Genomic DNA, 72,089 nt, shown 5'->3' with positions numbered 1-72,089 from the left:
CATCAACTTCCAGAGATGGGCAGACTGGGAGTTAGTTGCTTGGGTGGCAACTGTAAAAGGTGGGGCACTAGATGTGTGGTTCAAATTTATTGCTTCTAAGGAAGAAACTGGGAGATGAGAATTCCCAGCTAGTTGTGTTGCATTGTGGCAGGGATGGGCTTTATATGTTTTAGCCTTTCCTACTCATTTCAAAGTGGGAGTTTTCTCATTCACCCAGTGTACAGGAGGCTCTCAAGTAGTTTCTGGAGTTTTCACAGAGGGAGCTGATCCTTTTGTAGCTATATGCATTTGTGGGTGGAGGAAGAGTTTTGAGCCTGTATTCTACCATATTGCTGAAGTCCTGCCCACTCGATTACATTTTAACTTATCTTCTTTCTTCGATATTGGTGGCTCTACAGTTAATTGTCCTACAAAAGCCAGAGTGCTCTTTAAAACCTAAAAATTAGATTATTTCCCTTCCTTGCTCAAAATTTTTCAACAGTGTATTATAAAACCCATAGTTCTTATCTCAGCCTGTCAGATCTTACATGATTACAGGTCCTGACTATCTGGTAGACCTTATTTCTTACAGCTTTATAACTTTCTTTTTCCTTGTGAGCTTCCTTTTTCAGGTCCTTTAAGACATTACTCCTATTTCCCCATCAGAGCTGTTTCCCTTGCTGTTCTTCCATACCATTTAATATGGTTTGGCTCTGTGTCTCCACCCAAATCTCATGTTGAATTATAATTCCCAACTTTTGGGGGAGGGGTCTGGTGGGAGGTGATTGGATCATGGGGGTAGATTTCCCCCTTGCTGTTCTTGTGATAGTGAGTTCTTACGAGATCTGGTTGTTTAAAAGTGTGTAGCACTTTTCCCTTTACTCTTTTTCTCTCTCTCCTGCTGCCATATGAAGATGTGCTTGCTTCCCATTTGCCCTTCCACCGTGATTGTATATTTCCTGAAGCCTCCCAGCCATGCTTCCTCCTGTACAGCCTATGGAACTGTGAGTCAATTAAACCTCTTTTCTTCATATATTACCCCGTCTCAGGTAGTTCTTTATGGCAGTGTGAGAATGGGCTAATACATCATTATAGGACTTACTGCTTACTTCATTCAAGTGATGACACATAGGGATTTTGTTTAGGAATGAAATTGCTTCTCCCCCAAGTCACCGACTGTCACCTTACCTGGCTTTTTCTTCATAGCATTTATTGCTGCATCATGTTCTGTGATACATTTATGATTCTATTTCTCAATTTTCTGTTTTCCTGTTAGACCATAATCTTTATGAGGATGAGAACTATTGTTTTTATTTTATCTTTAATATATGGAACAGCTTGCCATATAATAAGTGCCAGATAAATAGTTGTTGGAAGAATGAATTTACTTATAAAAAAGACTTACGATACATCTCTATATTTTGTCAGTTAAAGATTTAGCTTGTAATTAGTATAAAATAAGTGTTTTTGACTACTGGATAGGGACTAGTTTGAATTAGTGTACACATTTAAAAAATTAAATCACATTGTTTTAAATATATACAGGACTGTTTCAGTGTTTTGAAATCAGGTGTGGTGTAAACAAAAAATATACCTAGTAGCTTAAGCTACATCAATATTGAGTCACAAGTGAATTAATAACAATGGTTTTGTCTTAAGCATTATTTGTTTATTCCCAAGTGATACTCCCTAACTTCTTGAAAATAGCAATTGCCCTAGTATGATAATTATTTATATTTCAAATTTGCTTGAAATACTTATTTCTTACTAAGTTTTCAAAAATGATTAAAATTTCAATTCAGCGTTTATTAAATTTGTAAAATATTCTAACCTAGCACAACTTAAAATTTTAAATGCTTATCCCATTTATAGGTGAAATATGATATCTGAGATTTGTGTTAAAACAGTGAATGGAGGAGTTGTTGAGAGTATGGATAGAATATTGGCCATGAAAAATGTTGAAGCTGGGTAATGAAAATGTTGAAATAATTGTTTGATAAAATGTTGAAGGTGGGTGATGAGTAAAAAGGGGTATATAATAGCATACTCTTTATATTTGTATTTGTTTTACATTTTTCTATAGTAAATAGTTTAGAAACAAAAATGTTTGCTGAAATTTTGTCACCAAAAACCTTCTTAAAAGAGAAATATGATCTTGTTAGTTTTCAAAATAGTTTATGAACTTTGGGAGGTTTTATTTATTAAGTAAAGAAGTAGCAAGCAAATTTATTGCCTATTTCTTATTGGTCAATTCAAGGACCAACTTTAGAAATTCTTTGATTCATGCCCATCATAAGCTTATTCCAACAGATTGCTTATTTCCATTTATTTAAATACATGTATTACTGCAGCTTTTATGCAGTTTATACATTTTATATCTATTTGCTTTTCTTTATTAGATATAGTCCATGGATATGTATAATTTATAATTTAAATCCTTTGAGTCTTATAGTAACCTCATGTACCAACAGTGTTAAAAAAACTGTGCATACTGGTGATATTGGAAATATGCCTTTTAAAGGCCATTATTTTAACATTTAACAAATATGTGATTCTCATTAAGTAATAAAACATTTTGTAGATTTAAAAATTAGATTATTGTGCTTGGCTGGCATATTAAAACCCACACCAAGACAGTTACCTGAGTGTTCATTAATTCTTCCCTCTTCTTTTTTTTTTTTTTTTTAGAGACAGAGTCTCACTCTGTCACCCAGGCTGGAGTGCAGCGGCATGATCTCGGCTCACTGCAAGCTCCACCTCCTGGGTTCACGCCATTCTCCTACCTCAGCCTCCTGAGTAGCTGGGACTACAGGCGCCCACCACCATGCTTGGCTTATTTTTTGTATTTTTCGTAGAGACGAGGTTTCACCGTGTTAGCCAGGATGGTCTCGATTTCCTGACCTCGTGATCTGCCCGCCTCGGCCTCCCAAAGTGCTGGGATTACAGGCTTGAGCCATGGCGCCTGGCCAATTCTTCCCTCTTCTTAAATAGCCTAACTCCAGTCTGTCAAATGGGCATGATGTTTGCATTTACTAAGATTTTTTTTCCTAATTAGATACCAGTGGATTGTCAAAAGTGCAGTTAGTGAACATTAGCATGGTAGTTAGAAAAAAATAGCCCAACTGCTATGTAATTATCTCCAAGTTGTATAGGGCATAAATATAAATTATTATATCCTTAGGGTTCAGGGGTGAGGTTTTGAATATAAATGCTTTAGACTTTTAACAGGCACTGTGCATACATGATCATAAGAACTTCTAAATATTGAATGTCGAAGTTTTGCAGAGAATGGGGATAAATGGCACTGAACGTCACTGTAGGATTCTGTATTAAATTATTGATGTAATTCAGTTGCGCAGATGCAATGTATGCACTCAGCCACAGGGAGGCTTGTCCTAGCCCTGACATCTAACAGCTGGGTGACCTGGAGCAAGTTACTAATTTTAATAGGCCTCAGCTTTCAGTTCATTAAATGGAACAGTGCCATCTGACTGATTGATGATAATTTATTGAACCTGAAAACACATTCATATTTCTTTATTAGTAAAATGATTTCTATATTTGATATTATTGATACACTAATGAGAGTATCAAGGCATGGCAACAAATATGCCCATTTTATTATTAAAAATACACATTCTGTAAGTTAGCAAATGCATACTGAAATTAATTTTTTATATTCTCTGCTTTTTTTTGTATTAAAAGAAACAGTAGTAAGTATAGTATTAATACTGGAGTATTAAGCTCCTACAATACTAATAAAACCAAGATAATTCTTCTATGTGCTATTTTTTGGGACAGTTTTTTGGAATCCTGAGCCATATAAGGACAAATATTCTGACACTGCCATGCTGAAGAGACCACCTGTAGGTCCTTCGATTGACCACCCCCGTTGATCTCAGACTCCTAACTATCCTGTCCAAGGTCCATATCCATCCATGTGAGGGAAGGTGCCTGGGATCCTCGGGACTAGCCTCTGTGCCAACTGAGTACCACAAAGGGACCTCAGCTGTCAGTGCCCTATGGAGCATCAGAACCTAGCCTGGCTCTAGTTCCTCACCCACAAGGTCAGATAAAATACAATGAATAGATGGGTTTAAGCCAAAAAGTGATGGGGTAATTTGTTAGCAAAAGGCAAAATTGGCTGTCTAAAATCGTTTAATATGAAGACACAACTCATAAAAACAGAAAATGATGTGAATACGGAAAATACCTACAAAGATGATCTTTCCATTATCTTTATGAGATCATCTTATTTAATATAACTGAACCTGAACATTAGATCAAAGAGGTAGTATTTGACAGAAAAGCAATTTACTGATTTTCTCCTCGGGAACACATTTTATTGTATTCTCAAACCCTTTGCCCCTTGCCAAAATAGTTGTAAATTCTGATTACTGTTGTTTAAATAATTATTTACTTTCTACCTACTATATAGGGATTTATAATGCATTAGCAGATTCAAATATATGAGATGATTCTGGTGTAGAGACAAAGAGGATATTATAAATCAATGAACATGCACTCATTTATGAGTGAAGCGTAGTATTTGTGAGCAAAGGAAAAGTTCATTGACTTGCGTTTGGCTCTATCAGATTTGTAAACATTAAGGATGTTTAAGGTGAGTAAAAAGTCAAACTTCAGGGCTAGAATTTCTTGTTTTTCTTAAAGCTCATATTCCAGCACTGTTTGACATGTACGCTAATGGCAACCACATTGCCTCATGTAGCTGTCGAAGTCAAAGGGGATTGTGTGCTTCAAAGATGACTACTGCTGTTTAGATCCCTTGTGGGAGGCGTTAAACTAGTAGAAAAGGAATACGTGCTAAAGAGCTAACGATGTTTTTCAGAAACCGCTAACCAAATTTCGTGCATTTGTAGCAGCGTGAAAGAAACATTTCAGTTTATAAAGGCGAGCTTGTGCTTTCAACTTAAAGTATTGCTCTGTCATTCTATGGTATTAATAAAAACATTTGTAGTGTGACTTGATGCTTATAAAAGTGTCTCAATGAACAGATTTAGAGATACTCTTCGTTCTACCTTAAAATTCCTTGTTGGATTTGTTATTTTGTTTTGTTTTGTTTTTTAAGCTCCTGGCTGCTAATCTTTGGGTTATTTTTCAGTTCTTCAGCATACTCATCAAAGAGTGAGTGGTCAGTGAAAATAAAAGAGGGCAAAACAGAAAACAATTAATTTACCTTTTTTGCTAAAACAGTTTTAATGGTTTATAATGCTGAAACTGACAAGATCTCTCAATTACTGTTATATTTCACTTTCCATACAGCAAGAATTGCTTAATTATGTTAGTTTCCCTTTAATTTTATGGATTTGTAAAAGAAAAGCACCTCTAATGAATATACAATTGATTATGTGATCCTTCTTTTTACAATTTGCATTTAACATAGCATCTTGATCGTAATAAACATTTAATCATATTTGCTGAGTAAGATTATTAAAATCATCAATTTAAAAATATTTTAGAATTACCAAAGGAGAATCAACATATGAAATATGTATACAGTTTAAATCTTCATCCAGTGAAGTTATTAACACTGTGATATGGTTTGGCTCTGTTTCTCCACCCAAATCTCATCTTGAAAGGTACTCCCATAATTCCCACGTGTTGTGGAAGGAACCCAGTGGGAGCTAATTCGAATCATGGGGGCAGTTTGCCCCATACTCTTCTCATTATAGTGAATAAGTCTCCTGAGATCTGATGGTTTTATCAGGGATTTCTGCTTCTGCATTGTCCTCATTTTCTCTTGCCACTGCCATGCAAGAAGCACCTTTTGCCTCCAGGCATGATTCTGAGGCCTCCCCAGCCATGTGAAACTAAGTCCAATTAAACCTCTTTTTCTTCTCTTTTTCTTCCCAGTCTTGGGTATGTCTTTATCAGCAGCATGAACACGGACTAATACAGTAAATTGGTACCAGTAGAGTGGGGCATTGCTGAAAAAATACCCAAAAATGTGGAAGCAACTTTGGAACTGGGTAACAGGCAGAGGTTGGAACAGTTTAGAGGGCTCAGAAGAAGACAGGAAAAATGTGGGAAAGTTTGGAACCTCCTAGAGATTTGTTGAATGGCTTTGACAAAAATGCTGATAGTGATATGAACAATAAGGTCCAGACTAAGATGGTCTCAGATGGAGATGAGAAACTTGTTGGGAACTGGAGCAAAGGTAACTCCTATTATGTTTTAGCAAAGAGACTGGTGGCATTTTGTCCCTAGAGATTTGTGGAACTTTGAACTTGAGAGAGATGATTTAGGGAATCTGGCAGAAGAAATTTCTTTTTATTTTTTGAGACGAAGTCTTGCTTGGTCGCCAGGCTGGAGTGCAGTGGCGTGATCTTGGCTCACTGCAACCTCCACCTCCCGGGTTCAAGTGATTCAGCTGCCTCAGCCTCCCAAGTAGCTGGGACTACAGGCACCTGCCACCATGCCCGCTAATTTTTGTATTTTTAGTAGAGACGGGGTTTCACCATGTTGGTCAGGCTGGTCTCGAACTCCTAACCTCAGGTGATCCACCCAACTCAGCCTCCCAAAGTGCTGGGATTACAGGTGTGAGCCACCGCCCGGCCAGGTGGAAGAAATTTCTAAGCAGCAAAGCATTCAAGAGGTGACTTGGGTGTACTGTTAAAGCATTCTGTTTTGTTTTTTTGTTTTTTTGTTTTTTTGTTTTTTTTTGAGACGGAGTCTCGCTCTGTCGCCCAGGCTGGAGTGCAGTGGCGCAATCTCGGCTCACCGCAAGCTCCGCCTCCCAGGTTCACGCCATTCTCCTGCCTCAGCCTCTCCGAGTAGCTGGGACTATAGGCGCCCGCCACCTCGCCCGGCTAATTTATTTTGTATTTTTTAGTAGAGACGGGGTTTCACCATGGTCTCGATCTCCTGACCTCGTGATCCGCCCGCCTCGGCCTCCCAAAGTGCTGGGATTACAAGCGTGAGCCACCGCGCCCGGCCAGCTTTCTGTTTTAAAAGGGAAACAGAACATAAAAGTCTGGCAAATTTGCAGCCTGACGATGCAGTAGAAAAGAAAAACCCATTTTTTTGAGGAGAAATTCAAGCTGGCTGCAGAAATTTGCAAAAGTAACAAGGAGCCAAATATTAATCCCTAAGACAATGGGAAACATGTCTCCAAGGCATGTCATAGGTCTTCATGGCAGCCCCTCCCATCACAGACCCAGAAGCCTGGGAGAAAAAAACATGGTTTCATGGGCCAGGCCCAGGGTCCTCATGCTGTGTTTAGCCTAGGGACTTGGTGCCCTTAGTCCCAGCTGCTCCAGCTGTTGCTAAAAGGGGCCAAGGTACAGGTCAGCCCATAGTTTTAGAGGGTGCGAGCCCCAAACCTTGGCAGCTTCCACATGATGTTGAGCCTGCGGGTGTGCAGAAATCAAGAACTGAGGTTTGGGAACCCCCGCCCAGATTTCAGAAGATGAATGGAAATGTTTGGATGCCCAGGCCAAGTTTGCTGCAGAGGCAGGGCCCTCATGGAGAACCTCTGCTAGGGCAGTGTGGAAGGGAAATGTGCGGACAGAGCCCCCACACAGAGTCCCTAGTGGGGTGCTGCCTAGTGGAGCTGTGACAAGAGGCCATCGTCCTCCAGACCCCAGAATGGTAGATCCACTGACAGCTTTCACCACGTGCCTGGAAAAGCCACAGACACTCAACACCAGCCCATGAAAGCAGCCAGGAGGGGGCGCTATACCCTGCAAAGCCACAGGGTCAGAGCTGCCCAAGACTATGGGAACCTACCTCTTGCATCATTGTCACCTGGATGTGAGACATGGAGTCAAAGGAGATCATTTTGGAGCTTTAAAATTTGACTGCCGTGCTAGATTTTGGACTTGCATGGGATGGGCCCTGTAACCCCTTTGTTTTGCCCAATTTCTCACATTTGGAGTGGCTGTATTTACCCAATACCTGTACCCCCACTGTACCTAGGAAGTAACTAGCATGCTTTCAATTTTACACGCTCATAGGCAGAAGGAACTTGCCTTGTCTCAGATGAGACTCTGGACTGTGGACTTTTGGTTTAATACAGAAATGAATTAAGGCTTTGGAGGACTGTGAGGAAGACTTGATTGGTTTTGAAATATGAGACATGAGATTTGGAGGGGACACGGGTGGAAGGATATGGCTTAGCTCTGTGTCCCCACCCAAATCTCATCTTGAATTGTACTCCCATAATTGTCCCATGTTGTGGGAGGAACACAGTGGGAGATTATTTGAATCGTGGGGGCGGTTTCCTCCTTACTGTTCTCATGGTAGTGAATAAGTCTCATGAGATCTGATGGTTTTATCAGGGGTTTCCACTTCTGCGTCATCCTCATTTTCTCTTGCCAGTGCCATGTAAGAATCACCTTTTGCCTTCCGCCGTGATTCTGAAGCCTCCCCAGCCATGTGGAACTGTAAGTCCAATTAAACCTCTTTTTTTTTTTTTTTCCCAGTCTTGGGTATGTCTTTATCAGCAGCATGAAAATGGACTAATACACACTGTAACAAGAAGAATTTAGGTATATTAGTTTCAAATATATGAGCACAGAAATGGGAATTTCAAGATTTTTGGAGATGCTAATTTAATAGAACTTTTGAAATTTCATAAGCATGCATTGTCCCTTGAAAAGTAGTAACTGCTTGACAAATGTAGATTTTTATTATTACTGACATTTTGAGAAAATATCTGCAGCTGAATATCCTACAATTGTAAAAAATGTCATAAGTTTTTCATACACCCGGTTCTTTTGTCACAAAGTATGATCAGATTTTCTGCTTAGAAAGTGTTTTTGGCTGAATAGGTTATAGTCTACCCTGTATGTAGGCACAGTGAAAAAATGACAGGTAGCTTTCTAACGTCTTTTTGAAAATATGTCTTTATATCAGAATATTGACAATAATGCTATAACTGTTACAATATGGGGACAAAAGTAACTTAATTATAACTTTTCAAAAATGTTTGTCATTTATACAGCTTTTTATCTGAAAAATGATGGACAATCACATGGAAAACAAAATTAGTAGAATGCAATTTAGAGATAGATAAGAAAAAAGTTCTTTCTTCAATAAAATAATTTAATGGCATTCAGGAAAATGCAAATGTGAGAGTCTGTGCAATGTCACGTAGCTCTATTCTGTCAAACTTGAAGATAAATATCTCAAATTATGATAATTGAATGTTTGAATACCCAAGTTTCACATACTCATAAATCTTAACATTTTATACTTGGCCTTTAGGAAGTTAGTATATCCCAGCAAAAATCTTTTATTTTTATGATATATATTTATTATGCTAACATGTACATAAAACTTACCATTTTAACCATTTTTAAATGTGTAGTCTAGTGGCAATAAATACATTCAGACTGTTGTGCGGCCATTATCACTATCCATCTCCAGAGCTTATCTTTCCAAACAGAAACTCTGTATCCATTAAACAATAACTCCCCATTCTGTTCTCCCCCAGCCCCTGGTAACTACCTACCAGTCTACTTTCTATCTCCATGAATTTAACTACTCTAGGTAACACATTTAAGAAGAATCCCAGAATGTTTACCCTTTTGTGATTGGCTTATTTCACTTAGCATAATGTTTTCTAAGTTATTCCATGTTGGAGCACATATCAGAATTTCCTTTCTTTTAAAAACTGAGTAATATTTCGCTGTATGGATATGCTACATTTTTTTTCTCTTTTTAAATTTTATTTTAAGTTCTGGGATACATGTGCAGAATGTGCAGGTTTGTTACATAGGTATACATGTGCCGTGGTGGTTTGCTGCGCCTATTAACCCATCATCTAGGTTTTAGACCCTACATGCATTAGGTATTTGTCTTAATGCTCTCCCTCCCCTTGCCCCCCACCCCTGACAGGCCCCAGTGTGTGATGTTCCCCTCCCTGTGTCCCAGCGGACACCTGATTTGCTTCTATCTTTTGGCTATTGTGAATGCTGCTGTGAACTAGCTGTATAAATATCTGAGTCCTTGCTTTCAATTCTTTTGGATATTTACCCAGAAGTATAATTGTCATATAATATGGCAGTTCCATATTTAATTTCTTGAGGTTCTGCCATGCTATTTTCCACAGTGATTGCACCATTTTACCCCACTAGCAATACACAAGGGTTTAAATTTCTCCATATCTTTGCTAATATTTGTTATTTTACTTTATTTTTTGATAACAGCCATCCTAATGGATGTGATGTTGTATTTGATTGTGGTTTTATTTGTGCTTCTCTAATGATTAGCGATGTTGTCTTTTCACATGCTCATCAGCCATTTGTATATCTTCTTTGGAGAAATGTCTATTCATGTTCTTTGCATATTCTTTTAAAGCAGTTTGTTGTTGTTGTTGTTGTTGAACTGTCAGAGTTCTTTCTTTCTTCTTTTTTAGAGATGGGGTATCACTTTGTCAACCAGGCTGGAGTGCAGTGGTGCTATCATAGCTCACTGCAGTCTCAGACTCCAAGGCTCAAGTGACCTTCCAGTCTCAACCTCCAGAGTAGTTGGAATTACCAGCCTCAAGCCACTCTACGGGGCTACTAGGAGTTCTTTATATATGTTCTGGATATTAATCTTATATTAGATATATAATTTGCAAATATTTTATCCTGTTCCTTGGGTCTTCTTTTTGTCCTTTTGATAATGTCCTTTGGTGCATAAAAAGTTTTTAATTTTGATAAACTTCAATTTATCTCTTTTTTTCTTTTGTTGTCTTTGCTTTTGGTGTTATGCTCAAGAAAGAGTTGCCAAACCCAATGTAATGAAGCTTTTCCTCTATGTTTTCTTTTAAGAATTTTATAGTTTTAGCTCTTACATTCAGGTCTTTGATCAATTTTTGAGTTCATTTTAGTATACGGTATACATTAAGAGTACAGTTTCATTCTTCTGCATGTGGATATACAGTTTTTTCAACACTATTTACAGAAAAGAATGTCCTCTTTCCATTGAATGGTCTTGGCACCCTTGTTAAAAATCCTTTGACCATAGATATGAGGATTTATTTCTGTGCACTGTATGCTATTCCACTGGTCTGTTTGTCCTCCATGCGCCAGTACCGCACTGTTGTGATTATAGTATTTTTGTAGTAAGTTTTGAAATCATGACATATGGGACCTCAAACTTTGCTATTTTTTTCTTTTCTTTCTCTCTCTCTTTTTTTTTATTGAGACAGGGTCTTATTCTGTTGCTCAGGCTGGAGTGCAATGGTGCAATCACAGCTAACTGTAGCCTTGACCTCCTGGGCTCAAGCGATCCTCTTGCCTCAGCCTCCCAAGTAGCTAGGACTACAAGTGTGTGCTATCACGCTCAGCTATTTTTAAATTTTTTGTACAGATGGGGTCTCCTTATGTTGCCTCGGCTGCTCTTAAACTCCTGGGTTCAAGCAATTCTCTCTCCTCAGCCTCCCAAAGTACTGGGATTACAGGCCACGCCTGGCTGATCTTTTTCAATGTTGATTTGACTATTCCATACCCCTTGAGAGTCCATATTAAAGGTAGATTTTTCGATTTCTGTAAAAAAGTCATTTGGATTTTGAGTAAAATTCTCTTTTTAAATGAGTATTTACATATGGGATGATTTGGCAGAAAGAAGTTAAACATTTTGACTTTTATATTCTTTAATGATAGATCATGAGATACTTCCAATCTCAACAAAACATGTTAATATCTACAATTTTCCTCATCCAGAGACCAAAAAGAAAGATTTTAATTCATGCTTTTGTCTCCAACTGTGCATCTAAAATGGTTCTACCCTGGGACTGGGGAGACAGAGTAATGAGTGGTCAGAGAACTTAGAAGTCTTCTGATTGCTCTTTGCACTTGTTTATTTCCATGCATCCTCCAAATTCTGGCTAAACGTGGGGAACAAATGAATGTATGAATAACCAGCAGCCCCACAGGGTCGGGGAAAACACTCAACCAGAGAGACATGAGATTCATTTACTTTTCTTTTAATATTGTTTCATTGTGTCTTCTTTAGCTGTGGAGTTAAATATGGTTTTGTTTCAATACACTAAGTAATGGATTTACAGGAAATCATTGGTAGAGACTTCTAAAAGTTTTCTCAAATATCCACTGTAAAGACTGGGGAGAGAGGGATTGGGGGAGTCATGAACCGGAATCACAGGAGCCTAAGATCTGACCTCGCTGGTATAGATCTCTTCCCTCCATTTCCTCTTTTTCCCTATCTCTAAACGTTTAATCTTGAATTTGTTCTGGATAATTTTTCATAATCATAAATGGTTAGCACTAAAAGGCATCTCGGTAAGTTTTTAATCTTGCCTACCTTAATTATTTTAAATATAAAACAGGCATATGTTTCTCAGTATTATTTCTTCTGTTCTGAGAGAAGAGAAACAGTGTAGTCCCTCATTATTTCAAATCGAATTTACAATGTTCCTTTTGTGCTGGTTCATGCTATTTGTGTTTTCTGTGTGTCAACCCTGTCTTCCTGTTTATGATACAAGGGCCTGAGGGGCGTGAGCTATAGCCCTTCAGGACCTCAGGTCCCTTTGCACTGAGTGCTTAGTGAATCTTACTGTTCAGCTGACTCCTAAAGTAATGAATTTTAATTAATGTAAAATGGAAAAATACCCGCTGCATTAGTGGAATGTGGCTTTTAAATGATTTTAACCTTTGGGGAAAGGACACAAAATAGAGTTTTCTTATCTTCTAGTCCTGATGTAGTTGTGTTAGTCCATTCTCATACTGCTAATAAAGGTATACACAAGACAGGGTAATTTGTAAAAGAAAGAGGTTTAATGGACTCACAGTTCCACATGGCTGGGGAGGCCTCATAATCATGGTGGGGGTGAAGAAGGAGCAATGTCACATCTTACATAGTGGCAGGCAAAGAGAGCATGTGTAGGGGGAACTCCCTTTATAAAATCAGATCTCGTGAGACTTATTCATTGTCATGAGAACAGCATGGGAAAGACCAGCCCCCATGATTCAATGACCACCTACTAGGTCCCTCTCACAGCACATGGGAATCATGGGAGCTACAATTCAAGATGAGATTTGGGTAGGGTCACAGCCGAACCATATCAGTAGTTAACACCGATTACACTCAGAAAGACACTAGAACATTTTAGTCATTACTGAGCTTTTGAATTGAAATTGTGGCACATATGGAATCATATTCTTCTTTTTTTGAGATTGCGTCTCTCTCTGTTGTCCAGGCTGGAATACAGGGGCTTAATCATAGCTCTCTGCAGCTTTGAATTCCTGGGCTCAAGCAATCCTACCACCTCAGCACTCTGAGTAGCTAGAACTGTAGGTGTGTGCCACCGTGCCCAGCTTTTTTTTTTTTTTTGTAGAGATGGGGTCTAGCTATCTTGCCTAGGTTGGTCTCAAAGTCTTGGCCTCAAGCAACCCTCCCACCTTGGTCTCCCAAAATGCTGGGATTACAGGTGTGAGCTTCCATGCCTGGCCTGGAATATTTTTTTTCATGGATGTGCTTGATTTTTGCAATAAAAACCATAACATATTACAATAAAAAATTAAAATCTAAATAAATATAGATATACAACATGTTACATGTTTATGAGTCAGAATCCTTCGTATAATGTTAGGATGTAAATTCTGCTTAAATTAGTCTACAGATATAATGTAATTCCAGTCAAAATCTTAGCAGGCTTTTGTTTTTGAAGGAGAAATTGTTAAGCCGATTCTAAGATATATGAAAATGCAAAAGAGCTAGCAGATACAAAATGATCTTGAAAAAAGAACAAAGTTAGAAGAATTATAGAACTTAATTTCAAGACAGTGAGGCTAGTCAAATAGATCAACAGAACAGAATAGAGTCCAAAAACAGACGCTCACTAGTATGACCAATTACTTTTTGCAAAGTTACCAAAGGAATCCAGTGGAGATAAGAATATTTTCAATAATATTCCTAAAATAACTAGAAAACTGTATGGAAAAGAGATGACTTTTACAATATACACTAAAATTATTTGAGATTAATTTTAGACCAAATTTAAAATGTGAATCTCAAATCTTGTAGGGGAAGACTTAGATTATATAGTTATATCTTTGGGGTGTAAAAAAAGGAAAAGAAAATATATTTAACAATTGGTATATTGGACTTCATCAAAATTAAAAATGTCTTCTCATTAAAAATTATAATTAAAAAATGGACATGCAAGTTACAGACTAGGAGAAAATATTTATAACGTGTGTATCTGATCAAGGAATCACGTTAAGAATTACAAAGAACCTCTATAGATAAAAAATAGGAGCCTAATTAAAACTTATCAAAAAACTTGAATAGTTTACAGAGAAAGTTTTGTGGAAGGCCAGTAAATACATTAAAAGATGATGAATATCATTAGTCATCATTGCAATGCAAATCTGAAAGGGAGATATCTTTAAAATCTCACCAGAAATGGCTAAAATTTTTAAGATTGACAAGACCAAATATTGACAAGAATGCGAAACAATGATCTCTCATAATTTGCAGATAATTGTGTAAAATGGTACTTTTTTGATGTTTGACAGTTTCTTATAAAATTACACACTTCTCTACCCTACAATCTAGCAATTCTACTCCTATGTATACATACAAGGAAAATTAAAACATATTATCTACAAAAAATACTGAATAAAATGTTCAGAGTAGTTGTATTCATAATAGCCAAAAAATGAAAGCAACCCAAATGTCCATCAACATGGACAAAATAGTCTGGCAAATATTCATGAATGAATATTCAGCAATAAAAAGCAGTGAATTACTGATAAACATAAAACATGGATCAATCTCTCTAAAAGTGTTTTGGACAAATTAAGCGAGGCACAGAAGTGTACAAATTACATGATTCCATTTATAAATTACGACAATTGACATCACAGTGGTGGCTGACTCTAACGTGTCAGTTTGACTTGAGGGGAGCACAGAGGAACATTCTCTGATGATAAATTGTTCGACAATGATTAGAGGGTGGATTTTCCACATGCCACAACTCATCAAACTATCCTTCGGATCTGTGCATTTCACTGTATGAAAATTATACCTCAATAAAAAAACCAGTTGCATCCAGAATCAGAGCCGCATATATTAAAAGTTAATTCATGCTAGGTGAATCAAAGTAATGCTGCAGGATATTAAAGACAAAGAGAAAAATCTTCAAAGAAACCAGAGAGAAGAGACAAATGACCTATAAAGGAAAATGATTAGACCGCAGAGGAAATAGCAGTCAACCTAGAATATATTTCCAGAGCGGCGGGGCGCCGTGGCTCACGCCTGTAATCCCAGCACTTTGGGAGGCTGAGGCGGGCGGATCACAAGGTCAGGAGATGGAGAGCAGATCACGAGGTCAGGAGATCGAGACCATCCTGGCTAACACGGTGAAACCCCATCTCTACTAAAAATACAGAAAATTAGCCGGGCGTGGTGGCGGGCGCCTGTAGTCCCAGCTACTCCTGAGGCAGAGGCAGGAGAATGGCGTGAACCCGGGAGGCGGAGCTTGCAGTGAGCAGAGATCACGCCACTGCACTCCAGCCTGGGTGACAGAATGAGACTCCATCTCAAAAAAAAAAAAAAAAAAAAATATATATATATATATATATATGTGTGTGTGTGTGTGTGTGTGTGTGTGTATATATATATATATATATATTTCCAGAGCAACTATGATTCAAAATGAGGGCAAATAAAGACATTTTCTAGAAAAATTTCACAGTGGTTACTAATCAAATACTCTCAGTGAAGAAAATTCTGAAGTCCATATGGAAAGAATGGTGTCTTGTCACAAGAAACCTTTTGCTGGGCTCCTTTGAAGAGTGTGGTGTAGTAAGTGGGTTATACCTGGGATCTCTGTGGTCTCCATAGATGATGAACCTGGGGAGTCTCATCAGGTTGAATACATCTTGGAAAAGCCCAACCAACTGCACATTGAGTTGCATCAACGGTAAAGCGCACTGCCTTCCATCATCGACAAGGCACCCCGGAGCTGCTGCAGGAGTTGGCGTTGAGGGTCCTGAATAGCATGGCACACAGCCCTTGGTGCAGCTTGTTCCGTGGCTGGGTGTAGTAAGGATGTGTAGGGTGAAATGGGAGGGGATTTTTAGTGGTCACATTTTCTGGAGCAGCTCTAAATCTCCTTTTTTACATGTGTTAGATTCTCCGCTATTTGTGGCTTTATTAGTGGTATCTGAGTTAGCCACCAACTCCTCCGATAATGCATGTGGATCTTGAAAATGAGAGCTTCATCATTATTTTTAAATACTTGACATGAAAAAGTTCAATTAGATTCAGAATGCTTTCATAGTTCAAGAAATTTCAATATGACATTTGTCAATGAAAGAAATGGAAGTGCTGCTAAATTCTTTAAATGTAATTTTAACTATTGTATGTTTTTCAAGTTTTAGAAAAATAAATTTTTACTCCCCACTTGTGTGAACAAAGTTTCTTCTCAAAGGTGACTATCAAAAATTGGAAGAGATCATTATTTAAAAGGTCTTGTTGAGGAATTGCGTATACATATTTCAAACATTAAACCTGCTATTAAAGCAAAATATACATCCCAAATGGTCTCAAGATTCTCATTTATATATTTGAAAAATATTTGGGAATTCTATACATAGTGTATAATATCTTCCCTAATACTTACTTTTTCTATAATAACTATATAATATTAAGATAGTCAAACTTTTTTCTGCCAAGCTCCATTTAGATGCCCTTGCATGCCTTTAGTTTACTGCAGTGTACTCCCCAAAATTTCATTTCTTCTCTATATACCATGATGTAAAAATGTGAGGAGACATTTATTAGCGTATATAAGTATGCAGTATATATTGTTTCGTTGTAAGTATTGTTTCCAAGTACATACTGAAACATTTAAAATTTGTCTCTGTAACGGAAAGAAAGTGGAAAAAATAAGAAACCTAAGAAAAGACATTAACAGAAAGTAGAGCTACAATACTAACGAGAGTGTTAGGTGGCATAGCCCCCAAAGATGTCCAGGCCCTAATCCCTGAAACCTGTGAATATGTTACCTACCTGCCCTAGGGACTTTGCAGAGTAATTAAGGTCACAGACCTTAAAACAGGGAGATTATCCTGAATTATCTTGGTGAACACAGTCTAAGCACGTGAGCCCTTGAAAGTTGTAGATTTTCTCTGGCTGGAGTCAGAAAGATGGGGTAGTGGGAGAAGACAGACTGAAGCATGAGAAGAACTAGACCCGCTCCCTCTAGGAGCAGAGACCACCCCACTACTTGGCAGCCAGCAAGAAAATGGGGAACTCAGTCCTACAGCTACAAGAAACTGAATTCTACCAACACCCTTGGATGAGCTTGGAAGTGGATTCCTCCCCGAGAGCCTTCAGAAATGAAAGCAGCCCTGCTAACACCTTGATTTTAATATCTATTTTTCCACTGATCTCACTGATTGAGTGGGCTTCACTGATCTATAAATGTCCATAATTCTGGGTGTGCCTGGCTATTCATTCAGGTCAGTAAATATTTTTAGGCTCTCCAGCATTTATATACACGGAAGAGTTGCACTTCTGGCCCTTGTGGCCCATATTATTCCTATAATACGACAGCTAAGATGCTGTCATATTTGAGTTAGATGGGTCCTAAATCCAGTGACTAAAGTCCTTATGAGAAGGCCGTGTGATGACACAGAGAATTTGTTGTTTTAAGCCACCCAGTTTCTAGTATTTTTTTATGACAGTGCTAGGAAAGTAATACAACCTGGTTCCTGGATTCAGTGGGGAAATGGAGGCAGGACTAATATGACTAAATATTAAGTGACAAGGCACTATGATGACTCATGTATTTCCCCTATTAGGGCGCAAGTTAGTCCCACAATCCACAGCAGGAGCAAGGCTGAAGGCTGAGGTTAAGCAGATCTAGTTATGGGAGCTGCAGGAATTTGGAGGCAAGGAATGCGGCAGGTTCAGTTCTAACACTCTTGCTTGCACTCACATTGATCCACTGAGGGATAAAATGTACAAACAATTGTCATTTATTGGCATGCATCCACATCTCTGCTCTCAACTCCTATCCCCCATTAGGACAAGAGACTCTCCAATATGCCTTAATAAACAGTGTCATCCCTCGAGTAGAATGTGCTTGGTACTGTGCAGAATTAACCTCAAGTAAAATAATTAAATAGGCTTTCTGTTCCACAATTTATGTAGCTTTCCTCCTGGTCTACATTACATTGAAATCCCGTAAACATCCTAAGTGTTTTAAGAATCTGCAGTTTCCTTTAAAGAATTAATGATTGTGAAAATTACAGTTTGTTCTCTTTCAATTCCCCTAGGAACACCAAATGGTACTCTGAATGTCATTAATATAATATGCAAATGATCTGTTTGGCTCCTGCTTCTCTGTTTGGGGTAACCTTGTCAATCAGCCTGTTTGCACTAATGAGCTATCTGATGAAAGCTAGCCCAGCTGCGGAGAAGGTCACTGAAAATCTCGACCTTCCTTTTCTTGCTTAGGCTGACATGACAATATTTGATGGAAAAGGAAAGAGCTTTGATTGACGTTTATGTAAAATCACCTGAGTGTTAATGAAGGACCGTCAGAGATCTTATTGGGCTCTTTCCTCAAACACAAAGAGCATCTATACTTTTCAAATGAGCTCATTGTTCTATTTAAAGATTATTATTAGATATGATTTCAGGGTGTTCTTGAAGTGGGAATGAGAAGGTATACTAGATAATACAATTGTGTATAACTACATTAAATTTTAGAAACATTGCAGCATGATATGAACATTACTACATGTCTGTATTTTTCTTGGTGATTTTCTGTTAATATCCTTGTGTTCTGAGAAACTTTCAATCTGTAGGTAAAAAGGACACGGTGTTTATTGTAACTAATTTACTAAATGGAGAAGTTAGGAAAATTTTCTTCAAATATTACTCAAAAATTTTAACCATACAAATAAGAACAAGATAAAAATCATGGGGCATTTGGATGTTCATTTGAAATTTTTAAGGGACATTTTTTTTCCCATAAGAATTATCATGGATAGAAAACTTCTTAAGAGAAGGACCTTGTTGTGAAACAGAATTAACAGTGATCTTGGGTGTCTGAAATGAATAATGCACTCTAATAGTTGCTGTACATGAATGAAAAATAAAAAGAAGACATATATTTATTTCATCTTATGTGTTGCACAGTTTGATGTGTATGCATTCATCTAACTGATACATTTGATTTCATGTTTTTAGCTGATCTAAAAACTCCCACTTAAGATGTGGGCTTGGGTTAAGAATGCTCTGCAATTGACCCTCCAGTAGGCTAAATTGATACTGGTCATCCCATCTATCTCTCAATAGATTTTGTTTGATTGGTTTCAGGCAGAATCAGGGACATTGGCAACTGGTTGAAATGTAAAACTTATCTAACCTGATAACCCTGCGTATATGGATTTAGTGGAATAAAATATCCTAGTTTTCTCAAGATCAGTTTCTTTACAAGTGAACTAATTATTTCACTCATTCCCTATGATGTGGATTCCTGTTCTCAATTTGCTCACTGTTGTTAATGCTATTACTATTCTTCTATGCTCACAATGTTTCAACCTTACAATCAGCAGCAATCTATAGCAATCTCACACATTCATTCTTAAAAGTGTGTTCCAAATCCAGCATTGTCTTTCCTCTTGTTACTTTGGAGAACCTAATCCAGTCTGTGCCATCTCCTACCTGGATGACTCCAAAGACTTCTTAAATTCCGGTCCTTCCTGTAAGTGCACACATCATTTTTCCACCCATCTCGATGCCATTGTAATCATCCAAAAGGTGTTTTCATCACGATTGCCCTTTCCCCAAGAGCCTTCAGAAACTCCCATTAAATAGGCTTCAATTCTGCTAAGACTTCAAGATCCCCCTGTACATTGTCTTCACGTTCTCACTTCCACTACTGTGGTATCTTAACTTTAGTGTCTGTTCATGATGTCTCTCCAAAACCTCATATCCTACTGTTGCTGGTCTTTGCTCCTGTGATCACCTGGGCTGGGAGATCCTCTTAATTCCTCTCCCGGAGTTCCACCTCCTCTGACAAACCCCTCCTCACGACTGTGGTCCATATTGATCTCTCTTTTCTCTTTCTCTTCATACTTTCTGACTTTTTTTTTTTTTTAGACGGAGTCTCGCTCTGTCGCCCAGGCTGGTGTGCAGTGGCGCCATCTCAGCTCACTGCAAGTTCCGCCTCCCAGGTTCACGCCATTCTCCTGCCTCAGCCTCCAGAGTAGCTGGGACTACAGGCGCCCGCCACCATGCCCAGCTAATTTTTTGTATTTTTAATAGAGACAGAGTTTCACCGTGTTAGCCAGGATGGTCTCGATCTCCTGACCTTGTGATCCGCCCACCTGGGCCTCCCAAAGTGGACTTTTAAAAATAATTGTTGCCCTACTAATTTGACATTACAAACAAATGAATTAACCATAATCCATGACTTATGACACCCTTTCATCATTGATCCATACATGGCTTTCTTTTATTTGTATACTTGGTATTTTATTTTATTTTGTTTTATTTTATTGAGACTGAGTTTCGCTCTTGTTGCCCCGGCTGGAGTGCAATGATGTGATCTTGGCTCACCACAACCTCCGCCTCCCGGGTTCAAGCGATTCTCCTGCCTCAGCCTCCCGAGTAGCTGAGATTACAGCCATGTGCCACCATGCCTGGCTAATTTTGTACTTTTAGTAGAAATGGGGTTTCTCAGTGTTGGTCAGGGTGGTCTCAAACTCCCAACCTCAGGTGATCCACTCGCCTCGGCCTCCCAAAGTGCTGGGATTACAGGCATGAGCTACTGCGCCCGGCCTGGTTATTTTAAAATTGTAAAACAAGATTTCCATCTTATCTCTCAAAATTTTAGATCCTTATACATGATAATATAGTCTTCCATCCCTTCTTCCTACCTTTGCCTAAAGAAACCATCATTCTGAATCCTACATTTATCATTTTTTCTTCTCTTTTTGACATTTTTATTGCAGCTAAATGTTTTCCTAAAAATTTTGTTTATAAATGTTGGTTAGTTTTATCCTGATTAAAAGAGTTTGAGTGTTGTATGTAATTTTTGGACAATTATTTAATGTTACAGTTTACTGCTAATTTTCAACCATATTGTTTCAGGTTTTGGCCTGATCATTTGTGCTACTCTATAATATTCCACAACTTATTCATCTACTTTCTTAGTTGACGAATATTTGGGTTGCTTTTGAGTTTGCTGTTGGGTATGATCCTGCTGTGACCAACCTTGTACCTGTCTCCTGTTTTCCATGTGAAAGACTTTCTCAGGTATGAAGGTAGGAGTGAATAGCTGGGTCACTGAATAGTAGGTTTTGTCAAAGTGTTTTCTAAAGTGACTGCCAATTTGTGTTGCCAGAGCAATACATAAGAAATCCTGGCCAGGTGCGGTGGCTCACGCCTGTAATCCCAGCACTTTGGGAGGCCAAGGCGAGCAGATCACAAGGTCAAGAGATTGAGACCATCCTGGCCGACATGGTGAAACTTGTCTCTACTAAAAATCCAAAAATTAGTTGGGCATGGTGGCACACACCTGTATTCCCAGCTACTCAGGAGGCTGAGGCAGGAGAATCGCTTGAACCAAGGAGGCGGAGGTTGCAGTGAGCCGAGATCGTGCCACTGCACTCCTGCCTGGCTACAGAGCAAGACTCTGTCTCAAAAAAAAAAAAAAAAAAAAATTCTGTGGGATTATATCCCCTCAAATATTTGATATTGTAAGTTTTCTTGAATTTTCCCCAATTGTACACTATTTTCATTGTGATCTTCATTTGTTTTTCTTGGATTTCCAATGATGAACATCCCTTCTTATGCTCAGTGGCCATATGTGTTTCCTTTTCTGTGAAATCTTAGTTCAAGTATTTTGTTTATTATTTGTTTCTTTTGGGTTATTTGAAATCTTCTGATTTATTCATAAGGGTAATTATGATATGAATTAGTTATTCATATGTAATTATTAATTGTTCATTTTGTGAATATAATATCCCAGTTTGCCACCTTTACCTTTAGAAGTGTCTTTGGTTAAACCAAATTGCCAATTTTAATACAAGCAAATTTGTTAATATTTTTCATCAATTATATGTCTTAAATATTTTCCTATGAAATTATAAATATTTTCTAGTTTTTAATATGATTTAAAGTAAGAATTGTATTTGATCTTTAGCTTATGAATCACCCTTTTATCCAGCTCCATTGATTGACTTAGGGCCATTCTTTCATTCAGACATACCACTTGTGTCATGTTCCAAAATCTCATTTCTGTGGAACTCTTTGAGTTTTCCCCCTTTTCATTGATACATTTGTGCATCTCTGCATTACTATTACATGGCCTTATTTATTAGTTTCATAAGAAGTCCTGATAACTTGTAGGACATATACTACTCCCTGAATTTGTTTTTCAAAAGTATACGTTTTATAGTTGGCCCTTGACAGTTTCTACGTTGAGTGTGTGTGTGTGTGTGTGTGTGTGTGTGTGTGTATACGTGTATATATACACGTATATATATGTATGTATATATATGTATATATATACACGTACGTATGTATATATATGTATATATACACGTATATACTATACACACACACACACACACACATACATACACAGTTATATGCTGCTTAATGACAGAGTTATGTTCTGAGCAGTGTGTCCTTAGGTGATTTCATTGTTGGGTGAACATCCTAGAGTGCCCTTAACACAAACCTAGATGGCATAGCCTGCTACAAACCTAGGCTATATGGCTTAGCTTATTGCTTCTAGGCTATACACCTGTACAGCATGTTACTGTACTGAATACTGGTAGGCAATTGTAACACAGTGGTATGTATTTGACATGGTTTGGCTCTGTGTCTCCACACAAATCTCATCTGGAATTGTAATCCCCAGGTGTCAAGGGAGAGACCTGGTGGGATGTGATTGGATCATGGGGGGAGGACTTTCCCCATGCTATTCTCATGACAGCGAATGAGTTCTCATGGGATCTGATGGTTTAAAAGTATGATACCTCCCACTTCCTCTCTTTCTCTCCTATTGCTATGTCAGACACACCTTACTTCCCCTTCGCCTTCCACCATGATGGTAAGTTTCCTGATGGCTTTCCTGCCATGTGGAACTGTGAGTAAATGAAATCTTTTTTATTTATAAATTACCCAGTCTCAGGTAGTTCTTTATAGCAGTGTGAGGATGGACTAATATAGTATTTGTGTATCTAAACAGAAAAGGTACAATTAAAAATATGGTATAAAAGATTAAAAATGGTATACCTGTATAGGGCATTTATGATAAATGCAGGACTGGAAATTGCTCTGGGTGTCAGTGAGTGTGTAGTGAGAGAATCTAAAGGCCTAGAACATTACTGCACACTTCTATAGGCTTTATAAACACTGTACAGTTAGACTACATTAAATTTATTTAAAAAAGAATAGTTGTTCTACAATGTTATAATGGCTACACAGTCACTAGGTGACAGGAATTTTTCAGCTCTATTATTATCTCCTGGGACCCTATTGTAAATGCAGTATAAAACTGACCTAAACATCGTTGTTAGGCACATGACCGTGTATGTGTTTGTCTGTTTGTATATTAGGATAAAATCAATATCTAGAATTTTGATTAGATTTGCTTTGACTATAATAAATAATTTGATGAGAATCAACATTTTATGCTATAATTCTAGTGATTTATATCTCTCTATTAAGGCTTTTAAAAATATCTCCTTCATAAAATTATATTATTTTGCCATGTATGCTACTTGCATATTTTTGTTAGATTCATTCTTACATTCTCTGATACTAGTGTATGTGGAATACTCTATTTAATTGCACTGTATCAGTTGTTTTCTTTTTTTAAAAACTTCTATTTTAAATTCAGGAGTACACGTGCAGGTTTGTTACATAGGTTAATTTGTGTCATGGGGGTTTGTTGTGCAGATTATTTCATCCCTCAGATATTACGCCTATTACCCATTAGCTGTTTCTCCTGATCCTTTCCCTCCTCCCACCTTCCACCCTCTGAAAGGCCCCAGTGTGTGTTGTTCCCCTCCATGTGTCCATGTGTTCTCATCATTTAGCTCCCACTTAGACATGAGAATTTGCAGTATTTGGGTTTCTGTTCCTCTGTTAGTTTGCTAAGGATAATGGCCTCCAGCTCCATCCATGTCCCTGGAAAGGACATGATCTCATTCTTTTTTATGACTGCATAGTATTCCATGTATACCAGTTGTTTTCTGCTGGTACCTGGAAATGCATCTGATGTCTGCGTGTTCATCTTATACCAAACCATATTGCTAAATTCTTAAATTGTTTCTAACAGTGTCTTTTTTCTAATAATTTCTCTTGCCTTTCCTTTGGGTTTTTCATATAAAGGTCATATTGTCAACAAATAATGAGTTTTATTTTGCCCTCCCAATGCTCTAGTCTGTTATTTTCTGGTCCCTTTGTTCTGGGTGTGATCACCAATACAAAGTTGAATAGAAGTGAGGACAGTAGGTATCCTTGATTTGTACCTGATTTTAAAATAAATGCTTTAAACATTTTCTCTTTCAGTCCAAATTTTTTTAATAGGTAATCTTTGTCAGGTTAATGAATTTACTTCATGTACCTGACTTATTAAGTGCTTTTTATCATGAATAGGTGTTGAATTATATCAAATGCTCTTTTGTTACCTACTGCATGTAGTATTGCTGTGGAAAAATTTGAAATCAATCTCATTCTTATTCTTTTATATGTGAGATGTTCTTTTCTGTGGATTTTAGAAGTTTTCTTTTATAATGTCTATAGTTTCAACTTAAAAAAAATCCCTTCTCTTTAGCATTCTCGGTGCCCTTTCAATCTGAGGTCTTTTATTGTCCCCTTTCCCCCAATTGGGGAATTTATTTTCAATATTTCTTCAAGTTTCTTCTCACCTTCATGTATATTTTTGTATCTTTCTTGGATTCCTATCATTTAGATATTATTTTTACTTTTCATGTCTTTTTTATTTTATTTGAACTTTTTATACTTCTTCCTTTTGCAATATTTCCTAAATCTGGTTTTCCAGTTTATTAACTCATTCTTCAGCTGTATCATTTTGCTACTTATATAATCACTTATTACCTTAATAATGGTATGTATATAAAATCACTCTCAGTGTCATACAACAATAAGCATTTATTTTTCAGTCATGTTTCTGGGTCAGCTGGGTGGCACTGTTTCAGGTGCCTCTCATTTTCTTCCTGGGGCTAGTGGCCTACCCGAGGACATATTCTTCTCATGTTGATAGTAAAAGGGCAAGAGCATAAGCTCCACCATACATGTATATTTTGAGCCCTGTGTTGTGTCTGAAGACATCATACTAGCCAAAACAAGTCTTGCGTGGAGCCCCAAGGCATTGATCTTTTGTGTCTCTTACTTCAGTATTACATTTCTCATACATAATATTTCTGCTTGGTTCTCTTTCATCATTTTTATCCCTTCATATTAATAATATCCTTTTGCATCCATCTAATTTGTATATTATGTTAATTTAAAGTTCACAGTTTACCTATTGTAATACTGTTGCCTGTTGCAATGTGCATTTTCAGTATGATGCTTTTCTTTTGTGGTGGCTGTGCTCTTGTCATGTTACTTTGTTTTGTGACCAAGCCCCTGTTTATGTCAGCGCCAAAGAGCTTTGGGGGCAGGGGGTTAATGAACTTCAGGGTGGAGACCTCAAGCAAAACAAACAAAGCCAGTCAATCCTTAGATTGTGCTTCTCTAGCCCTGAAGGTTTAGTGGGAGATGAGGAGGAGAGAGAAGTGACTAACCTCATCTGCTTTCCTTAGCCCTGCACTCACCCTTGACCCTTGTACTGCTCTGACTTTACTCCTGATACATATTAATGACTTAAATGACAGATGTAAGGCAGCACATCCACCCAGGTGATATTAATGAACAGGCAGAGCTGAGAACCACTGCCTTAGAGATTCTGTACAGCTTCTGCTTTGGAATTCTGCTGATCTCCCTTTTCCCTTGCTTGGGCTCTGTGAGGCTTTTGTTGTACTGGAAATGACCTCAGGTTGCGTATCCTGTGCATTCAGGGACTTAGGGCAAGTGACTCTTAAAAATATGATTTCACTAAAAATAATTTTTCCATATCATCAATTTATTATGCGTATATGAAGTGGCATTTCTCCCACTGGAATGATAATGAATAGTGTTGAGATATGATTCAATACAATATACTAAATAAATAAATTTGAAAGCTGTTTAGTGTCAACTGTAGATTTGTGTATTTAGGATTCAATGGACTTCACCTCTACCACTGGTTAAGGTCCTACTGCCATTGGTAATGATTTACTGTGACTCATGAACACTATAAATCAGTTTGCTCTCTAAATATAAGGAATCCAGTGAGTAGTGGAGGGAACCTTTTTATATTCTTTTTCCAGCTCCTTCATTGTAATACCAAATGTCATTGTAAAACAAATGAAATGCCATTCTAAAATATTTATTAGCTTCTTAAAGTGAAATACCAATTGTGCTGCAGAAGGAAGTTTCATAAAATCTTTTAGACACCGCTAGCACGATCCTGCCTTTTTGTGCTTTCTGATTATGTAAACTTCGTCTTTGTGGTAAAACATGAGAACACTAATTGACATATTAAATACATGTATCAAAATTATGGGTAGTGTGTACAATGATAGCAGAAATACTGTGTGTTCAAGTTACAGGAAGTCCAGGCTCTGACTCGGAGCTTGCAGGCTTGTGTGGGGGCAGCTTTCCCAGAACACTCTTCTGGCGACCTGGACATATAGTACTGGTCTGAAGAGAAAGGCTCCAACACTAATCCTTGTTGGTTCTATTAACAGATAAAAAATTGAGTTGTTTAACATGAGGATTTTCTGAATTTGGCAACACTGCATTTGTATACAGAAACTTTATCCATCAATTTACTGTATACTATTAACTGAACATTAAAAAATGTGGTGAGGGGCCGGGTGCAGTGACTCACGCCTGTAATTGGGAGGCCGAGGCGGGCAGATCACGAGGTCAGGAGATCGAGACCATCCTGGCAAACACGGTGAAACCTCGTCTCTACTAAAAATACAAAAGAAATTAGCCAGGCGTGCTGGCGGGCACCTGTAGTCTCAGCTACTTGGCAGGCTGAGGCAGGAGAATGGCGTGAACCCGGGAGGCGGAGCTTGCAGTGAGCCGAGATTGCGCCACCGCACTCCAGCCTGGGGATAGAGTGAGACTCCGTCTCAAAAAAAAAAATGTGGTAAGGAAACACAGACAAACATGCAAACGAAGCCCTTGTCCTCAAGGAGGTCGTATTAACTGCAATGACTGAGAAAGGAGCTCCTTGGTAGTGAAAGATATATAGAGGATGTCCTATATCATAAAGACAGTGTAGCCTAAGTCCAGCGTGTTTCTCTGATCATATAATGCCCAACTGACATAGAGTACAACTATGGTGTTGAGGAGAAAGATACTCCAAGAGTTCATTAAGCAGCCTAGCATAGGGCAGCAGGAAGTTCAGGGAAAGCAGAGATGGATTGGGAAAGGATGTGTATGTGTAATTTCCATGAAGACATTTTTTAAATGGATTTTTCTGCCAGAGTCCAATTAGAAAAATGGACATCATGTTATGCACTTCAAACACAGGAGACTTAAGATGGGGGAAGTCCCAAAAGTGTTGGATGAACCAAAGATTAAAACAGGGCACTCAATGTAACCAAGAAATAAATATCAGTTCAGAGGGCAAAAGGGAAGAAAGTGGTTTTACCAGAATTCGGAAGCACACTTGTTGTATTGCCTGTGCCACGTGAGATACTGAGACTGACTGGCTAGTGTCGGAACCTATAAGGTGGGGGTGTCCTGGGCCAATTCTGGATTCATGGTAAAGGGGCTGTGTGGCTGGTGATAACTGTGGAGAGACTACTGTGCACACTAGGATTGCAGAGAGATGCCAACACTTCAGAGACACTGCTGGAAGGAGGGAGGTGGGGAGAATGAGCATAAACAGAGGCTTCTTCCTTAATCCCTTCAGTCTTTGGGTATTCTACTAGTTCCCAGAAATGACAAAATTCACAGCAAGCCAACAGGCAAGGGATTCTGGGAAACGTAGTTTTCAGACTTCTAGTGCTAGTGTCATAGAGCCAATTATATAAGAGGGCATATGGGTTTGAAAGCCAACAGCTACATATTGAAACAACCTACCTTTTTGGCACTAGGAATCCATACACAGCCTTCTATTCATAAGCAAATTTCCATCTTACACCAATAAAAAATCATCTTCCTAGCAAGATGAAACTATTCTTTTTTTTTTTTTTTTTTTTTTTTTTTGAGATAGAGTCTCACTCTGTCACCCGGGCTGGAGTGCAATGGCATGCTCTTGGCTCACTGCAATTTCTGCCTCCCAGGTTCAAGTGATGCTCCTGCTTCAGCCTTCTGAGTAGTTGGGATTACAGGCACGCACCTGGCTAATTTTTTTTTTTTTTGTATTTTTAGTACAGACGAGGTTTCACCATGTTGGTCAGGCTGGTCTCGAACTCCTGACCTCGTGATCTGCCTGCCTTGGCCTCCCAAAGTGCTGGGATTACAGGTATGAGCCACTGTGCCTGGCCTATTCTTTATACAGATGATCTAACTTCTGTCTGGACCAAAGAAGTGGATTAAATGGAGATGTAAAATTAATGATCAGTACTGCCTCTTTCAAGTCTTTTATGGCATTTTTATGGTATGACTAAATTCATAAGTTTCCTCAAGGGCATAATACTGCTTTTGTTTTACTATTTGGTAGCAATGTGGTGATATCTCAGGGCCATCCACTTGGTCCTTCTTAGCTTAGGTCATGTAACCAAGGTGAGGCTGCTGCTAAGTGTGTACAGCAACTGTACACATTCCGGCAGGGTGGGTCTGTGGACCTATTATGAGAAAGACTTGGGCTAAAACTCCATTATTATCTAAACTGTATAAGTTTCTCCTCTGACAGTAAACCACCATGACTTTCCCTAGAGATTAGTGTCAGTACAGGGCAAGTGTTTAGTAAATTCTAAAATCTGGGCGATTCTGTCTACCCAGTGTATAGCCCCTGAAGAATATGACACAAGTCCTTTTGAGGAAGCTTAGAAGAAGGATTGATAATGGACACCAGTGACAGTGTAGTAGGATTCAAACTCAAAAGGAGTCAGCTTCCCCTCCAATAAAAGGACTCTGCCTCTGTGAGATGGTCTTGTTCTGATACTGGGTAAGAGACTGTAACCCTCTGTCGTCCTCACTTGAGTTAGTTTCTGCTCACCAGACTGGAGACTATCCAATTACACAGGCCAGGTAATGATCCAGTAGGCAGCTCATCTCTCTCTTTCCTGAGTCTATTGGGTACCACCAGTGATCCCTGTGAGTTGTGAAAGAAATCAAATATGTTACCACCAAATGCACTTCTTTGACATCCTTTGAGATGGCTATTCATTGAGCCAGCAAACAGAAGTAGCTCTGCAAAGCTGTCTTTCGTGGGGAGAGTGGCATCTGTAGAGAGGCTGCATTGATGCAGCCAGGTCTCCCCTTGTCCAGATCTAGGAAAGATTAACTGAGTCTGACACTTTTAAAGGTCAGAAAGAAATATTTACCGTCCTTTGTCTCTGAGGACTGCTACCTGTGAGGTTTCATTTATATAACAAGACCATCTTGCTAGCCAGACTTCCTCTTCTCTTTCTCCCATAACTTGTTTTGGCATGATCAAAGCCCCCATTCATTCTGTAATTTCGAGATGGTATATAAGCTTCTGCGCCCTGTTAGGTGAAGGGGAGGTTTTCCCTTGGCCCCTACAGCTGAAACATTCGCATTGCCCTTCTGGCTCTATGGCCTACTACGTGCCCACCTCTCAAATCTGTACTACAACTTACTATTTAGTTTTTAGCATAATCCTCAGCCCTAAATGCATTCTGACTATAAGATGTGAGGTTTTTTGTTTGTTTTAGAGCTACCCTAAACAAACAAACAAATAAAAACCCTTACATCTTCACTACTGTAGACATTCTTTGATTTTCTGACCATACCTTGAACTGAGAATTTAACCTTTGAGTGTATCCTTTTCTTTCCCTGTATCTCCAGTGCATTTAGAAGTAACTGCCCCACACTGTAGCCCTTTGAATCATCAGTACTAAAAGTTACAGTTAAATGAAGTGGCCACTTGCTTTCCCAAAGCCTTGTCTTTAGTAGAATTTTGACCTCAAGCTACCAGAGCTGGTTAAGTCATTATAGTACCGCTTCAAGTCTCAGTTTACTAGATACGTATTTTCTGCTACTAATAAGGAGGTCATTCTATGCAAGCTTTAACAGGTCAGCAGATCAATACTGGAATTCAGTTTTGAGTGATTGTTTCCTGGGATCACTACCGGTACTGAGTGCTATATAAGTCAGGGTCTTTTAAAGGAAATAAAAACCTAGATATTCTACAAGGAGGGTGCTTAATCAAGAGAATAGCTTAAAAAATATTGGAGGAGATGAAAAAACAGAAAGTGGGTAGCAAGAGCTTGGTAACAGCAGGAAGCTGTTATTGCCCACAGATCTCAGGGAGGAAAAGGGAGGAGCTGGTGTTATCAGAGTGAACGCACACATGCTGCATGCTGCAGGGGGTCCCGAATTGGTGCTGAAACTTGTAGGAAGGGGCCCCTGATCACAAGGACACCTTAGCCAGTGCTGGCACCGTGGAGGAGGGGTCTCAGAGGAGTGCCAGCAACACAGCGATTTCCAGAGACCCCGCCAGAGGCACAGGCAGGCAGAGAGAAGGAAAGAGGGAGGGAGGGAGAAAGGACAAAGATATTTCTCATTTGCTAGCCTTCTGTTTTCCTGCTGCTGCCTCCTATCCAACAGGAGGCCACATCACGAGGACACTGGGGAAATACGGCTTTCTGGCTTTAGCCTTACTAAGCAGAGAACTGATATGTAGAAGTGAGCTAAGAGACCAGTAAAAACTGGTACAGAGAGATTTATATTGACAAGCGAACAAACAAAAGGTATGAGCATATCTCTATTTGCCATCATACCTGAAAATGTCCATTATTTGTGTTTTAACCCCCGAATAATTTCTTGGAGCATTTTTGGTGGAATTATAATGACATAAAGAATACAGAAGAACAATAATTCAAAGAGATACACATATCAAATATATGATATCTCTGTATACCTGTATCAAATATATCTATATAATATATAGATACATATGACAGAAATATATATGTACAATTACAACAAACTGTGAGGGATCATTTTCCAAATGGTCACATTTTAAATCATTTGAGCGTGCATTGCCATGGCCACAATGACTGAAGGAACAGGAAATATTCCCAAGTAGCTTTTACTCTCTCTTGACCGTTACATGTTAGCTGTCCAGAAAATGTAGAGGAGTTGTCTACACTCAGACCTTATATAGGATTAAGAACCCATTCAGTCCTCCCCGATCATCCTCTGCTGACTGGTTTTATTAGAAGTTGGATAATGATCAAGATCATAAGGAAGCCTGCAGGAGGAATAGCATGCATTTATGCACACATAAGCATAATGATATCAGACACAGAAGGGACCTAGCAAGCCAGCGTGGACAGTTCTAAAGACCAAAGATATATATTTTTTCTTTTGTAAAAAGAGAAGATCCTTCCAAGAAAGAGGTCCCCCTGAGAAAAATAATTCATAGCTTTAGAAGTGAGAAAGTCATCTATCACTGGAGCAGTGTGGAGCCCTGATGCATGAGGCAGTCATCCCAAATCATTCCAGGGAAATCACGTACTTTGGAGATAACGCACATTGCACATCCATACAGACCTTTGCAGATTGCAGATCATTGCCACTCACATCCTGTGTTTTATGGCTTACGCCAATCTCATGGTGTACACATTAGCACTCCCTTTTACAAGACGAGAGCTGTTAAAGAGACTCCGTTCGTGTCCCAGGTCACAGAGTGAAAGCATCGGGTATTTACACTTGGTCTTCTGACTCAGGCCCATCATGCCAGTGTCCATCTGTTGTGCTGATGGTCTCTGCATCTTTGTGCCTTCCTCTGCTGAGTCACTGCCCAGGTCAGGCTGTCTTCATGTTCTGCCAAGGCTACTGTGCAGCTTCCTCACTGATCTCTTCACTGTCAGCTGTGACACCTCCAGTGCTCCATATGGGGGAAAAATGACTTGATCGTATTACTCACTTGTGTCCTGTTGCCTCCAGAAAAAAGGCCCGCTCCTTGATGTGGCTGATACTGGGGTGCAGGTCTGTCCCTACAGGGATTTCTAAGCTGTCTGCATTCCCTGCCCTCTAACAATATGAATGAGCCCTTCCTCCCTGCAGGTGCCGCATACTCTTCCTTGCCTCCTCGTCTGGGATGCCTCTGCCCTCCACTACCTCTCTACTGTTTGCCTGGGACATTGGGCTTATTGGATCAGGGTCCATTTAAGGGCTAGTTCCTCTTTGTCATTTCCTGAAACTCCTATTGGGAGAGTTTGGGCACCGGTGATCAGTGCCACAGCACTTCTCAGAATGACTTGCTCTGTGTTCCTGGCATTGAATCTTGTTGAAACTCCTTAACTAACTATATGATACCAGGCAATAACAATGACAATGAGGACTGCCATTTACTGGGTGTAAATGTTATGTGCACTGTGTGTCCGAAACTGTTCTCTCTGTTTTACATGTTTCCAGCTATTTAATTCCCTCAAAGCCTCAAGAGGAAGATAATATTATTGCTCTCATTATATGAGTTGTTTCATTTAATCATTAGAACAGTCTCGCCTGTGGCATAGGTACTATTATTCTCCATGTGTAACGGAAGAGGAAATGTGGGCAGAGAGGTGAATTACTTGCCCAAGGTGACATAGCTGCTGAATGGTGGAGCTGGGCTTGGCATACTTCTTTAAAATCATGGCCTGCAGAGGTTCTGGTATATTTATTTTCAGGTCTCTAGCACCTACTCAGTAAATGGTTGCTAATTTGAATGTAAATTAGAAGGGAATAGTTATGACAAAAGTGCATATTGGGAGGCTTTCTCAAATTAAGACTAGAGAAGTAAGAAGACTCTGTGAAGACAAAACATACATTCAGACCCACCCAGGATCCGTTTCAGGACATCCACACATGAAACTTTTAAATTCCTGCATTGGTTATTTGTTGAACTTCTAGCTCCTGGTAATAGAAAGACAGGTTTTACAGAAAAGATCATTTGATCTCTGTCAGGAATGGAGTGGCAGCAGTTTATGCTCTATTCTCTGAAGTGCTGCCTTTAATTTATGACAGAATTAGAATGCTTTCTTGTTAAGGCAACCTCTGTGCTCAGTGTTCTTTGTAGAAGACCATATTTTGAGACTTGAATTCTTGATTTCAAGGTCAGGAAGAGGAGATATGGAATGTCAGGGCATATAGTTCACATGCAAAATTTCATAGAAACTGGAATATCTCTGCCACCTATGAACCCTAGTGATTTTGATTTAGAAACAAATACAGCGAGTGCTAAGAAAAATATAGTCTAATCCCTTGTGAAATTGATATTTTGTGGCTTCTATTTTGACTAATTTTCTGGTTGTACTTTTTTCCTGTAGGGCCGTAGAAAAATAACACATTTGGGAAGCTAGTCATTTGGATATGTTGTTCTGTTAAGAATGACAACCTCATTCTTTTTTTCTAGAAAACCTACGTGGTAGAATGATAAGGATACAGTCCTAGAATTGGGTGAAGGATGAGTTGTCAAGAAGGATTTGATTTTCAAATACACAGAGGTGATGACTGAGACTAAATCAAGGATGGATTTTCTTAAAGTGTCAGAGAAGAGTGTTAGATTGATGATTGGATTGTGGGGAACATGCTCAGAGACTGGGACATGATATAAGGTCAGTGTGTAAATGTGGAGAAAGAAACAATTTTGTTTTTGAGGCAGGAAGACTAAGTTGGTGTGTTACATATCAGCTAAGGGAAGCTCTTTGGCAAGGAGAGGGTGGTAAACAGTTTAATGTGCCAAAAATATTAAGAAGGATGAAGATTAAAAAAACACCATTTGATTTGGTGAAAAGCTGGACATTCCCTTATTTCCCAGGGCTTTGTAGTGGGAAAGTTTCTTTCCGCTTCTCTCCAAGGTAAGCACTAAAGGGCACTTATGATTTAACCTGTCTTTTCCAGAGCACTTTTAAAAATAGAAAACATATGATTCATCTAGAGTACACAATGAATAATGAAGTAAGCAAGCTTGTTATAATCAGTGTAGTATCTTGCACTGTTTTCATCAGGGAATTTGATGGTTTTCTTATCTAAAGAAGAGGCAAAAATGAATCAAGCTAGGAAAGTCACTTTTACACACATGTCAATAATCCCATTAAAAGAGATTGATGAGAAATAAATATGGTGGCACTAGTTCAATTTTGTAGACAGAAAAGTCCCCAAGTACCTTTCCTCATTGGTTATGCTTGCAGGGAGAAGAGGCCCAAGCTCACCAATGGAGAATTTTGCCATTAAAACACACACACAAAGCTCAAAGTACTTTGTACCAAAAGCACAAGTAGCTTACATTAAGATCATTTGAATAAATCAGTGTTTCAGTCTGCATCACATTGAATAGCATGTTTTAGCTTCTTTAAGGGAATAATAAAAGAAGCAGCTCCTTGTGTTCCTCTCCAGAGTATTCACAGCTAATGAGCAGCTGGAGGCCTTATTGGAAGTTAATAAACTCATCTTCAGAGGAGGCAGGCTGTGCTGCACCTTGTTGTGACTGAGCACTCAGGTCTGAGTCATTCATTCTATGGCCACGACTCTGGAAACTGCTTACCCTGTGGCCTTATCCATTTTGTCCAATTTCCAATTCATATCAAGTTTATTTAGCTCTCATTATCTCTCCTTGAACTAAAGCTACAAACAATCCATATCTTTACTTGTTAACATGATTATTATTAATGACAATGAGGAATTTATCAAGATCACATTGTAGATGCTACATGAGGCAATAAGAAGTGGGGAAGAATGTTCTTGAATGGACAGACTTGATAATCCTATAGAATTTTCTTTTTAAATAAATAATTGGAATACATCTGAATAGCAAATAATTGTCCTATTAAAAAGCACAGCTGGCTAGAGACAAAAAAGAAAACAATATAAGGACTCATGGGAAAATTAACAGTGAATATTGAATTTCCTGAACTTGGTTTCTGAACCGTTTGACATGCTGTTTTCCTTTGGTCTCCTTGTTTCCCACCTGGGGTTAGTCTTTTCACTGTGTGTAGTGGTTCTCTTTTAATCTTGCAGTTCATCAGTTCGGTGGAAATTTGAATTTTATAATTATTACAGATTGGGACAGAACTCAAAAGTAGGCCAAAAGAGAGAACCTTTCTAATTTTCTCCTTGGGCTCAAGCAATTCTCCCACCTCAGCCTCACAAGTACCTGAGACTACAGGCGCGTACCACCATGCTTGGTTAATTTTAAAATTTTAAAAATAGAGATGGGGTCTCTCTATGTCGTTCAGGTTAGTGTTGACCTCCTGGCCTCAGGTGATCCTCCAGATTTAGTCCCCTGAGTTGCCAGGATTACAGGTGTGAGCCACTGTGCTCAGCTCCCTAATTTTTAAAAATCGTTTACTTACAGTGTCTCCTTGCTCCAAGAAGAACTATATATTCTCCGGATCCCCTTTGGCTGCTCAAGGACCCAGTAGTAACAACTGTCACCCTGTGCTCTCCCCTTTAGCATTCTGAACTCTGAAAATTTACAAACAAGCTGCCTCCTAAAAACACCTGTCCAGTTCCTGCTTTGCTGAGTGATAGCGAGTCAATACCTTTTAAATTGGTTCAGCATGAATAATATTATCACACATTTTAGAAAACGCATTGTAGAGAATGACACCTTAAGCTAAAATAATGATTTTAGTTAAAGAAAATCCAGGCCTCTTGGCTGTGGGAATAAACTAAGTCTTAGTATTCCAAATCAGAGCACATCACTTTTACTTGCAAGTGGCTACCTCATTATGAAGCCCCTTGTGGACAAATGTGGGAGTTTGTGTAAGATGAGTTGCTTAGCCTTTTATTTTTTTGTGACCCCTAAGTGGAATATAATAGCATTTTGGCTCCTATTACTGGCAAAAAAGTCAGTGTTTGCTCCAGGAAGTTGAACATTTCAATGATAAACATCCCAACAGTTGAATTATAAATTGGTAGCCTGCCTGGTGTGGTTGATAGTGCCAGCTGGCTTATCTTGAGCCCATGACATTTGATTGTCTTTTGCCTTCCTTTGAACAAGTTATCTCTTAGCCATCTGTCTTATAAAGTGAAAATAAATAGCTGCGATTCAATCTTGCATTGTAATGTATTGTTTTTCTCAGCAAGTCATCATGAAACTCATGAATGATATACGGGTAAACACAGCATAAACACAGGGCATGGTGTCTGATAGGACCTTTAAGATGTTAAACTTAGAGGTGATTTATGGAGACTGAATAGTACATTGTATTAACTTTTCATTGTTCAGCACCTTAAATATCCTCTTTGCTAACAAGTGAAGTGGTTTCTGTTCATTTTACCTGAATTTTCCTCCATAGCCCCAGAGCTTGCTTTGAAGGAAAACGAGCCCTGTGCGGATGAAGAGAAATGAATTGAATAACAAGGCAAGAGCAGACTGTGGGATGGGAGATTTCATCGGGTCGCTCATTTACTTGTTCTGCTCCTACAGAAGACAGAATGAAAGGGCATTCCTGTGTCAGATAACCATGCTTGAGCTTCATGTTTCAGGCAGGAAGCAATGGATATATGTCCCTGAAATCAATTCAATGTGATTATTTGCTAAGTTTTCATGAATACTAAAAAGGAAAGGTGGGGTGACATAAAAAATGCAGTGCAATGGTTCCCTCAGGGGCTGGGCACTGGTGAGGTCTGCATTATTGCTTTTTGATCTTCCATTTATCCTTTTCTGAATATGAATAAAATATACTTTGAGATTTAATTTAAAATTAAGGAAAATTAATGATCCCCTTTGAAAATCAGTCTCTGCTATGCTATTAGTCTTTAAGAAAGTTAAGAAACCTTTCAAACTTTAATTTAATTAGGAGTCCACCATTCTCTCTCTCTTTCTCACTCTTAAATTGTATAGATTTTTCCAGGGGGAAACACCCTGATTTTCATTGGCGATTGTTTTCAGCATGCACTTTGTAGGTGTGGCTCAGTGGGCAACTTCAGTAAAGTCTCAGGATACAAAATCAATGTGCAAAAATCACAAGCATTCTTGTACACCAATCACAAACAGAGAGCCAAATCATGAGTGAACTCCCATTCACAATTGCTTCAAAGAGAATAAAATACCTAGGAATCCAACTTACAAGGGATGTGAAGGACCTCTTCAAGGAGAACTACAAACCACTGCTCAACGAAATAAAAGAGGACACAAACAAACGGAAGAACAATATCGTGATAGGAAGAATCAATATCGTGAAAATGGCCATACTGCCCAAGGTAATTTATAGATTCAATGCCATCCCCATCAAGCTACCAATGACTTTCTTCACCAAATTGGAAAAAACTACTTTAAAGTTCATATGGAACCAAAAAAGAGCCCGCATTGCCAAGACAATCCTAAGCCAAAAGAACAAAGCTGGAGGCATCACGCTACCTGACTTCAAACTATACAAGGCTACAGTAACCAAAACGCATAGTACTGGTACCAAAACAGAGATGTAGACCAATGGAACAGAACAGAGCCCTCAGAAATAATACCACACATCTACACCCATATGATCTTTGACAAACCTGACAAAAACAAGAAATGGGGAAAGGATCCCATATTTAATAAATGATGCTGGGAAAACTGGCTAGCCATATGTAGAACGCTGAAACTGGATCCCTTCCTTATACCTTATACAAAAATTAATTCAAGATGGATTAAAGACTTAAATGTTAGACCTAAAACCATAAAAACCCTAGAAGAAAACCTAGGCAATACCATTCAGGACATAGGCATGGGCAAGGACTTCATGTCTAAAACACCAAAAGCATTGGCAACAAAAGCCAAAATTGACAAATGGGATCTAATTAAACTAAAGAGCTTCTGCACAGCAAAAGAAACTACCATCAAAGTGAACAGGCAACCTACAGAATGGGAGAAAATTTTTGCAATCTACTCATCTGACAAAGGGCTAATATCCAGAATCTACAAAGCACTCAAACAAATTTACAAGAAAAAACAGCCCCATCAAAAAGTGGGTGAAGGATATGAACAGACACTTCTCAAAAGAAGACATTTATGTAGCCAACAGACACATGAAAAAATGCTCATCATCACTGGCCATCAGAGAAATGCAAATCAAAACCACAATGAGATACCATCTCACACCAGTTAGAATGGCCATCATTAAAAAGTCAGGAAACAACAGGTGCTGGAGAGGATGTGGAGAAATAGGAATCCTTTCACACTGTTGGTGGGACTGTAAACTAGTTCAACCATTGTGAAAGACGGTGTGGCGATTCCTCAAGGATCTAGAACTAGAAATGCCATTTGACCCAGCCATCCCATTACTGGGTATATATACCCAAAGGATTATAAATCATGCTGCTATAAAGACACATGCACACGTATGTTTATTGTGGCACTATTCACAATAGCAAAGATTTGGAACCAACCCAAATGTCCATCAATGATAGACTGGATTAAGCAAATGTGGCACATATACACCATGGAATACTATGCAGCCACAAAAAAGGGTGAGTTCATGTCCTTTGTAGGGACATGGATGAAGCTGGCAATCATCATTCTGAGCAAACTAACGCAAGGACAAAAAACCAAACACCTCATGTTCTCACTCATAGGTGGGAATTGAACAATGAGAACACTTGGACACAGGAAGGGGAACATCACACACCAGGGCATGTTGTGGGGTGGGGGGAGTGGGGAGGGATAGCATTAGGAGATATACCTAATGTTAAATGATGAGTTAATGGGTGCAGCACAGCAACATGGCACATATATACGTATATGCAACAAACCTGCACGTCGTGCACATGTACCCTAGAACTTAAAGTATAATAAAAAAGTAAAAATAAAAATAAAAAAATAAAAATAAAAAGTGTGCCTCTGTCATTGACAGGAAGGCGACCAAGGATAAATCACTTAACCTCACGTTTTTTTCATTAGTAAAGTAGCAATATTAACGTGTGCCTAACTTAGGTTTAAACACAACACTTAAATTTGGGTCATTGCAAGAATGAAAGGAGTATATGAAGTCGCTGTAGAACACTGTAGAATACTGTGTAAAGCAGTTATTTTTATTCATTAGTCCATAATGTCACTGACAATAGAGATAGTAGTGATGTCTTTCTATCCTGATTTGTCTCTCTTCATTGGTACTGACGGATGGGGCAAAGCTTGCGGTAGATGAGTTCCTCACTGTGTTTCTTACCTGGATTTTGAAGATCCTGAAATACAGAAATAATTGTTTAGAAACAACATTTTCTCTGGGTCTAATAATTTTCTTTTACATGAATGTACTTATATCACTGAGGGGAAGTTATTGCCAGTCCTGAACATTCTAGAAAGAAGGCCAGTAAAACTCAGTGATTAAGAAAGTTTTGAAAACCTTTCCCTATAGCCAAATTGGCTTGTCACTGCCTTCTGAAATATAACGTGTGCATGTCATTTCTGCTTTTGTTCCCAACAGTTATCATTTCTCTTTTTATTTTGTATAGAATGTCTTCCCTCTCTAGTCTTTCCTTTGTTTAGAACCCAATTAAGTGCACTTTTTCTAAAAATAGACTTTTTTTGATTACTTCGGCTGTCCAGTAAAGACCATTCTTAAAAAGTCTTTGGTGGGCCGGGCGTGGTGGCTCAAGTCTGTAATCCCAGCACTTTGGGAGGCTGAGGCGGGTAGATCACGAGGTCAGGAGATCGATACCATCCTGGCTAACATGGTGAAACCCCGTCTCTACTAAAAATACAAAAAATTGGCCGGGCGAGGTGGTGGGTGCCTGTTGTCCCAGCTACGCGGGAGGCTGAGGCAGGAGAATGGCGTGAACCCCGGGAGGCGGAGCCTGCGATGAGCTGAGATCGCGCCACTGAACTCCAGCCTGGGCGACAGAGCGAGACTCCGTCTCAAAAAAAAAAAAAAAAAAAAAGTCTTTGGTGAATGTGTAATTTACCATAATATGTATGTATCATTTGCCTCTTAGGGTCAATTGTGAATTCTTTGAGGGAAGGAATATGCATTGTCTCAACTGTTAGAAAATAATAGTAGAATTTTATGATGACAGGATGATTAGATGAATAAGAAGGCCTACCCTAGTAAGTACTATTTGGGAGCAAACAAAGTTAATTGGCCAGAAAGAGTTTAAAACATTGATTTGCTGGAAAAAAGTTTTCAAAATCAATTTAAAACTTGATGAATTTGAAATTAAGGAGGCAAAGTATTGACTTGGAAACCACTGATGTATGACCAAGAGTGTTTAAAGGAAGAAGACAAAAATTTGTTTCATATTTAGAAAAGGAAAAATTGAGGGTAAAATTAGACCCATGAAGAGAAATCTGGTGGGTCTCTTTTAGTTGTCTTGCCTTCTGTAGTCAATGCAACATAACTGTTGTATTTTTCACATAGAAAAACGAATGTAGAACCTATATCTCTTGCAAACCACATCCTGATCTTTACAAATCAATCTTCTTCCTATACCAAAATGTTCTCCTTTTAGATGGCAGCATTTGAAGTGATGGTGTGAGGACCTAGAAAGAAATGCACAATTGTTGCATTATTTTATTTCATATTTAAATAGGTAGTCATCTTCTTATTTTCTTACCTCTTCTAACCAAAGTCAAAATACACAGAAAGTTGAATATATAGTTTTTGGAAAGAACAGTTGCTATTAAGATTGGCAGCTTCTGTTCTGAATGTTCTTAACAGGACTAGTTCTTGCTTAGCATGTTCTTAGTTTTCCAAGTTTTTCAGACAATACTAAGACAATTTGCTTTTTCATGATAGAGATAAGTGTTAGTAAAAATGAAGTTACTGTTATTGTCCATTCTCTGTTCTTTTAATATTACCTTACTGGTTTAGGTTGACTTGTGATTTTCTTTCCCAGTGGAATTTTCCATTGGATTGCATTTAGAAACAATATGGGTTCTTAGACTCCAGTCAAAAATGTTCACTGCTCATGGCCACTTGTCTTCAGGCCATAAGAAGGACGCAGATTGACTGCATACACCATGAAACGATGTTCAATCACATTGGCTTTTGTAGGCTCACCTTTTAAATTATTCTTCTTGGCCGAATTTGATAAAATGAAAGGATTTTTACTTGTAGAGTCTTTGTGGCTACTTAACTCAGCTTTAGGATGCTGCATTGGCAACAACTCACTTGCATTTATAATTTAAATGTAGTGACATAGAAAGCAGACTTTCAAAGAGCTGAATGTAGTTTTACAATCAAATTCTTTATCCCCATAACCTGTGGTATGTGATCATCCTGGCCCACCTTCACCAAGAATCCCATGAAGTCGGTTTAGCCAGAATTCCCATTACATCTGATGTTTCCTCTCAGTAATTTTCCATCCACTGACTTCATCCTCCTCTTGACTATAAATCCCCACTTGTCCATGCTATATTTGAATTGAAGCTGGTTTTCTTTCTCCTTTGCAATTGTTCCTGAATAGAATCTGTGTTCACAACTTTAACCTTAACCTCTGTCCAGTTCTGGTTTTCTTTGCCAGGCAGGATTTCTATTTCTAGGATCTCTACATAGTGTATAAATTTGAAACAACAATTGTGGGGTTTCTTTTTTTGTACTTCTTTCTTCTCATCTGTGAAAAAAAATTAAGAACTTTATATCTGGATTTTCTCTGAGAATAAGTGTAATATTTACAGGGCTTATAGTATAAGACAGAGGCATAGTAAGGAAGAGGAAAGAGACAATGGTGAACAAGAATTTCTATTCCAGTGGAGATTAGTTTGTCATACTTGGGATGTGTCATTATTTGCTAAGTTATGTAAGTCAAATTATTTCCTATACATTATTTTTTATCTTTTGTAGTAAAATTTAAATATTCTATGGTGAGAGAAGACCGAAAACTCTAAATGCCGTGGCATTAGGGGCCCAGTTTATTTTGGTTAATTTTTGCATCCTTAGCATCCAGCCCAGCAGCAGATAGATACAGAGCAGCTGATAAGCAAATATTTCTTTTTTTCCAAATATTTATTGATTAAGCAAATGAATAAAAATGAAACGAAAGTTCTATTCTACAAGTAATTTTTTAAAAAACCTGGCTAAACTGAACTCTTGAAAAGGAGGCTAATTCAAACACTTGGTCATTTCTACTATTGTTTTAAGTAGAAAAATCACAAACAAGTATCTAACTGAGCACTGAAGAAAAGAGCTAACAGCTTAAATAAACTTGCAAAGGAGTTGATACTGGCATGCATACACAGAGACATCCCTAACACCTTGTTTGACTGTTCCACACAATTTTATTTCACTGGTAACAGTTTGCTGAAGAAATGGAGACAAACTGATATTAACAGAATGCTTCTCTGAGCTTGATGAAAGCATATTAACCAGACAGATAATAGCAACTTCTAGGAACTTAGTTGCTTCCTAACTCCTGCATAATAGAGACCTAAAGGTGAAGGTGAGAGTTTTATTTAATTATGCTCATTATGACTATCACAGCCCACTCAGGGATACAGAATGATCACTTCCTTCATTCTATCGTTGCTTTAACTTAACAGACACCATCATTTTTCTGGCCAGTGAAAAATGTTTATTGTGTTCATCCTTTTATCTAGATTGGTGCTTCCCAGTAGAATTTTTGGTGCTGATAGCAATGTTCTAATATCTCTATTATCCAACACTGTGGCCATAAGCCATGTGTGGCTTTTGAGCCTTGGACGTGTGGCCAGTGCATCTGAGGAGCTTGATTTTTAATTCAACTAATTTGAATTTAAATTTAAATAGCCGTATTGGCTAGTGGCTCCCATACTGCACAGGGTAGCTTCAGACTGTAGCACCGGTGTTCTGTGGTGGTATTTGGCTTTGGGCCAGATAGAGTCAGGGTTTGAACCCAGTGCTGCTATAATATTTACAAGTTATGGGAATTTTGCCACATTCCAAGGGATGACTACACATACACACACCCCCCTACAGCCTAAGTAGACTTACCAAGGAGTCAATGTATAAAATATGCGTCTACAATAGTTACTGATGTATATTAGGCCAGCAATGATCCTCAAAGTCCCCTCACTTTCTGGATATATTATAGATAATAATTACAGTTTCTTAAGGAATTACTTTGGGCCAAACACTCTGCTGATCACCTTCCATACTTTAAGGTTAAGCAAAGTGACCAAGGCAGCAAGTGATGAAGCCTAGATTTAAGCCCAAGGCTGAATCCAAAACCTATATGTTTATAGATCATGTATATGGGGTAATAACATATATATTACATAATATATAATATATATACATTATAAAATATATAATTATATATTTCTATATTAAAAATATGTTTCATATATTATAAAATATGTTTATAATATATTTTAAATATATATAATTATATATTGCATACGTAATAATATGTAAATATTTATATACATATAATGTATTACCCCAGCTTTGCCTTTTAGCTTCCTGAGTGTGGGATGAATGGCTTATCCTTCCTCCTTGGCAGAGCACTTTGAGTTTGACAGGAGCTCAACACATGTGGGTTTATCATTGGCTTATTTTGTACAGAAGGCATTGATGAATAAGAAGGAAGATAGTATGTTGGGGGTGGCAATTCACTCCCTAGAGAGTATCAGTACAACAGTGTCTCTTTTCACTTGTTTCAGAAGCTCAAAGAACCCAAGAGCACTGTGTGATAGGCTGCTTTTACAGAGGAGTATAGGAAGATTAGAACCGAGACCTCAATGTCTCCTGCAATGATTCACAGCAACTTGGCCAGAGACCAGTATGTAGAACTTACCTAAGACAAGCCTCAGGACATATTTCAGAGTATCAACTTGCAAAAAAACCCATTTCTGAGTGCTAACATCATTGTATGTTGTCTTTTGCTACATAATTTTATTCTTATTTTGTTAAAAAACAAAATATATTTTTGATTATTTTTCTTGTCACTCTTTGATTCCTGGTATAATAATTGCAGGGGCCCTGAATCATAGAATGAGGCCTAAAGACTCTGACAGTTGCAGCAGAATGGGGAAATTGGTTATGCTCACTCAGAAGAAGTGACAGGTGCTCCTCCATCTCATGTGATGCTGGGAGGCGTGGGCATAGTTTCACGATCATCTCTACCGAGGTAGGCAGGGAGCTCATGTGGACTTGATTCTAACCATTGGCTCCAGCTTAGCCTGGGCTTCCTGTTAAGTAGGGACAGCAATATTGACACTATACAATGCACAAAGTGTGAGGATAATGTAAGACAGATAGGACTGTTCCTTGCAGATGGTAGGTAAGTCTTTGACTCTGCACCAGGGAAGAGTGAGCTTGGGTATAAGAGCTCATAACAGCTGCCACTCTGGGCCCTGGTCAGCTCTTTAGGCTCAGATAGAAGCCCTCACACATGTGTAGCTGAGTAAGAACACTCTCTTTGATAAGAACAATTTTAAGAGGGGCAAATAGAACCATTTTAGGGTTCTATTTTAATCTTATTTCTCAATGACATGACACTGTTCTGAATGCTGGATGCTTTATTGACATGAGAATAAAAAGGGAGACTCTTCTGGTGCTGACAACAAGGTGTGACTCTCAAAAACTGGCCATTCCGCAGTAGGCATGTGGCCCTGCTCTCAAAGTTGCATCAGTAAGAATGGCTCAAGATCAATTTTTCTGAAAATCTAGTCATTATTTTTTGGCAGGCATTCTCTAAATATAATTGGCTTATCACTAAAATCCTATGTAGCAGGTTAACTCATTTAGTTACTTGGGATTACATTTTGTATTCAATGTATCTTGGAGGTACACCAAGAAGTTACCTTCATTAAAATTAGATGTCCTTTGACTGCAATCTGGAAAGAAGTGTTAAATGGTTTAAATGGGCATTTTATAACACCTGCTTTAAAAATTCTGTAGTATAAAATACTTACTTATAAGCTTTATAATGCAAAACTTTGAGACCTTTGGTTTGAGTGGATCTGATATTGCTGTTGAGATACTTGACCTTTTCTGCCAACCTTTCCTTTACCTACCTGATGGACGAGTTTCAGAGCTTTCTATTAAAGCATAAATCCATAACTTTTATTAAGGGATTAAAATCCTAGTCTTTTTGTTTGTGCACAAAATAAATCAATCTGTCTTTAATTAATGGTGTAGATTATCTTCAAATGCTTTCCAAAGAGCTTTAACTCTTAGCTGTAGGATATCTTAGCTTAGCTATCAGGTTAGAACATTTCTTCAAGATTACTTGAAGTGCATGTGATAATCTATTCTTCTTATTGTTCTAAATTTTAGAACTCTGGGATCAAGTCAGACCACTAGAAAACCACATATTTCGAGAATCAGACAATAGTTTTGGCCTGTTTGTTTGTTTTTATTTTATTTATTTATTTACTTTTTTGAGACAAGAGTCTCACTCTATCCCCCAGCTGGAGTGTGGTAGCACCATCTCGGCTCACTGCAACTTCTGCCTCCCGAGTTCAAGCAGTTCTCATGCCTCAGCCTCCCCAGTAGCTGGGATTACAGGTGCCCACCACCACGCCCAGCTAATTTTTTTATTTTTAGTAGAGATGGGATTTCACCATGTTGGCCAAGCTGGTCTCGAACTCCTGACCTCTGGGGATCCACCCTCCTTGGCCTCCCCAATGTGCTGAGATTACAGGCATGAGCCACTGCACCCATCCTGTTTTTTTTTTTTTTTTTTAACTACATGTACATATTTTCTTCAGTGTCATGCATGTGACCATGTCAAGGGATGTTGTCAGAGAAATGCTATTAGGACTTCTTTTTGTAGGGCACAGGTTGTGGATTTTGTGCTTCATATACACAGTGAGACCTTCATGGGGATTCCTAGCATAAATGTAGTCCTCCCTTGTTATCTGCACTTTCACATTTTGTGGTTTCAGCTTCCTGAGGCCAACTAAGGTCCAACAATATTAAATAGAAAATTCCAGAAATAATACATTTTAAAATTCCCTGTTGATTTTGGGTAGTGTGGTGAAATATGCTGTCCTGTTCCATCCCACATGGGACATGAGTCATCCTTTTGTTCAGTGTATCCACACCGTAGATATTACCTCCCCCTGTTAGTCACTTAGTAGCTGTCTTGTTTATTGTATTGAAAAAAAATGTAGTATGTAAAGAGTTCAGTGTTATCTAAAGTTTTAGTCATTCACTGAGGGACTTGGAACGTATTCCCTATGAAAATATGTTGCCCAGTTCTTTTTATGAAAGAATGCTGTGTTTCCTAATTCTTGATACCTAAGGAAAACTAAACTTTTCCTGAACATTTTTTTTCTTTTGGCCGTTCATCTTTTTTAATTTTAATTTTTAATTTTTATGGGTATATAGTAGGTGTACATATTTATGGGATACATTATATAATATATATTAATATTATATTAATATATATAAACATTATATATATTTATTGACAAGGTCTCACTCTGTCACCCAGCTGAAGTGCAGTGGCACTATCCTGGCTCACAGCAGGATAGTGACCTTTTAGGCTCAAAGAATCCTTCTGCCTCAGCCTCTCAAGTAGCTGGGACTACAGACACTATGCCTGGTTAATTAAAAAAAAATTGTAGAGATGAGGGTCTTGCCATGTTGCCCAGACTGGTCTCAAACTCCTAGCCTCAAGTGATCCTCTTGCCTCGGCCTCACAAAGTGCTAGGATTACAGAAGTTAGTCACCAGGCTTGGCCTACATGAGATATTTTAATACAGGCATCCAATATATAATATTCATATCGAGGCAAATGGGGTATATATCACCAAAAGCATTTATCATGTCTTTGTGTTACAAACATTCCAATTATGCACATTTAGTTATTTAAAAATGTACAAAAAATTATTATTGACTATAGACCCTGTTGTGCTATCAAATACTAGATTTTAATCATTCTATCATATTTTTGTACCCATTAACCATCCCCACTTTCCCGCTCCCATCCGCATCACCCTTCCCAGCCTCTGTTAACCATTATTCTACTTTCTATCTCCATGAGTTCAATTGTTTTAATTTTTAGCTCCCACAAATGAGTGAGAACATGCAGTTTGTCTTTCTGTGCCCAACTTATTTCATTTAACATAATGACCTCCAGTTCCATCTATGTGGCTGCAAATGACAGGATCTCATTTTTTTTTTAATGGCTGAATCGTACTCCATTGTGAATATGTACCACATTTTCTTGATCCATTCATTCACTGATAGATACTTAGGTTGATTCCAAATGTTGGCTATTGGGAATAGTGCTGCATTAAACATGGGAGGGCAGATATCTTTCAGATTTACTGATTTCTTTTCTTTTGGGTATATACCTAGCAGTGGATTTACTGGCCCATATAGTAGTTCTATTTTTAGTTTTTTCAGGTACTTGTACTAATTTATATTACCATCAGCAGGGTACAAGGATTCCCTTTTCTCTACATCCTCGCCAGCATTGGTTATTTACTGTGTTTTGAATAAAAGCCATTTTAAGTGGGTTGCAATGATATCCCATTGTAGTTTTGATTTGCATTTCTCTGGTGATCATTGATATTGAGTGCCTTTTCATATACCTGTTTTCCATTTGTATGTCTTTTGAGAAATGTGTATTCAGTTATTTGGTCCATTTTTAAATTGGATTATTGAATTTTTTCCTGTTGGGTTATTTGAGCTCCTCATATATTCTGGTTATTAATTCCTTGTCAGATGAATAGTTTGCAAATATTTTTCTCCTATACTTTGGGTTGTCTCTTCACTTTGTCGATTATTTCATTTGCTACTGTAGAAGCTTTTTAACTTGATGTGATCCTATTTGTTCATTTTTGCTTTGGTTGCTTATGCTTGTGGGGTATTACTCAAGAAATCTTTGTCCAGACCAATCCTGGAGAGTTTCCCCAGTGTTTTCTTGTAGTAGTTTCATAGTTTGAGGTCTTAGATTTAAGTATTTAATGGATTTTGATTTGATTTTTGTATATGGATAGAGATAGGGATCTAGTTTCATTCTTCTGCATATGAATATCCAATTTTCTTAGCACTATTTATTGGAGAGACTCTTTCCCCAATGTATATTCTTGGCACCCTGGTCAAAAATGAGCTCATTGTAAAGGTATGGATTTCCTGCTAGGTTGTCTATTTTGTTCTATTGATATATGTGTCTGTTTTTATACCAGTACCATGCTATTTTGGTTATCATAACTCTGTAGTATAATTTGAAGTCAGGTAATGTGATTTCTCCAGTGTCGTTCTTTTTGCTCAGGTTGGCTTTGGCTATTCTGGGTCTTCTGGGGTTCCATATAAATTTTAAGATAGTTTTCCTATTTCTGTGAAGAATATCATTGGTATTTTGATAGGAATTGCATTTAATCTGTAGATTTTTGGGATAGTATGGATATTTTAACAATATTGATTCTTCCAATCCATGAACATGGAATATCTTTCTATATATTTGTGTGTCCTTTTCAGCTTCTTGCATTAATGTTTTATAGTTTTCATTGCAGAGCTCTTTCACCTATTTGGTTAAATTTATGCCTAGGTATTTTATTTGTAGCTATCATAAATGGGATTACTTTCTTGATTTCTTTTTCATATTGTTCACTGTTGGCACAGAGAAATGTTACTGATTTTTGTATGTTGACTTTGTATACTGCAACTTTACTGAATTTGTGAATAAATTCTAATAGGTTTTTGGTGGAGTCTTTAGGTTTTTCCAAATACAAGGTTATATCATCTGCAAATAAGGATAATTTGACTTCTTCCTTTCCAGTTTGGATGCACTTTATTTCTTTCTCTTGTCTGATTACTCTAGCTAGGATTTCTAGTATTATGTTGAATAACAGTGGTGAAAGTGGGCATCCTTGTCATGTTCCAGATACTAGAGAAAAAGTTTTCGGTTTTCCACCATCCAGTATGATACTAGCTGTGGTGGATCTGTCATATATAACTTTTATTTTGTTGAGGTATATTTCTTCTACACACAATTTTTTGAGGGTTTTCCATCATTAATTTTTTTGAGTCATTACTCCCCAGACTGTGTTCTGCAGTCTTTTTCTTTTTTTTTTTGAGACGGAGTCTTGCTCTGTCGCCCAGGCTGCAGTGCAGTGGCGCAATCTCGGCTCACTGCAAGCTCCGCCTCCCGGGTTCACGCCATTCTCCTGCCTCAGCCTCTCCAAGTAGCTGGGACTACGGGCGTCCACCACCACGCCCAGATAATTTTTTGTATTTTTTATTAGAGACGGGGTTTCACCGTGGTCTCGATCTCCTGACCTCGTGATCCACCCGCCTCGGCCTCCCAAAGTGCTGGGATTACAAGCGTGAGCCACCGCGCCCTGCTTCTGCAGTCTTTTTCTAAGCAGACTGGTAAGTGGCACAAGGAAAAAGCCTTCTGGCTCCTTTATATGGTAATCATCACATTAACAGCTATGTGTGGTTGAACAGTTGAGAAGAAACAAACATTAACTTTAGTTAAATCCTGAATTTGCCAATATTTCTTACATCATGTGTGTGGTAGGTGGGCATTTCAATTATGATCTGGCAGAACAGCATTAAGCAGATACCAGTTTGTGAAACGCTCCTACAGTTTCATGATTTTCCTCTTTGTTTTGGTTGCCAAGAGACTCAGAGAGAAATTTGCAAAATTTTAGACTTTAATTCCCCAGCCTGTGACCTGGACAAGGTAGCCATAGACATCTTGGTAAAATTTCAAATTCCACTTCATCCTACCTGCTTTGTGAATTGTGGCAGAGCTGTTTCTGCTGGGTCCCTGTCCCCACGAGAATGCAGGACATCGTGATTCCTCTTTCTCAACAATCACGATAGCAGGCTCTGCTTAGTTTTTCTCATTTATCTTAACTACTTATCTCTTTCTATTCTGGGCATTTTACTGACTTATGTTTTACTTTCAGTTCAGTTCTTCCAATGACCTGCAGTGAATACAGGTCGATAGACTTATCAACCAATCTCATATTTACTTGTTTCTGAAGCTTTAATATCCAGTCTCTTCCAACGAGCCCTACTCTGTGGATTTTCAACATATACTTTATCTTATAATATCATCTTTTTATGACTTTTATTTCTATCATCTTATTTTCCTTCCTTCATCTTTTTTCTTCAAATTTCTGACTTATTTATTATCCCATTTTCTTATACTTATCTCTGAAATCTGGCTCAAGTCCTTCATGTAATGAGATGATGGCATAAATAAATTACGTTTTTTTCACAATTAATTAAAAATAAATAGGTTGTTTCCTTTCTAATACCTGAAGGGATATAGTCAGATGGAAGTGGGGATGATGCCATGGCAGGGATATTAGTGGGAGTGTTGCCAGATCATTTTGGAGAATGGGAGGTGTTAGGCAGAGCTGGGTAAGCATGAGGCTCTTTGAGGCCCTGAGCAGCATGGAATAAGACAGTGTTTCCTGGTCTGACTGACCCTAGCAGAAATCTCAGCTTTGTGCCTGACCAGTTGTCCCTTCTGGGTCACAGCCATGCAAGAGAGACCTTGGCCATGCTGGTGTTGTCGTCTCAGGATAAGGTGTCAGCTCCCTCCCAAGTGTGTGATTCGGAATCCTAATGTGCAGCAGCATGCAGGACAAAGCGCCTGCCACCACAGAGTGTGCCCCTCACTGCTCTTGGCTGCACTCACAGCACTGACTCCAGCTACTCTGCAATATTTTGGGAGAAATTACTTGTGTGCTTACTTCATTGGTCAAAATTCTCTTCCAGTTGAAATCGAGTGACCTACAATCATCTTTTTTTGCTTCCTGGATATTCTGGAGTGACACAATAGAGTGCATTGAGAACAAGTGTTTAATTATTGAACAGGGCCCTGCCTCTGAACTGTTTGACTAAAAGAAATACCACAGACATATTTCTGACCCTGATGCCTCAGACTTTGTTTTATGCCTTGATTTGTCAACATCCATTTGTCTTTTTCAAAACCGAAGTAGAGAATTTCATAAAAATTTTATTTGTCTTGCATTGGAATGAATACACCTCATTTATTTGATTGAAGTTGCCTCCTTTTCCCAGTTTTATTCCTCCTTACTCACTACCAGTTGAATACTTCAGAAACACCTCTTTTACATAGGTTACAGCATAAAACCCTTTAATGACTCCTGTTACCTATAGGTTAAAATCTAAACACATTATTATTTTGGATTTCCAAGTCTCCAAAGTTTGGGTCCAGTTTTTATTTTTAGCCTTATTTTTGATTAGTGCTCCTTTCACAAACCATTTGCTGCAATCACACTAACGTTTCCATTTGTTGCTTTAAGATTTTGCCTTGAATGTGTTCCAACACAGGTCCTTAATCTACATAAATAATATAAATAGTAGTAGAAGCAGTGAAAATAATGGTGACCACATTGAAATGTTTCAATCATGTATTTTTTTTTCCTGTCTTTCAACTATTTGTCATTTGTCTTCTTTTTACACGTTTCTTCACCTATCTTAACATCACGTCAGGGTCCTCTCAGCCCCCTTTTCTCTCTTATGCCTTCTGGACCACTGTGGCTAGAAATAAACCCTCTTTCCTGAGTTACTTTGATTCTTACTGTCCAATCATTGGTGACCACATTCTGGGCAACTTCTGCAACTAGGTACCCTTTTTTGTGTGTTTAGAAAGTTCTCAACTTTTAGGAGTGACTTATGTGCATTTTTCAATGTGAATGGCACCTATTTCAAACCTTTTGTGGGATGTGTTGATTATATATAGAAAATTAAATTCTATCATAGCTAATACATACCTGCACACACATGCATAAATAGGAGTACTAATGAGAGGAACAAAAACACTTACATGCAAATGGCAGGTGGTGACTCCTCCCCTCCTGTCACTGAAGCCACTCGGAAGATTTCTGTGTTCTCTCTCCTCCCTCTTCCTCCTCTTATTTGCAGGTCTCCATTTTGATGAGTTTTTCTGATCTGACAAAGTAAAATGGGGACTGTGAACTGTGAGTTGCATTAATATAGTTCTAATTGAAAGTAGTCCAAGTTTACTATTTAATTTATTGTGTAATATTTAGTTACAAAATTTTGTGTTGATGAATGTGCTTTTTTTTTTTTTAAAATTGTGAGATGTAAACAAAAATTTAGAGGAGATCCATACTTAATCTTGTGCTTTTTTCCAGATGTTTTGGCTCAGTCCTGCAAGCATTATACTAATGACAAGAGTAAAATCAATGGAGATAACATAGGGATGCAAACATGAGCGCTTTAATCTATTAGACATCTTGATAATTCACATTTAGATTGCAATGAAATGAAGAGAAATGTGCTGTCCTCTAATTTAATTGTTTGGCTCATTATTTTCTCAGAAAGGATGCTATGTGATTCTTTCTGAGGTCAGCTGAGGATTTCTTGGAATGCTGTGGAGGGAGACCTGGCACAGGGTGGAATGCAGACCTCCTGGGGACTGGCTGCATCAGCAAGATGCCCTCTCCTTTAGGCTGCAGCTACATCTGTGAATCATACATTTGGGAGGAATGTAGATTTTACTTGGGGATTTAACCTACTTACAGTTTGTGGAAAATATCCGAACGGAATTATGAAAGCATCACCTAATTATAACAACACATTTATTTTCCTTGACAGTCTTTGGTTTTGACTTGTTTGAATTTGTTTATTTAAAGAAGGTTGGTAGGTGGCAGTTTTTGTCTGCCATGTGTGGTGTGTATGCATGTGATACTGACCTAGCTAAAAATATTTGCATATGCCCACAGGCCATTGGTAAAATCAGAATCAGCATAGAAATGAATCAATTTATGCTTTGCGAGGATCCCATTTTTTTGTATATACAGATGTGATAGTTGAATCAGGATGCATGATACTCCAGTGCATTTCTGAATTTTACTGCACCACCTGCAGCCTGTCTTTGTGCACCTGAAAACCCTTCAGAAGCAATGATCTCTGTATGTGATGTCTTGCACCCTGCTGAATTCATGCTGTGACGTTGTACATTGTCTCAGGGGAGGTGGAAAACAAGAGGGTTTAGACAGAGGCTCAATTTAGCTCTGGAATATGGGGGAAAAGAGCCTACAAAAATTTGCATACAATCTCTATTATTTTGTAATCGTGGAATTATTACTATTTTTCATTTAAGTCACTCATTCAGTGCACTTTATGGAGATTACCTTAATGGGAGTGAGTGTTTGGGGTCATTGGGACTCCTGGAGCTTTTTCTTAGTTGGAGGACAACTTTTTATTAAGGTTTTAATTTTTAAATTAATTTTTAAATTTTATTTTATTATTTTTTAAATAAATAAAATTTTAATTTTAATTTATTATTTACTTTTATTAATCTATTAATTTATTTATTAAGGTTTTTTTCTTCTTTTTAGACTTCAATATTAGCCTGAAAGTAATTGAGAAGCCAATTCCAGAATTCTTGAGCTAACTGCCATGAATATTATGCAAAATCAATGGATAATCTCCATACTTTTTATATGTCATAACAACCGTTTGGTTAACCATTGTGGAAGATTTCAATTTTCTTTGAATCTCTGAATAGGCCTATTTGAATGTTTTTTAAGGAGAAGAAAACAGATTTGTAGTGTGAAATTTGGTGTAGGAAATGCTGATAATACTTAAAGAGGAGGCCGGGCATGGTGGCTCACACCTGTAATCTCAGCACTTTGGGAGGCTGAGGCAGGTGGATCACTTGAGGCCAGGAGTTGGAGACCAGCCTGGCCAACATGGCGAAACCCCATCTCTACTAAAAATACAAAAATTAGCTGGGTGTGGTGGCGTGCATCTGTAATCCCAGATACTTGGGAGACCGAGACAGAAGAATCGCTTGAACCTGGGAGGTGGAGGTTGCAGTGAGCTGAGATTGCACCACTGCATTCCAGCCCGGGTGACACAGTGAGACTCCCTCTCAAAAAAAAAAAAAAAAAAATAAAGAGGAAATTAGGAATAAGAAAACAAGAAGGAGGTAATGATGTGTACAGAGTAGAACATACACATACACACAAACACACACACTGAGATTTTAAAAGCAGTCTTGAGAGAAGGAGGATGAACTTGACATGGCTGTGAGAGTCCCATGGGAGAGAGCCAGAGTGTTTTGCTATGCACTGGCGTGAGGAGAGAGATGGAGAGATTATATGTACACTGTATACAATCAATAGGTAGGAGTTGGGAGCTCAGCCATGTGGACACACTGAATTTTCTTCCTTAGATAGGCTGTGCTAAGTGTGTTAACTTGGGTTTCTAAAGTTTTCTCTATCTTAAGTATCATGTAAACTTGGCATAATAAGGCATGATTAAACAGGGAGGCTAGAGAAAATACGCCTTCCATCTTTCAAGAAGAATCCACAAACTGAACCTTGCTTCTCACACTGCTCTAGTGCTCATCCAGGCACTTGTTTCCTCTCAGAACAAGTATTTGCTGTTAGGGAGAATCTTAAAAGATGGGCTCATGTTTCCCTATGGAGGAACTTGTGTTTGGGACTTCCGCTTTCCTCTGCCCCTCATCCTGGACATTCCTCCAGGAGAAGGAGCCATGTCCCTTCCCTGACTGGTGAGAAGGAGGAACTGGCCATGCTTGGCTCAGTCCTGATGGCTTCCTTTTTCTCTCTCCCCCAGGGTCATCTGCCTGTCCATGGCATGCATTCTCATCTGCTCTTTGGAGCCCAAATCTTGCCTTTACTAATGGCTAGCTGTGTAATCTTGGAGAAATTTCTCAAATTTTTGGTGTCTTACTTTTTTATTTTCTAGATGGAAAATAGATGTGATAATAGATTGCCTCCTTGGACATTGTATGGAAGATTCTTTAATTAAAGATAAGGAAGACTTTTGTAGAGGTAAACAGATTAAGCACAGCATACACTATCTCTCACCTCAGAGACAGAGCCAACACATCCACGAATATGTGTCTTGTTGAAGGGGTGATATTAAAGGATAGGGGTGTTACACTTACTAAAAGCTGTCTGTACCTGATGGACACTTGATAAACCTTTGTTAGATGAAGCCCTAATTGAAAGAAGGAAGCTATATTTTGAAATGTCTCCAGATGATTCTGCTAAATACCCCTTTTCCTCTCCTGCTACAACACACACGCGTGCTTGCACACATATACACACATACACACACACCACATTTGTATATATAAGCACATCATCTATTGAGAGTCATTGTGAAACCTCCCTCTTTAGAGCTGTCTTTTATTAAATTATTTATGACACATATGCTTTCTAAAGACAGCAGGCTGGTAATTTCTTTTTCCTCTTGACAAACACTGTTAAGAATATACTTATTTTGTACTATTTTAAAAAGTAATATTTACAAACCACTAGCATTTTCTGAATTATATTCGACAGCATACACTACTTGCTTCATGATCCAAATATAGTATATTGAATAGATGGCGATGTCCTTCACAGTCACTATTGAGTCATAAGGCGCTGAAGGGAAGTCTGGCTCATGGGAAGTGCTCTCTCATACGGTGAGAGCAAAGGCTGGGACACGACCTTTGATTTCTTCCTTCTGTTACAATAATAGATTTTTAAAAAGTTCAAGCTCAAAATCTAAGTTGTCTTTCATGTTACATTCACTAATAGTGTATATTATAGCTAGATATATGTAAATATAGGTCTTTAGAATATCTTCATCTAAAATAATTATTTGCAGACAACACATCTATCATTTAGGTTCATGTTGTAGAAACCTGGGTTATGGCTTAAAAAGGTTTCTAGTCACTCATTACTAATTTTCTTTACTTATACTTGCCTTTAATTCAATTTTGAAAATACATATAATATCAGAGATTTCCTTCTTGGATGTTATATGGAATGGTGAAATAATACCCTTTAGTAGTTGAGAAACATGGAGAATTTAGGAGGGTTAAGCTCAAAACAATATAGGCAAGGAGTACAAAGGCTTGGTTAAAAAAACAAACAGGTTATTTATATGTGGCTTATCATGAGATCATATAGTTTGATATGTGTAAAAAGTAATGCTCAGATATGTGGTAAAGTAGGGAAGATAAATAAAATTTACTCAATCTGTTTCTCTTAGATGGAAAGCTAGTGCCATATATTCTTTTTTTAATCTTCAGGGATAAACATAAAACATGGTCCCATAATTATCTCCGTTTCTAGTATGTTCTCTGTGTTGCAGGTATGATAGTAGGTAACTGGCAAGCATTGGCTAATTTGATTCACAATTTAGTGTGGCAATAATATGTTGGCTCTAATTTTTTAAATAGAAGAAAAAATAAGCATTCGATATGTAAATTGGAAAGCATTATCTCTTTAACAGAAGATTAACTTTATTAAACATTTTGCTGCACTAGGTCTATGACATTTGAGAAGAAAATTTTACAAAGATTTTGGAAATCCCCAAATCTACATATGTATCTTTCCATAAAGTACACGTACAATGATTTTGAGAACAAAACTCATCTGGAAGGCACATCCTGGAAGATGGGCTTGGTTCACCCCCTGAGTGCCCACTCATGTTCACCTACTAACCTATAAACTCACAGGGGTAGGGCTCCTGGTAGGACATGTGACAGATCAGAAATGTGAGAAGACAAGGGGGCTCGTGGACAGCTGAAGAGAGAGATATTCAATTGTAGAAGGCCCGTGCATAATCTCTTTCCACACTTGTTTGTGTGTATTTGAATAATGTTGTATATACAGATTTGTACCTGCATTTCCCCTTCTATGCATTTCCCATGTCATTAGAAGAATTAAAATTCCTCTGTCATAGAGAAAAATAAAAATTATTTGTATTGTTGACTAGATATTTTATGTTAAGAATTATTAATGTTTGTGTGTAATAATGTCGTATTCTGAAAGTTTTTATCTTGGAAGCACACATGCTGAGGAATTTATAGATGTAATAATATGTCAAGATTTTGCTTCAAAATATGTACTTGAGAGGGGCAAAGTAAGTAGGAGTATGAATGAAGTAAGTTTGGTACAGCGTTGATAATTGTTGAATCTACGTGATGGAAATGATGGAATTTATTATACTGTTCTCTGTATTTTGCATATATTTAAACGTTTTCATGATTAAAAGTTAAAGTTTTTCTATAAATTTAATTTCTAATGGCTTTATGATGGTCACAATAAAGATATATTCATGTAATCATTTATATTATACAATTTGGGGACATTTTATATATTTTTTATTTTTCAAGATCATGTAAAGTATGGTAGTCCACATTTCTCTGTGCATGAAATTTTACCAACATTTAAAATTATTCTTTGGGGGTATATTACTGCACCAGGCCAGCCTGGGATACAGGCATCACGCCTGTAATCCCAGCACTTTTGGAGGCCAAGGTGGGCAGATTACTTGAGGCCAGGAGTTTGAGACCAGCCCTGGCCAACACAGGAAAACCCTGTCTCTACTTAAAAATCAGCTGGACGTGGTGGCACACGCCTGTAGTCCCAGATACTTGGGAGGCTGAGGCATGAGAATGGCTTGAACCCAGGACGTGGAGGTTGCAGTGAGCTGAGATTGTGCCACTGCACCCCAGCCTGGGCGACAGAGTGAGAGTCTGTTTCAAAAAATAAAAAAATTTCCTGCAGCAATGGATGTAATCATTTAAAAGTGATATGCACTTTTCCAGTTGTTTCCCAAGTAGACTTAACTGTTTCCCAGATAGACTGGATATTTTTTCTAATATTATGAGAATGCCCGAGCCACCTCATGCTATTAGTATTGCCCATCGTCATTTAAAAATATATCTTAAATTGATAGGTCATTTCATTATGGACATTAGAAGAATAGATACTTCTTGAAATATGAGAAATTTATGCTGGTTGTAGAAAATTTGGAAAGTGAAGAAACATCCCAACAGTAAAAGAAAAACCACTGTTGAAATGCGAATTTTTCTTTCTTTCTTTTTTTTTTTTTCTTGAGACGGAGTCTCGCTCTGTCGCCCAGGCTGGAGTGCAGTGGCGCAATCTCGGCTCACTGCAAGCTCCGCCTCCCGGGTTCACGCCATTCTCCTGCCTCAGCCTCTCCGAGTAGCTGGGACTACAGGTGCCCGCCACCACGCCTGGCTAATTTTTTGTATTTTTAGTAGAGACGGGGTTTCACCGTGGTCTCGATCTCCTGACCTCGTGATCCGCCTGCCTCGGCCTCCCAAAGTGCTGGGATTACAAGCGTGAGCCACCGCGCCCGGCCCTCTTTTTTTTTTTAATTTATTTATTTTTGAGACAGAGTCTCGCTCTGTCGCCCAGGCTGGAGTGCAGTGGTGAGATCTCGGCTCACTGCAAACTCCTCCTCGCAGGTTCACGCCATTCTCCTGCCTCAGCCTCCTAAGTAGCTGGGACTACAGGCACCTGCCACCACACCCGGCTAATTTTTTGTATTGTTTTTAGTAGAGATGGGATCTCACTGTGTTAGCCAGGATGGTCTCCATCTCCTGACCTCGTGATCTGCCCCCCTTGGCCACCCAAAGTACTGGGATTACAGGTGTGAGCCACTGCACCTGGCCTGAAGTGTGAATTTTTCATAACAATCTTTTTTCAAAATATTTTGAAATATTCTCTGCTGTTCAGTTATAATGATAGCTGGAGGCATTATACAACTTTATTTTGTAACATATTTTTTTCCAGTACGGATGTGAAAAGCTTCACATCTATTATTTAGTACTGCAATGTCAAATAAAGTTAGAGAGAAGTTTCAGAAAAAAAGATAAATTCGTAAAAGGCTGTATAGTCTCTGTGAGGAAAAGTGACATAGGACATTTCTCCATTGGCAGCAGTTAGGAAATGTAGAAAGAGCGTCAGAGTTTCTGAGTCAGCTTTCAGATGCATGTCCTCACTTTTTCTTCATTATACCCAAATGAAGATCTTGTATGAATTTTTTTTTATTATACTTCAAGTGTTAGGGTACATGTGCACAACGTGCAGGTTTGTTACATATGTATAAATGTGCCATGTTGGTGTGCTGCACCCATTAACTCGTCATTTAACATTAGGTATATCTCCTAATGCTATCCCTCCCTCCCCCCACCCCAAAACATTGCGGCACTATTCACAATAGCAAAGACTTGGAACCAACCCAAATGTCCAACAATGATAGACTGGATTAAGAAAAAGTGGCACATATACACCATGGAATACTATGCAGCCACAGTTACATAAAAAAAAGGATGAGTTCATGTCCTTTGTAGGGACATGGATGAAGCTGGAAACCATCATTCTCAGCAAACTATCGCAAGGACAAAAAACCAAACACTGCATGTTCTCACTCTTAGGTGGGAATTGAACAATGAGAACACATGGACATAGGAAGGGGAACATCACACACCGGGATCTTGTTTGAAATTTACAGATAGAGACGCGAAGGCCTTGGAGATACAATGTTCTTCAGAAAGTGGTCAGAGCCTCCTAACATTGCTTCGGGGCCGCGCCCCTCCCCGCTCCCTCCTGCTTTGGCTTCTTGCCAGCCTGGGTGTTCCTGGTCCCTGCAATGCTTGCACTTTCCTGAGTCATTACTGTGGAATCTGTTGACCCTTCTTCTTGAGAAACTGTTTTCTTCCAATTTTTTTTTTTTTTAAGAAAACTGTAAAGTTAATGCATACTCTTGGGAAAAAAGAATTCTAACAGAATTAAAGATTATAATTGAAACATACTTTATACACAGTTTTATATACCATTTTTTCTTAGTACTATGAACAAGTTTTCTGTGTCCTTAGAATGGTTGTAAATACCATAGTGGTTACAAGGGGCGTAGCCACATTCTAAGAGTGCATCGCCATTGACTTAATGCTCCACTGTATCCTGTAATTAGGCCATAGCCTTGACTGACCCATGCTCCTGCCTAACGGTGACCAGTCTGCTCCTCAGAAGGCCAGGCTCTCCCCTTGGCTGCCACCTACAGCCAATCTAACCAGCTGTGTACCCGAGTCTCTGTGTTTTTTTGTTTTTTTTTTCTTTTTTTTTAATGTTTTCCCCATTACTTCAAGGTTTGGCTGTGGTTTGCAACCTGGCTTCCCAAATAATGAGGCTGGAAGTCACAATCTGAAACTGAGTGTTAAATTAACCCCCTGTTCAGGGAATTGAGTAATGAGGAAAAAAGACTTTGAAAGAGCTAGGAAGATTCATTTCCTCTTCTCCCTTTTTCTGATGAACAAACTATTTCAGGAAAGAGATCTTGCTTACCTCTGCAGCCTCTCTGAGATGTCCCTCATGGCCACATGAATGCACCCAGCAAAGGACCCAACTTGGGAAGCTGTGGCCAGGATGGTATATGTCACTTCGCATTGCTTCTCATCCTTCCCGCTGTAGCTGTTTTCCTCACCTTCTTGCCATGAGTTTACACGTCCTTACACAAAATAGGAGCCTTTTTAGTCACTGCCTCAGACCAGGCTTTTTAGGGAACCTGAGCTCAGGCAGAGACCTAGATGAAGAGGGAGGTAGAATGTTCCAGGAAGGAGATGCAGAATGTACAAAAGCTTTGTGGGGTGAGGGAGCATGATAGGGTAAAAGCAAAGGAAGGTTGAAATGAAAAAAAAAAAAAAAAGTAAATGGCAAATGTGAAATGTGATGGAGAAAGGAAGAGGAGGGGCATGTGATGTAAACTAGCTGGGCACAAAACCACAGAAGTTGGTGTAGACCCCGAAAGCAGTCTGGTCTTGATTCTAAGAGTAACAGCAATCTACTGTAGGGCTTCAGGGAGGATGGCAGTGGGATGGAGATGGGGTAGTGTGTTAGTCCATTTTCACACTGCTGTAAAGAACTGCCTGAGACTGGGTCATTTATAAAGAAAAGAGATTTAGTTGACTCACATTTCCTCATGGCTGGTGAGGCCTCAGGAAACTTACAATCATGTCAGAAGGGGAAGGAGGGATGTCTTAAATGGTGGCAGACAGGAGACAGCCTGTGAAGGAGGAACAGTCAAACACTTATAAACCATCAGATCTCATGAGAACTCACTCACTGTCATGAGAACAGCATGGGGGAAACTGTTCCCATGATCCGGTCACCTCCTTCCCTTGACATTTGGGGATTACAGGTCCCTTCCTCGACACGTGGGGGTTACAATTTGAGATGAGATTTGGGTGGGGACACAGAGGCAAACCATATCAGGGTAGTGACACTGGATTTGAATTTTGAAAGGGCCACTCTGGTTATGCAGGGGAGAATAGATCATATGAAGGAGGTTTGCAGTGTGGATATTGCTTGATCAGTTAGCAAGTGATGGCATGTTACTGGAGAAAGATGACCTTAGCTTGGACTACTGTGGGAATAATGGAAATAGAGAAAAATGAGAGATATTTGGGAAGTAAAGTGGATAAGATTGATAAAGGTTGGATATGTAACCTGGGGCAGTGGAGAAGTCTTAGATGATTCCTAGGTCTCTATATTGAGCTATTTATTGGATGCTGGTGGCATTCACAGAGGTCAAACATTTGTGATGTACCTGGTATAACTGCTCCCTGAAGTTCCCTGAAGCTGAGAGAGTGAACAGATGTTAAGGAGAGGCAAGCTGGCCTTGCCTTCCTGGATTTTATGTTTTCAAATGACTGAGAGTACTGTACGGATTGGATTTAGCCTCTTGCTCAGTACATCTGAGTAAAATAATTCCCTCCCCTTCCCCAGATCTGAAGCTGAATTATACACTAATGAGCACATGTCTGGCCCAAATTAGGTCTAGAATGCATTTGTCTAATGTGGGCCTTCTGACTAATATTCAGGGAAGACTTCAGTCTTGATCACACTGATTTATAGAAGTCGTCTTCTTCATTTGTAAAGCATTTGTTGTGTTTATTATGAGTGAGACACTATGTAGGGCACAATATGAATATGACATGGGTCTTGCTCATTAATTTTCAGCAAGATAAGAGATTATATTGTCCTTCATCACATTGATTTATGAAAGAGTCCATATGCAGGACTCAAGTTCCTACCCTTTCTGCATTGCTGTCTTTGAGAGCTTGCAGTCATAGAACAGATTTTGAAAAATGGGTGGCAGTCAATTTTGACTGCCTCAGAAAATAGTACCCATAGTGTGGTTAAGAGGGTAGAGCATGGTTGGGTGCAAAAAGCTGAATATGCCTAACCATTTTCCTGTAAGTTGTATATTCCATGTTTCTGAACTGGGTTAGTTATACCAACTTATAAGATGACATTTCTGAGAACAAGTTGAGTATAAGTCACTGATTATGTTTAAAACTGAAGTGTTATCTACTCTATAGTTATAAATTTTCTCAGACTCTTGCAAATTGTTTACTAATAGCTTGCTTTTCCATGTGATTCAGATTTTGTCTTTATAGATATGTGGGTTGGAAAGTGGGATGTGTCATATCCTAATCAGATACGTATTATTAGGAGGTTATCTTAAAGCCTCATTCTCAATCACTTTTATATATTTTTGGTGCTGATATAATCAATAGAATTTCATATTCTAGAGAGTAAATTTGCTAAACTAGATGAACCAAGACAGTACATTATTAATGTATTCTTTAGTATTTAGAATCTTAAACATCAGCAGGACATGGGAGGTTATTCCTGACTTGACAATTGTTTTTTAGCCTTTTCAATAGGTAGCTTTGGCTCTTGTTTTCAGTGCTTTCAGGAATGAAGGCTCATGTGGACAGTGACAGTGAAATATTCTTTTTTGCATGTTAATTATCAATATCTATTATCATTTATGCTTCATTATTATTTGCAACTATTTTAATGGCCACTCCTATACCCAGAATATCCATAGCATTCTTTAAAATTGTTTTTCTTTATTTAGCCATTACTGTTAACATTAATTATATCAGTTTTGAATAAAGGGATATGGAAATATTCTATATAACTTTTTTACAGCCTCAATATACTTTTTTTCAAAATTTTGTGGTATAGAAGAATTTTCTTTCACCAACAGATTTTTATCCTTTGAAAATATGAAGGACTGCTGTTTTAGCAAGTCAAAATATTACCTGGGAATGATCAATGGTTATGATTTACCATCTTGTATTACTGGTTAAGAAACGGAAAATTTGAAAGATGCATGTATTTTTTAAATTAGTTAATTACTTTTGGATAGTCTCATAATAGTGAATCACTTTGTTGGAAATGATATAGTAGTATTCATTCCCTTTATCTTAGATTGCATTTAGGTCTTTGAAATATTGCTCCACATGTGAATTGAATTTTTTTGGGGTGAAGATTCTTCTAAAGGTTATCTGCCTCATTTATTTGCAGAGCATTTGTTGAATGTTTATTATAAGTGAGGCACTAGGTAGGGAAAAACATGGATAAGAAGATATGAGACCTGCCCATTGGTTTATCAGCAAGACAAGTTATTGCAGGCTTCCTCTTCTAGCAAATTTGGTGGATATTTACAGTGAGTGAACTTGATCACAGTAAACTGCTTTTGCAAGCCTGGTGAGAGAACTGATCCACAAATTATGTAATGTAAGGGATAGCTAAAAGCCATGATATCAATTTTAATAAGTAGTAGAAAAAATATTAATTGTGTTAACAAAGTGGCATTAGTTGTATTACAATCTGTATGGACCTTGGTTTGCATAGGCCCCATGTAAATAACTGGAATTAGAACTCTTAAACTTCTGGAATTAGAACTCTTACTGGTTTGTAAATTGGGTCAACTGGAACTCCTCCTTCAAAATCTACTGGAAATGTTGGGGTATGCATTTAAGATGAAAGAAAGGGAAGATTTTTTTTTTAATTGATTGTCTATGCAGCTGGTAGTTATGTGTTTTATATACGTTTTCTATTTATATTGTCAGTTGGGTAACATTTTCTCCATTTCAGATGAAGAAACTGAGGGTTAGGGTGGCCAAGTACTCTTGTTATAACTTGGGCGAACTTGAAAGTGACCCATGTCGGCTGGGAGGGGTGGCAGTTCTCAGAGTCAGGGAGGTGCACTGGACAGAGAATCCTCTGTGTCCAACATTGTGTTCTACATTTTACAAGGATGTAATAAACAAATAAAATACAATACAGGCTAAAACTGAACTTGTTACAGTCCTTCCCAGCCTCATCTTCCACTATATTTCGTATCCTCATTGAATATCATCTACTTGTCTTCTATCCTAGAAACAAGCATTATGATCACCATCATATTCAGCTACTATTTTATTTAGTCAACACCCAACAGGGGACAGACAAGTTATATATTGTGTCATTTAGTATTTACAACTACTGAGCATTCTTATTTATTCCTGTTTCACATTGGATGAAACTCAGGTTTAGGAAAGAAAAATCACTTGTTCAAAACCTCAGTTAGTGAGCAGAAAGATCATGACTCAGACTCAGGTGTACTTCACCCAAAGCCCAGCCTTTGTATAGTTCAGTAATTGCTTTCTATCTGGTCAAAAATTTATGTCACTTGAGCTCCTGAATATCTTTCTAGGCCTTCTCCTCCTATTATTTTTATTTTTTATTTTTATTTTTTGGTGGAATATCACTCTGTTGCCCGGGCTGAAGTGCAGTAGCACGATCTCAGCTCACTCCAACCTCCGTCTCCCGGGTTCAAGCGATTCTCCTGCCTTAGCCTCATGAGTAGCTGGGACTACAGTCACGTGCCACCATGCCCGGCTGGTTTCTGTATTTTTAGTAGAGTCGGGGTTTCACTATGTTGGCCAGGATGGTCTTGAACTTTTGACCTCAGGTGATCTGCCTGCCTCGGCCTCCCAGCATGCTGGAATTACAGGCATGAGCCACCACTCCTGGCCTTCCCCCTATTTTTATTGCAGCTGCCTTGGCCTGCATTATCTGTCCCTTGGTGGAGTTATCTTTCTAACTCCAGTTCTTCCTCCATGTGTGTGGCTCACCTTTTGCCATTTCCCACTCAAAACCCTCAGATGGCATCATATTAGGGTGCATTCTGAGCTAATGATTCTTTAGCTGGCAAGGAAAACGCATGTCTGAATAAATGTATAGAGTGGTTTGAGAAATTTTACTCAATTGGATTAATTTATATTTTATACAAGTAAAATCTTACACAATTTCATTATACAAATTAAATAAAACACTAAATGCTAAATAGAAGAAGTAATGCTTGGCAACATTTTCATGGCAAGTGGGAATATGCTGACTGTAGGATGAGAAAATATTTGATATAAACCCTACTATTACAAAGAGTGTGTCATGTTTGTTAATTATGGATAAAGATCTTATGCATCTACAAGTTGACTGATTTACGGCAGGCAGTTACTGCGGGCCCATTGGCTACCAACCCAATGTTTATGCTACAATTTTTTTTTTTTTTCTTGAGGTGGAGTCTCTCTCTGTCACCCAGGCTGGAGTGCAGTGGTGTGATCTTGGCTCACTTCAAGCTCCGCCTCCCAGGTTCGCCATTCTCCTGCCTCAGTCTCCCAAGTAGCTGGGATTACAGGCGCCCGCCAGCATGCCCGGCTAATTTTTTTTTTTGTATTTTTAGTAGAGGCGGGATTTCACCGTGTTAGCTGGGATGGTCTTGATCTCCCGACCTCGTGATCCACCCGCCTCAGCCTCCTAAAGTGCTGGGATTACAGGCATGAGCCGCTGCACCCGGCCTATGCTACAATTCTTTCTTGCTAACAGAATTCCAGTTTTGTTCATATGGCAAAGTGCTTGAATTTGGTAGATAAGTCACGGTGAGTCTCAGAGAATGCTGGTCATTCTAGTTCCCTTTGACAGTGATTGTCCTAGGGGGCCATATGACCCAGTTCTGGGCAGTGATCTATGAAGTCCTCTGGGCTTCTCTAGAAAAATATTTCTTCTTGAGAGAAATATTGCAATTCTGTAATGAGAAAATCTGTTCTTTTGACTGCCTCTTTGCTTCCTGTGTTGGGAATGATGGCCGGAGGTATGGCAGCTATCTTGTGACAATGAGGATTCAAGCCTGAGGACAAAGCTAACACCCTAAAACAGAAAGTTGAAGGAGCCTAGGTTTGATGGCCTTGAACCATTGAATCAACTCTATGACTGCCAATCAAATGACTTCTTTTTAGCAAATTACAAATATTCCTATGTACATAACCACCATTAATCAAGTTTTTTAAAAATTATTTCTGTTAAAATGTACTATTTCTATTCTAATCGGGTACACATAAAGCATCTTTGAACCCTGAGAAGCATATTGTATTTTATTCCATCTTCCTCAGGAGTTAGTTTTCATCCTTGGCTTTGCTAGCTAAATACCAGAAGATTGTCAATATAAAATAATTTATATTTAATTTTGGGCATTATCAATTGCTGGTTATTAATAGACTGTGGTTTTAGGTATATACAAAAAGTAAATACAAAGTTTCTTTTCCATGGGTCAGAAAACAGTGTGTGTTTGGAAGACTTCTACCTATCACTGGCAACAGCTAGCATGTTTTCTCTTCTGTAAGAGTGACGGGTCATTATTCCTATTTTCCTCTTTTTCTTTTAGGTGGCTGATAATGGAAATATACAGTTCAAAAACTTTCAAAGCTTATATACAGTATTGATTCACATGTATTGAAAAGAAAAGGATTGTGGTTTTGGGAATATTTTAGTCTAAAAATTCTACACAATAATATTGCATCACCCTCTTGACTACTTGAATACTATTCAAGTCATAATTGTGCAAACCCCATTTAAAGGTATAATTTGAGAACTTACATTTCTAATTACAAATAATTTTTAAATGCCATATTTCTGAGGAAACCTCATAAAAATATTTATTATAATGGCTTCCAAATTTTACCTGCAGTGGAAATTGAGAAGAAATTCCAGAATATGAATTTATCTGGATATATAGTTGTGTTAGTCAGGGAGTTTTAGACTGCAGTGAGCCGTGATCACACTACTGCACTTCAGCCTGGGCAACAGAGTCCCTGTCTCAAAGAAAAAAAATCCTAGATATTTTTGTAAGGTATGTTTTAGATGAGGCTAACAGCCAGTAGACTTTGAGTAAAGCAGATTACTCTTTATAAGTAGATAGGCCTCACATAATCAGTTAAAGGCCTGAATAGAACAAAGACTAACCTCCCTCAAAGAAAAGAGGGAATTCTGACAGCAGATGGCCTTTAGACTCAAACTGTGCTATCAACTCTTCCTGGGCCTCCAGCTGCCAGCCTACTCTGCATATTTCAGACTTGCCAGCCTCCAAAATTGCAAGCCAATTTCTTGAAAAACATCAAAATTTATATATAGACATACACGTGCACACAGACAAACACAGACACACACACGCACACATAGACACACACACACACACACACACACGCTATTGGTTCTATTTCTAGTGGTTAAATGTCTCAAACTCCTGGGTTCAGGCAATCCTCCTGCCTCAGCCTCTTGAGTAGCTGGGACCACAGGCATGGAGCACTACGCCCAGCTAATTTTTAAATTTTTTTTTTTTGTAGAGGTTGGGTCTTGCCATGTTGCATAGGCTGGTCTTGAATCCTGTGCTCAAGCAATCCTCCCACCTCAGCCTCCCAAAGTGCAGGGATTATAGGTGTGAGCTGCCATGCTTGGACTTGGATAATTTTTGACCAACTGTTTGGGTACCAAGGCTAAGCCAAGTTGACACATAAAATCAATCATTACAATGTCAAGCACTGAATTAATAATTTAGCATATCAAAATGTAAGATATGCCAGGAATGACATTATTACTCTTATGTTACTTATTGTGATGAATTTTATAGCAAAGCAATTTTTTCCCAACTACTAGCGTATGTATAGCATATGTGGTTAAAAAAATCTGTAGAAAAATATCTGAATTTTTCTCAAGTCTTGAAGATTACAATAAAGCTAATGATAGCTTTGCAGCTGAATAAAATTCTTTGATGTAATGAATTAATTTAGAAAAAAGCTGATTGGAGCATGAACTGGTAAAATGCCAGCTATGCTGGCTTTGTAATAGGGATTTCTGGTGGAAAGTCAAAGGAAGGAAACAAGTTCTTCTTTCAGGAATGTATTAGATCATTTGTTACCAAATTTTAGCTTTGAAAACCCTGTTTAGGGATCCAGGGTGAGAGTCCATTGTGAGTAATGCAGTTAATTAAAAACTGTTGATTAGTAGATTGTTCAAATTGCAATGTGAGGATCCTGAATGACAAATAGAATTTTCTTGTTTTCCACAATAATGCCATTTGAATGTCTATCAGAATTTTAAAACTTCAGATTATGAATATCGTCCCACTGGACGTGAACATTTTAAAAGTGAAGCTCTTTTTCCACTGTGTTTGGGAATTTCTTCTGAAGATGCTTTCTGTATTCTAGGGAGGGAAAAATATGAAACCAATAATTTACTCATTTCAGAATGGAGATGATGAATATATTTTGTCCCAATGTATTATAAATCAAAAGACAACTCCTTAAGAAGAATATTCTGATTTATGTAGCTATTCCCTCTAAGTAAGATAGTAGTTTAACCAACGGTACTTAGAACGTTTGCACTCAGCAAGAATCTTAGAAACAAATCATCAACGTGATTGACACACTCTTCCTTGGCTAGTTTACTGGTTCAGTGAGAATTTGGTTCTGCTTTTCTAGACAGTCAAGAAGGGCAGGCACTATTTAAAAAAAAATGTAGCCCTGCTACATACTACTGGCTGATAGAACAATTTTCCCATGAGCAAGATCCACTGACACTCAGCTCCCTACCCCCATGTTTGCTTGTGGTTGATAAGACGACATCCGCACAGCTGAGCCCTGTTCTAGGAGGAGCTATTAACAGGGATTCCTCCAGAAGAAATGTTCACCCAGGCTCGTGAGGACAGAGTGTGGATTAGACTATGGGGGAACTAGGTGGCAGAACTATTCCAGGGTCCTTTCTTCAGGCTCATCCATTCTATGCACTAGCTTCTTTTTTTTTCCATAAAGATCTAATGTTTATATATATATGTGTGTGTGTGTGTGTGTGTGTGTATATATGCATATATTATATATATAAATTATATACAAACACACAGACATGCACACACACATATATATTTAATTTGGTGAACCACAAAGCTTGGCTCAGGGGACCTGGAATAGACTGCTTATACATTATTGAAATTAGCTCATGGAAAACACGCTGCAACCTTGTCAAATAGAAATATGCTTGCCCAGATTTGCGACCTGAAGTTGCTCTGGTTTCAGAACACCAGGGAAAATTACCAAATGCTTCAAACCTCCAAAAACGATAATTTTCAAAAGAGCTTAGCAAATTTGGCAAATATATTCGAGCTTCAAATATGCTGAAACTGAAACTGATGGGAAAAAAGCCCTACAGCATCCATATATAAGCTCCAGCCCCAGCTAACAAAATCACAACACCAAATGTCTCATCCCTCAGTGAAGATCTCAAAGAGCACCTGGCTTGACAGTGGTCAAAAGGGACAAAAAGCACAACTCAGGTGGGGAAAGTGAAATCCAGAGAATGAATCCATGACCTCGCGTGCTCTGGCCGAGAAGTAAGCTTGTGCAAAACTCTCCTTAGAGATGCCCAGTTTTTGTCACTATCCCAGAGAAGTTTAATTTTTAAAAATTAATGCTTCATTCATTTGATATAGTTAACTTCTAGAAAATCTTTTTTAGGATTTGATTATGAGGTAAATGGTGTGCTCTGGCGGGCTTTGGGTATTGTCTTGTTATTTTAATTTGTATGTAATTGGGAAGTTGCTCTGTGTTCACTGTCCCTATGGAAATAAAGCAGTAGAAATGGTTCAATATTGCATGTCAGCTATCTGTTCTCTCTTTCTTTTGTGATGCATAGAATAGAAAATGTGTAGCCAGCAAAAGCAGATAATATGATTGTGTATGTGTATGTGTGTGTGTGTGTGTGATTCTAAAGCTACTATTCCTTTGTTTCATTTTTAGTTTGCAATATTTACATTATTTGTGCAATTTCAATTAACATTAAAAGAAGGCAGGAGATATTTCTGTTTATCTAAGGGTTCATGGGTTAAAAGTGATTCTAAAGTCTCATCTGACAGGCAAGCCTCTTTCAAATACAGTAACTCTTCTTCACCAGTTCATTTCCCCTGCATACACATTCTCCCTGTGAGCCACACCAAAATGTGAATACACCGTGTTTTGTCCCATTTCTTTGTCTTTCAATACTTTATTGCATTTCTTTGGATATGCCCCACCCTCATATTTCTTATAAGAAAATTCTTATTTATCTTTAAGACTGAATTCAAATAGCACCTCCTCTAAGATGACTTCCAAGGATGCATAAACATTTTATCTTTCTTTCATCTGTGCTAACATTACTGTGTATACACCACTATTAGAATACTTGGCTTATTGTAAAGATTTTAAAAAATACACCAAAATTAAGAAAACATCTTCTTTCTTATACAAGGTGAAGTAGCATAGATAAGGGTCAAATCTCTGATCACTAGTCTCCATTCTTCCATTCCACGCTCTTTGGATTAACCACTGTTCTCGGTGCGGGAATATCCCACCAGGCCACTTTTATTTCTGTATGCATACACATTGCCCCATATAAAATGGACAGTGTTATCTTTTGGATTAACCACTCTTTGGATTAACCACTGTTCTCAGTGTGGGAATATCCCACCAGCCACTTTTATTTCTATATGGACAGTGTTATCTTTTGTGTGAGTTACAGAAATGACATAACGGTGCATGTGTTGTTCTACAAATTAATGATTGTGTATGTGACTTGTCTGTTAGCCTGTAGGAGAGATTCACTCACCTCATCAGATGGTGAAGTCCTTTAGTTCCAAGATGATTTGTGCGTGGTCCATAAGTGTTCATATGCATGTGTGTTCACCTGTGTGCTCTATATGTGTTCACATATGTGAATTCATATGAGTGGGGGTTCATGTGCATGCATTTCATTGTTTTATTCCTTATGTCTTCTCTGTCCTCACCTCCCAACAGTACCTAGCCAATGACCATTACAGACTCAGTATTTTAACATAAGTCTATCGTAGAGATAAGTAGTAGTATATATCCATGTTGCTCCTTCATGACTATAGAAAGACTTAATAGAATCAACCCAAAATTAAAGATTGAGATATTTAATGTGACCAATGAAGTATTTAATGTGTGCACTCTCAGGCAAACGACATATAAGTACTGGAGTCTCAGTAGGTGATCTTCCTCATATGTTAGATAGAAAGGAATTTCCACAGCAATATTTCCATCAAAATTACAACAAAAAACAATTATTTTCATTTTTTGCCAAAATAGTTTCCTAATTCAGATTATATGGTCTGATCACAAAATGATAAATCCAGTTAATATGAATGTTTTCCTTAAGATTAGAAGGAAAAGAAACAGTCTTTTTTCTTTTCAACAGACAGTTGAAAGATATTAGTGGAGAGGAGTTTATTGAGGCCAAATAAAAAACAGATTGTTGACACATATTATTTTTCTTATTTTTAGAAAGCATATTGTGAATTATAGTCTAAAAATTAGCTCAAGTTGTCCCGGGGAAGAGGGTAGCAGGCAACTGATCATAAATTTAACCACTTCAGGATTGTATAAATGACAGTCTTTTCTCTCAAGTGCTAGAAATGCCTCTGGCAAAGAGAAAAAAATGCCTTGGTGGCAAATTTTCTTTCAAAGAAAGGCAAAGAAAAAGCAAACTTTCCATGACTAGTCTTGTTCTTCATGTCATTTAGTGCATTTCTTGGTTACTCAAGTCTTAAGGACCTCCAGTTACTTCTAATCTAAATGCAAGCAGGATTGAATAACATCTGATTTTTCTTACTAGGGCTATCTCTCAGACCAGTGGGAAATCAAACAGCTCCTCACATATTGCTAGGGGTGTGGATTCTCTACTTGAAAAGCATATGATTTGATATCAGAAAGCATTAATTTAAATCTCAATTTTGCCACTTACTGGTTGTATGAATTTTGACTATTTAACTTTTCTGCACCTCAGTTATCTCATCTGTAAAATAAGAATGATAATTTGTATGAATTCTATAACTCATCGTCTTAACGCAAAGCTAGGAAATTATAACCTGGTCTTCCCACTATGTTCACATGGTCATTACTGGCTGTGTTTCGGTCCTTCTCCTCACATCTTTCCCAAACCTGTCTGGGGACCTTTCTGACTGCTGGGTGCTCTTGGTGGGGGTTGGTCCTGGATATTTTCCAGTGGCCCCTCTGCACCTACTTACCCTCTGCCCATCTCTGCCTCGCACTGTCCC

The 72,089-nt window shown here is 38.3% G+C and overlaps 1 non-coding gene across 1 annotated transcript; it reads right to left on the bottom strand.

The window, feature by feature from the left end:
• Nucleotides 1-39,164: 39,164 nt before the first annotated feature.
• Nucleotides 39,165-60,505, bottom strand: LOC101175730. Its single transcript, XR_004029557.1, has 3 exons — nt 60,161-60,505; nt 51,782-51,959; nt 39,165-39,333 (listed from the first exon to the last, which is right to left on the bottom strand). It is a non-coding gene; the product is annotated as a Gilles de la Tourette syndrome chromosome region, candidate 1 (transcript).
• Nucleotides 60,506-72,089: the final 11,584 nt, after the last annotated feature.

The sequence above is a fragment of the Nomascus leucogenys genome, chromosome 4, assembly GCF_006542625.1.
Source record: "Nomascus leucogenys isolate Asia chromosome 4, Asia_NLE_v1, whole genome shotgun sequence".
In the NCBI taxonomy this organism is placed as follows: domain Eukaryota; kingdom Metazoa; phylum Chordata; class Mammalia; order Primates; family Hylobatidae; genus Nomascus; species Nomascus leucogenys.
The sequence above is the reverse complement of the archived record's forward strand: the minus strand, read 5'-3'. Positions and strand labels throughout refer to the sequence as shown.